Here is a 70738-nt window from a genome sequence, read left to right as displayed (position 1 = left end):
TGTGCACAAATGCTTGGGAATCAATTGGCCATGCTCTATTTTTCGTGTAAGAATGCAAGATCGGTTTGGAAAAATTCAAGGTTCACCATAGACTTTCAAAATGCTCGAAACATGTATAATGGTGACTACCTTATTCACTTATCCAATCTATATACCAAACCAGATTTTGAATTGCTCATCAGTATAATGTGGGCCATTTGGGGTGAGAGAAATAAAGTTATACATGGTGGACAAAGAAGAGAAGGTTTACTTATTTTTATATTTGCCAGCAACTACCTGGACAAATATCGACAAGCTACAGATGGTATCAAACTTTCCTCTCTTCAACTTAATGCTCAGAGTTCAAATAACCAGCATACAAATCGTGACTCCAGCCCTTTACATCATCCTGCTGGTGCGAACTGAAGACCACCAGACCCTCTTGGTCTGAAATTAAATGTGGATGCAGCAGTATAATCAAGCACTAAAGTATTGGGAATAGGTGCAGTAGTGCGGAATCATCAAGGGCATGTAATTGCTGCTTTGTCAAAACCGGTTCAAGGATGTTTTCGGTCAGATGAAATGGAAGCTAAAGCTCTCTTTCACAGCATAAATTGGGTAATGCAACAGCAACTTCCGATTACACATATTGAAACCGATGCGCTTAGAGTTTCTACTGCTCTAAATTCTTCTTCTCATGATTTATCAAGCTTTAGTGATTTAATTATGGATGTACGTTATCTTTTATCCTCTTTCTCCGGCGTTATTGTTTCTCATGTTAAGAGAAATGCTAACCATGCTGCTCATGGTTTAGCAAAATATGCTTTGGAGTTGGATGAAGATGTCTGTTGGACGGGTGTTGTTCCCAGTCCCATTTTCTCTGTTGTTGTAAACGATTATAATCTTTAATAACAGTGAAAATTATCAAAAAAAAAAAAACAAAAAATTCTACTTAAAAAAATGAAGTAAAAACGTCATGTCGTTTTGCTATGCAAAACCACATTTTTCTCTCTGGTTTTCTGGCGCTTAAACCCTAAACCCTTTTCCAAACCTCCTTCTCACTCTTTCCTTCCAGCTATGGCGTCCGTAGCAACCCGGGCCAACCCGCTCCTCAAAATCGTCCCCCATTTCCTCACATGGAGAACGCTTGGGTTCCGTACAATTTGCAGCGGCCGCCTAGGCTTCGCGTCCCAATCGGAGCAGATCAACACCGAACCCTCCGTCGCCGGAGTCAAGGTTCTGGAGACATTTAAAGAAGAATTCGAAGTAGGATCACGCTTATTTATGTTAGAGACGGGAAAGATTGCTCGTTTCGCTAATGGTGCCGTCGTTTTAGGCGTGGAAGAGACTAAAGTCTTATCAACCGTAACGTCCTCCAAAGGCGATGATGTTCGTGATTTCTTACCTCTTACGGTAATCCATTATTCATTGACTTCCTTTTCAATTTGTTTGTGAATTCATTCTGGTTGATTGCGCCAGTGGGTTTACTTGGTTTTCAGTCATTTTTTTTTCGAACAATTCAATCGTTTGTTTCTTCATCGTTATATTACTCTAAAATTTAAAAAGTCAATTCATTAGTACTCTTTTCAAGTCCCAAGTTCATGACATTGTTACAGGGCTTATTTTTATCTAGAATGTTTTCATTTTGGGGTCAATTTTTGCTTCATATGTTATAAGGTTGATTATCAAGAGAAACAATTCGCTCAAGGTGTGATTCCTAACACATTCATGCGAAGGGAGGGTGCTCCTAAAGAACGCGAATTGTTATGTGGTCGTCTCATTGATCGACCGATACGTCCTCTGTTTCCGTCAGGATTTTACCACGAAGTTCAGGTATGTTAATGTTGTTGATGCGTAATATCTGCTGGAAGTTCTCTTTCTGTGTAATTGTTTTCTCCCCCTGATTTTTTTATTTTTTGAAATTTTGTGATACCGATTTTGTAGGTTATGGCAAGTGTTCTGTCTTCTGATGGTAAACAAGATCCTGATGTGATGGCGGCCAATGCAACGTCTGCCGCTCTTATGTTGTCAGATATCCCCTGGGGTGGTCCCATTGGAATGATTCGAGTAGGAAGAATTGAAGGACAGTTAATTGTTAATCCAACAATGGATGAGGTGTGCATAATACAAATATTTCCTTGTCTTTGGTGAACTTTGTACATGATGAACTATTTTTGGGATCTGATCAGTTTACCATCATTGTGGTTCATTAGGCTTGTTAGAAAAGTTGGCCATTGCTTAACCATGTTCATAAAATCTCCCAACCATTTTTTAAGCTTGAAACATTGATGTCATGTGTGAATGAATGTTTTTGTACAAGTTGGTTGCTCTTTCTGTAGCATCTAATTGTAAATTATGTGATATGTGCAGCTTTGCTTAAGTGATCTCAACTTAGTTTATGCCTGTACAAAGGACAAAACATTAATGATTGATGTGCAAGCTCGTGAGATATCCGAGAAAGATCTAGAAGCTGGGTTAAGATTTGCCCACCTTGAGGTTAGTCGAGAAACATTTGACCATCATGCAGTCTTTTTTTATTAATCAAACTTCTAAGATATCTGCTCATGCAGGCAGTTAAATATCTTGGACCACAAGTCAGACTTGTTGCTAAAGCAGGTAAACATAAGAAGGAATATAAACTGTCAATGCTGTCAGATAGAACGCTGGAGAGAGTCCGTGAGTTGGCAGAAGCTCCTATAGAAGCTGTATTTACAGATCCTTCATATGGAAAGGTGCATATTGTCTATAGTTTTGTACAAGGTCTAACATTCATCTATTGTAGAGCTCCTTCTTCTTCTTTCTTCTTTTTTTCTTTCTAGTAGATCAATTAATTCATTGTGGGGCTTTTGTAGAGACTTGAATGATATTTCTTTTCTTTCTTTCTTTTTACGTTTATGTTGTGGTGGACTTTCATCCAGTTTGAACGTGGAGAGGCCTTAGAAAACATTACACAAGATGTTAAAAGAGTTCTTGAAGAAGAAGGTGATGAAGAAAGTTTAAAAGGTTTATCAAAGACAGTAGACACAGTAAGGAAGAAGGTAAGCTGAAGATTAGAATCTGGTAACCCATGTTTATTTTTCCTTATGCTTTTGGGAACTCCAATGCTGAACGATGTCATTAGTAACTGCTATTGCTTATGGTTTTATCTTGGGGGCTATTGACTGACTCACTTGTTATTCTGTATTTAGATTATATTCTACAACTAATATTTAGCTGAGTTTATAATTCTTGAAGGTTGGTAAAACCTTTTGCTCTGTAAAAATGTCAGATTGTTCGTAAAAGGATCATTAACGATGGGCGAAGGGTTGATGGGAGACATCTTGATGAGGTTAGGCCTGTGTATTGTGAAGCTGGTAATTTGCCACAGTTGCATGGATCATCACTTTTCAATCGTGGAGATACTCAGGTTTACATCCTTCTGGGGCTCTTGAAGTTTCTGGTTTGATTTTCTTTACCCTAATTACATTCATATTTCGTGCTTGATAGGTTCTTTGCACTGTCACACTTGGTGCACCTGCTGACGCCCAACGCTTGGAGTCTGTTGTTGGTCCTTCAACAAAGCGCTTCATGCTTCACTATAGTTTTCCACCATTCTGCATCAATGAAGTTGGTAAACGAGGTGGCTTGAACAGGCGTGAAGTTGGTCATGGTAATCATTGAGACTTACATTGCCTTTGGATTTTTGTTCTTATGAACCTTAATTTAGTAATTATTGAGACTATATGAATTTTTAGACGTATGAAACATTTTAAGCAAAAAGAATCTAGATGTGGATCTTTCAAAATATTTTTTTTTACACATCTAGTACAGGAAGTAATGTTTTCAATTCCTGACGGAAAGTAGGAACCACATAAACAGGTTGCTACTTTATACATCCATGGCCACATAAACAGCTTTGTTTGGATTACTAATACGAGGTTCCAGCTAACATATTAATGATGTTGGTTCTAATGACATTTGTGTATAGTTACTTTATTATTCATTAAGTTGTACCCAGTATATTAAATTTACGTTCTGAATAGATTTATCATTTTGTGATTGTTAACATGTAGAATTGATGATTCTGGTTGTTTTCTTTTTTCTTTTTGCTCATAGGAACTCTTGCGGAGAAGGCTCTACTTGCTGTCTTGCCTCCTGAAGAGGATTTCCCTTACACCGTTCGTATCAATTCTGAAGTCATGGCATCTGATGGTTCAACATCAATGGCCACTGTATGTGGAGGTATTATGTTCATTTTTCTGTTGCAGTATGCCAGTATCTGTTGGTTCATATTCTGTCTTGTGCTTAATTAAGTAATTTTCTATTTTTTCGGTTGCTTTGTTGTTTCTTCTTCCCTATTCAGAAAATGAGTAGGGGAGTTTTCATGATCGGTACTTTTTGGCTTCTGGTTTGTTTTATACATATGCATGGGGCTATCATTAACTCATTCAACCTAAATTCACATTACTTGATGACTTGAGGTTATGTGTCAATATCAGAACATTGTTATTTTATAATGCATAACTTTGTGCTTTTGCTTAGGCAGTATGGCTTTGATGGATGCTGGCATATCACTGCGTGAACATGTGGCTGGTGTCTCTGTGGGCCTTATTAGTGAAGTTGATCCATCAACTGGCACAATAAAAGATTATCGTATAGTGACTGACATTCTGGTGAGATTTTTTTTTGTTGTGTCTGTGTATGCTTGTTACATGGTGGCTGAATATGGTCTATATGTCTCTCAAGCATTGAGTGTTTTAGATTACTGAAGCCATTAGAAATTTCATTCCATTGTCTTCCTCTGCTTTATGACTACAGTTGACTTTGTTCCTCTGTCACCCTCTCTCCCTCTAAGCTGACTTTTGGTTTTGTCAAAGTCGATATTTTTATTTTTCTTGTAAGGATAATAATAAGGTTTTTGTTGTGATTTTTATATTTGTTATTTCACATTTTTTATTTTCTTACTTTGTCTAGGGTCTAGAAGATCACTTGGGAGACATGGACTTCAAAGTTGCTGGCTCCCGAAAAGGAGTTACAGCAATTCAGTTGGATATAAAACCTGCTGGAATTCCACTGGATATTATTTGTGAGAGCTTAGAGTACGCTCTTAAAGGCCGTATTCAAATCCTTGATCATATGGAGAGGGAGATCAATGCACCTCGTGCCCAAGATAGAAATTCTCCTCAATTAGGTTGACTTTTGAACTTATGCTGTGCTTCTACGTACATTGTTTCAGTGAATATTATCGCTGATCTTTGTTTTAAATGGTTTGTGCAGCTACCTTGAAGTATGGCAATGACTCACTTCGTCGCTTGGTTGGACCTCTTGGTGCTTTAAAGAGAAAAATTGAAGAGGAAACAGGTTTGATTTAATCATGAGTATGCCTTAATACTGTTCTGGTAGTTGTAGGGCCCTAGCAGATGAGAAATGGTGTGGGGCTTTTTCTATGCTTGATGCTGTTTGTCTTCGGTAATTATGTAATGTTTTCTCCATGACTACAGCTATATATGGGGGACAACAAACTGATACACTATGTTGCCATATATTCTTTATTTTCATCTGCCATCAAATACTATTGTAGCATTTAGCTGTTCTGCAAATTAAAAGTCTGACGTACAGCTTATAATGATGAAAAATGCTTAATGAATTAAAATGTCTATTTTTTTTTAAAAATAATATATCTAATGTTAGTTTTTCCCTGTTAATTGTTTATTAAAACATGGAAAAAATAACTGTTTCATTATTTGACATCATTACTTTTGTTGTATGTTTATTAGGTGGACGCATCGCTGTAAGTGACGGAACACTCACTGTTGTAGCTAAGAATCAAACCATAATGGATAAAGTACTAGAAAAGGTATTTATATTTTTCTTTGTTGTCTTGTTGTAATAGAGTGACCAAGCAAAATAATGTATTTATGGCTGTCTCATCCCATCTTATGGGCTGTGGACTTGTTTGCTAAACCAACTGAATACAAATTAATTTTCTGATAGTGCTCTCAAGACAGGAAAGAAGAGACTTTGCTTTCTGAAATTGAGAATTTTATATGAAATTGCACCATATACTAACTAGAACAAAAGAAAAATTTACCCTAACCTATTACGTATTACAAAATGGCAAAGCTTGAAAAAAATTATTCACTGTGAAAATATATTTGTTTTCAAAAAGTAAATAATAAAGAATAGGTTTCCTTAGAAATTGCAAACTAACAATTTTGGCAAATGTTGCAATATGATTTTGGTATGCTTTTTGCAAGCATTGAATATGATGTCTAGTATGCCTGGCTTTTACTGTTGCAATGCCTTTGGTAATAATGAAGATGTGTTAGCTCTCCATTGTTTTTCATGTCTTTGCTAACTCATATGGTCTCCCAGATTGACTTTATACTCGGGCGTGAGATTGAAATTGGCGGGAATTATAATGGTGTTGTAACTTCGATCAAGGAATATGGTGCATTTGTTGAGTTCAATGGTGGCCAACAAGGCCTTCTGCACATCTCAGAGCTGTCACATGAACCGGTATGTTATTTTTTTTTTAAAAGAAATATGTAATTTCTTTTTCTGTCCTTGACTCTTTCGAGTATTATTTGTGCTTCAGAAAGTTTGGTATTGAATTTATGATTGGTTTTTTTTTTTAATTTTTTTTTTTTTTTATTTTGTGACATTATTCACCATGATTTATGTTGGCAACAATTCTTTAAACGTGAAATTTGGTTGTCTTGGCCTCATAATATTCTTTGTACAGGTTACCCGTGTTTCAGATATTGTGTCTGTTGGCCAAAAGCTTACATTGAGGTGCATAGGTCAGGATGTTCGTGGCAACATTAAATTATCCCTTAAAGCTGTAACTCAAACTGGATCATCTTTGAAAGTAACTCAAACTGGATCTGAAAAAAATAATGCTCACGAATCACTGAAAGAAGCGCCTAAATATTCAGTATCATCTGAAAATATGTTTAATGGACCAGAGAAAGATGACGACTCTTCAGAAACATCAGAAGAAGAGTTGGTTAACAAAAATGAAGGCAGTGGGGCAGATCTCAATAGTTTATCCATCCCACAAATTCTAATTCGAAGTGCTGCTGAGTGTGATGAGGAAGAAAACTCTGCTGGTTTGACGAGAAATGTTAATAGCAAAGCTAAAGCAGTTGGTGCTACAGAAGGAGATAGGAGGTCAAAACTTTTATCCCAAATGAAAGAGGAGAGGAAATCAGATTCTAAGTTTAAAAGTCAGGATGGAGATGAACTTAAGAAGACTCTTACGTCCTTTTTTCATAGTAGGAATGATACCGAAGCTGACACTGATGCTACCGTTACTGCAAGAAGCCTGAAGTTAGGAATGAAAGTTACTGCAAAGGTGTATCAGATTCGAGCTCATGGATTGGTCCTTGATTTAGGTGGGGGGCTTCGTGGAATGTATCGCTTTGAGGTATGTTTGTTGCATTAAGTATGAAATAAATTTCTTTTTTCTCCTGCTTGTGAACTAGAAGTTCCTTCCAACATTTTTCTCTTTAGAACCTGTATGCTAACCTCTTCCTGACCAACTCCTAAGTTAGGTTTCAAGTATATCATTTTTTGGTAAGGTTAAGAAGCCACTGCAAGCGCTCCCAATCTTTATTAGAAACACTATGGAGAGTTTTTAGCATGGCCTGACCACTCAGTAACCACTTTAATGTCCACACCATGTTTGCAAGTAGGAGTCCCACCATTGGGTTACCCAATCACTCTATTAGGCCCACCTATTAGTAGTTCATCATAAGTGAACATTTCTTCTTGTACTTGTTTTATAGATTTTCAATGTGGGTCTTGCTCGTTTTACTTGGTTAATATGAATAAACAGTGTAAACCATGTTTGCAAGTAGGAGTCCCACCATTGGGTTACCCAATCACTCTATTAGGCCCACCTATTAGTAGTTCATCATAAGTGAACATTTCTTCTTGTACTTGTTTTATAGATTTTCAATGTGGGTCTTGCTCATTTTACTTGGTTAATATGAATAAACAGTGTAAAGCAAAGTATTTTTCTATTTAACTGCTTAAGAATTTTTTAAATCTCGAGTAACTCAAAGCTTTGAACTAGTTATTCCTTATAATAAGATTTATTAGTATAGGTCATTGCTTTGTGCATCATACAATACTCATATTCTAGCTAGTAATCATTTATTCATATTTAACCAACTAGTAGATTGTTAGAATATAAACATGAATAATGTGTAAGATACTGAAAGTTTACAAAACAGTTAAGTGCTTTATTTTTTTTTGAAAAAGAGAAAGAGGCCATTGTCTAAGATTGACCCCTCCCCCGAAATATATAGAAAACCTCACTCGTGGCGGAGGAATACCATGATTACAAGTGTTCTATCACAAACATATAAAACATTTAAAACAAAATCAAAACAGCGAGACATAAATAATTCATGTACTATTAAACCACATTACACAACAATCTCCAATCTCTACTCAAATCTAAGAACGAAACTGCTCAAAACTTTTAGTTTTATAAACCCAAACAGCTGTCCAAAATTTGACTTTTTTCCACAAGTCTTCAGCTGAGGCTTCAATCCCTTCAAAAATTCTGTTATTTCTTTCGAGCCAAATAACCCACATAATTGCTAGAACAACTGTCTTCCATAGGTATGATCTACCCTTTCTACCCCCCACCTTGCTCACCATCATTAATGGTACTGATTGGGGAAATACCCATTGTATCCCAAAGGCGTTCAGGAGCTTTATCCAAAGTTTTTGAGCAAGACAACACCCCAAGAACAAATGAGCCACTTCTTCACTACTTTTCTTTTCTTACAACAAACACACCACCCCGGGGACAAGCAAATAAATGGTCGCCTCTTTTGCATCATAGGGTGCACATTAATTTTTCCTAATGCGACCAACCATCCAAAGACTTTCACTTTAATAGGACACCTGCTTTTCCATAAAGTCTTCGTCCAAAACAGATCACCAAAATCCTGGTCTGAAGTAAACCAGTTGAAAGCTGACTTACAAGAGAAAATTCCACTAGGATCTGGTTTCCATAATCTAATATCTCTGATATGTTGAGCAGCCTAATATGTTCTAGTAGTTGCAGTAATACAATAAGATTAGGCATTTCTCTCTCCATCAAATTCCTTCTAAACTTAAAATTCCAACTTGCAACACAATCTCCTACCTCTCCTTCAATGGCAACAAGATCTTTTATAGTTGAGTTTTTTGCTTTTGATACCACTGCCAGATCCGGAAAACGACTCTTTAGTGTTGTATCTCCAATCCATATATCTTCCCAAAACCGAATAGTTGTGCCATTGCTCAGCAATGAGAAGAGTAGTTCACTTGGCAACTGGGCACGTTGGGTAGTGTGAAAATACTGTGATTAGTTTTGCACGTGTGCGGGTGACATGGATGCTTTGCTATGCACTTGGCAACTGGGCACGTTGGGTAGTGTGGAAATACTACTTTTAAGAAAAGGATTCGACCGTGTAGAACTCTGTCTAAAGTGTATTTGGTAGACATTGAGCACAAACGCACCCAATTGTCTATCTTGAAGATTCTTTTATAGAAAGTTGAGTAGGATTTAAGTGTGACTTTGCTAGAACACTTGCTTGATAATTTCAGAAAATGGTGAGCCTTCATGAGATGAGTCACTAACAGCTGCCACAAAAGTATTTAAAGAGTTTTAGAGACAAATTTTATACCTTGAATAATTCTCTCTCTCTCTCTCTCTCTCTCTCTCTCTCTCTCTCTCTCTCTCTCTCTCTCTCTCTCTCTCTCTCATGTTTTTACTCGTTTGGTGGAAATTGTTGAAGTTTCTGAAAGCTTTTCTATTCAAGCCCATAAGATTAAGAATTTGGAATCATTATCATAATGTGTTTCAAGTCATCTCCATTGTTCTTCATTAATATTTTCAATAGACAATCCAGTTTGGCTGATTTTTTTCTCAACTTTGTTGCCTCTACCACCCAACTTACATTAAAGTCAGTATATATCTTTTGTGTGTGAGCATGACTGTGAACCCAAACTAAATATTATACCATGTTCTTCTTCTCCTTCATATACATGTATACACAGACACTCCATGTTTCTAACGTTGTATAAATAATTATATACATGCCATTGAAAAAGACACATTGTTTCCTTCTGTTTCCATGCAGACAAATGGCAGGAAGGACTTTGAGATTGGTGAGGAGTTAAAAGTGGAGTGTTCAAGTTTTTCGACGAAAGGCATTCCCGTTCTGTCTTTGTTAGATGATGAATAGGTTTGAATGAGGCTGTTCAGAATAGTTTGTGCAAGAACAATTTCACATTACGGGCAACTAGAAAGACGGTTGATACGAAGAGACTTTGGTTGCAAAGTGGGACCTGTTCACAGTTACAAATTCTTCCAGAAAGTTAAGACTCATTGAACTTTTGTAAATTTCCATTAAGGTTTTGGAAGATGTGGCTTTCGGGGTTTGGAACGGAAAAATACCCTTTTACCAGCCCTGAGTATAACAGGAATTTTGGGTCACATAGTAGAGTCAGCTCCTACTTGAAGCTTAAAGAATGGCACTTGTATGTAGGTTAGCTGTTATTTCGTATAAAGGTGACAATTAGAGTGGCTATATCCAACCTTACTCTTCGAAGTTATAATGGGGTTGGTGTACTCATCTTTCTAATTCTTGTGGTCGCATATTTAATTATTTATATTTTTTTGACCTTATAAAGTGTAAACTGCTATTTTTTCAAGACGGACAAACTTAATTGTGGAGAAAGGAAGAAGAAGAACAATAGTGTGTTTAGTTAAAATATCATTCGGTTTTATCGAAGATAATTTGAGCCTTATATCATGTAATCCTTGCATTTTGCTTTAGTAAAATATAATATTTATGTATATATTTATACATGCTTATTTCTCCTTTGGTTATGAAAGTGATACCAAGCAATGCAAGTTACATTTTTCTCATTGTCTAGATGAAGATGTGTATGACTGGTCCTGGTGTATTGTTTTCTTTTTAAACAATAGTAACTTCGATAGGTAACAATTATCTTATATATTTTATTTTATTTTTTCCAAAAAGAAATGGTTTTTTTTTTTGATGAATCCAAAAAGAAATGGTTAATAATGGTAATAACAATAAATAACAATAAATGTGGTGGTGGTGGAGAATATCCACACAATCGAGTGTTTTAGTTGTATTCGGTCAGTTTGGCCATATTTTTAACACCATTCACATAACCAATCCAAATATAAACTATAACAACAAACAAAATACATTTTTTTATTTTTCCAATAAAAATTAAAATAAAAAAAAAATGAAGAGAAAAAGAAGAAGTGGTAAATAAAAAAAAAAACAAGAAGAGAAGAAAAAGAAAACCGTACAGTGTTTATCCCATCTAATATTCTAACAGAGGCCTTTTACCATGAATAATATTGTTTCTATCATTGTAAGTATTACGGTTAAATTAAAATTACAATTAATAACAAATTTTAATTATTAATATTAATAACTAAGTATACGCATTTTCAGGTAATATTAACTTAGTATTATATATACTTGTACATAGATGCAGTGTTAGACTTTGATCTGAGAAAGGAATACACAGGCAGGAAGGAAACAAATTAAGAAAGCTGGTGAAATGTCTTCTTTTGTAGCTGCTATGCGTTAGAAGAATCTCGATAGTTTAATGTGTGAGGAATGCATACAAAACGCCTCAGATAGTTGCGTTGCATGCCTACCCTCCGCCGAGGATTGTGTCCTCAATTCCCGATGCACTGCGTGATAATGCTGATTAATTATGATTTTGGCAACAAGCCCGATGTCCGTGGAACCAAAGGTACCTTACCTAATTAATGCTACCCCCAACCTCTACTCCTTAATTACTTGCTTATTTAACAACACTTCCCCTCGTAATTATAAACCCACACTATAATATGTTATGATTCAGTTTTTGAGGTGATTCATGAAATTATATTTCAAAGAACATTTAGATGTGTGTTTGGACGTAAAGTAGAATTGTAATACATAAAATTAAATGTCACCCAATTCTCAATTTTCATGAGGAGACATGAAAATTTGAGAGTGCAATTAATAGAGTACCTCAATTACCTCACATTAAATAGTTGCTAGCTACGGTGTAATTGACTAGTTAAACAAACCCATCAAGCCATTTCTAATACAAGATAACTTTTCAAACACATCCTTAAAGTTGGAGCTTACTTCTAATAATTTAATAATTTTTTTTTGAAAAACTAAGAATAATAATTAAATAGTGCTGCACATTATTCCCACCTCATGCGGTTTGCACGTTGAAAGTGTTTTATACAAATAGTCATACTTCCGTACCTATATAGGTACCGTACAACATAGAATGCTCTCTTTCATAACCAAGGCCAGGGAGATATAGGAAAATTTGAATTTATATGCTTAAATAATTAAAAAAATTTATTATTATACCAAAAATTTACACCATAAAAAAACTATACTTTTTTTTTCAAAACCCCAAAAATACCCCCTCACAATTCTCTCTCTCTGCATCATCTCTCTCTCTCTATCTCTCTCAGCCAACTCTCTCTCTCTCTCTCTCTCTCTCTCTCTCTCTCTCTCAACTCACAGTCGACCCCAACGCCACCCGAACCCAAACCCCATCCCCATCGGACCCAAACGCCACCCACTCTCGGACCCAAACGCCACCCACTCTCGGACCGAAACCCACTCTTTCTTCCTCTCTCTCTCTCAAATCGCAGAAAAAAAAAAAAGTTTCAGAGCCGATGGTCGGACCTTGGGGTCCGACCATCGGACCTTTCTCTTCCTCTCTCTCTCAAATCGCAGAAAGAAAAAAAAAAAAGTTTCACAGCCTGGTCGGACCTTGGGGTCCGATGGGGTCCGACATCGGACCCCATCGGACCCCAAGGTCCGACCATCGGACCTCTTTCATCCTCTCTCTCTCAAATCGCAGAAAAAAAAAATGTTTCAGAGCCGATGGTCGGACCTTGGGGTCCGACCAATCGGACCCATCGGACCCCAAGGTCCGACCATCGGACCTCTTTCTTCCTCTCTCTGAAATCTGAAGAAAAAAAAAAGAAAAAGAAAAGTCCCACAGCCGAAGGTTTCGTGGGTGGCGTTTGGGTCCGAGAATGGGTGGCGTTTGGGTCCGAGAGTGGGTGGCGTTTGGGTCCGATGGGGATGGGGTTTGGGTTCGGGTGGCGTTGGGGTCGACTGTGAGTTGAGAGAGAGAGAGAGTTGGCTGAGAGAGATAGAGAGAGAGAGAGATGATGCAGAGAGAGAGAGAGAATTGTGAGGGGGGTATATTTGGGGTTTTGAAAAAAAAAAAGTATAGTTTTTTTATAGTGTAAATTTTTGGTATAATAATAAAATTTTTTAATTATTTAAGCATATAAATTCAAATTTCCCTTTGAGATGGGTTGTGTTTGAAAAGTCCATGTAATATTGCCAAAACTATTTAATGCAATTGTGTTGACATGAATTAATGCATTATTGTGAAACTTGTTTTCCAACTTTTAGGCCATTTTATTCAATCGAACCAACCAAAACCAAGCCAGGTGATATGATTTTTTTTTTTGTCTTCTTGAAAATAGTGTATCCTTCTAATTCAATTGGTTTGTGTAAATGTTATTGTGTATATTTTTAGTCCAAATTGGCTTATATATTGTTGGCTTGATCGTATATTAATTACCTGGATGTTCAATTAATACTTGAGAAATTCTATTGACGTACGCTACATATGTTCTTGTGAGTTGGCAGATTCGCCCCTTTAAATTAGGTACATAATTAATGTTTAACACTGACACAACAACCAATTAGTTTCAAAACTTTTTTCTTACTTATTATTAATATTAAAATATTGGGGATCAAAATTATCATAAATTGTATTAATTAATTAATCAACTACAGCATAGTAGCATCAAAGAAATATTCGAAATTTTTGGAGTTCGACCTTGAAAAAGCAACAGAAGGCTTTAATGATGCCTGGAGGTTTTGGAGAACCAATCATAGTTTAGGACCCGTTTTTGGTACTTATTAAGTGGCATTGTAGTATACTATTAAATTAAATTATATGTATATTTTTATATAAAATTAAATTTTAATTTATACTAAAATATTATATATTTTTTTATCTCCATATACAAATTAATAACATACTTAAATTTACATAAAAGTATGATATAAAATATAATTCAATACCTCAAAATATGCACAAAATGATAATGGGAAATGATAGTATTTTAACCAATCATATTTATTTAAACTTTACGTTTGGGTGCACATTGCTCTAAATTATAACATGCATCGTTTGTAAAAGCGTGACAATGTGACCAGTGGTACATTCGTATATATACATGCATGTCTATGTGTGTATATATGCCTGTTATGTGTGTATATATGTTCAATAAATAAATATTTGATTATTTATACTTAATCATAGAGTTATTACTTTCTTAATTTATATGCCTGTGATCAATATATATTTGTAGGGAACTCTATTGCTGACGGTAGAGAAATTGCAGTAAAGCGTTTATTTGCAACTGGGAAAATTCAAGCAGAGGAAATATGCAACGAAATTGATATGTAGTGCACAACACAAAAGGTTGATGTTTGTAGCTTTGGAGTTAATGTTGGAGTTAGTTAGTGGTGTGAGGAACAACAAATTTAGATCTTGACACTTTTGAAACTCTATATATAACCGTCTTAACGTCCTAACATGGCAATGAGGACCAAAAGTAATTAATTCAAATGCTTAAACAAAATGATTTTGAATTGCCAACACCAACAAAGCCTCCTTTCATTGATGAAAATTTGGAGTTATATCTTCCTCATTTGATTCTTGTCGATGGTAACCTTCTTGTATACCCGACTTATATATGTTCACCCCATATTGAGAGAGATTCTAATCCCCATATTTCTTTTCTTTCTTTCTTTTTTCAATTTTAATCTTTTGTTTGTTTTTACTTATGTTCATAAAAACACATATATAGACAGGATGTGCCATAACTTTTCACCACAAGAGTTTTCTTTTTCCCTTTATATCTATATATATTTATCATTTAGTAGCCGAGATTTTTGAATTTTTTTGATGGAATCCCATTTTCTTTTTGGACTAATTTATTAACTTTTGAGATTTGCAATCTTTAGAGAATCCATAAACCAAGAAAATGCAAGTATATATGTAAAATATACGCAAATTGTGCAAGAATTTTGTGATCACATTTTCGGTTTTTGTCTGAGAGATGTGGAAAAAATTAAAAAGAAGAGGCAACTTATTTGACTTTATTAAAAAATGTCAGATTGTTCATGATCTCATGGGTCATCTGTGTAATCATTCTACTTTGGTAGACTTCCTATACCTTTTTACTTTTTTCCCCTCTCTTTCTATTCATGAGTTGATTTGTGGGATAGTATTCTACGCGCTCCAATCATGAGTGCTTTGCTCTCTAATATTGGTAATCAAACTTCCTTTCATTAAAAGCAAAATATAGTTACAAAAACTCCTTTTTTTTTCAAGCTTTAAAACTTGTACTTTGATCTTAATTCTTTATGGTTAATCCTAATTTTACTTTCTAATATAAAAGTAATAGTAATGATTGATCCACTTTTATACACGAAAAAATTAGACATTATAATATATAATTAATTTTAGTCTTACAATTATATTACATATCGTTCCTACTTAAAAATATTTATAGGTGGAATTAGTATATAAATTAAAATTATATATGTATTATTACTTTTAATATAAATACACAAATAAATTTAGTTTGAATTCAAAGAAGTACAAATTCGAAGCCTTTATTGTGTTTTGTCAATCTTTTAGCTTAAACTCTATTAGGAATAAGGATAGTTGATTTAACCCCTCCCGGCCCCCCCCTCTTTTTTTTTTTTTTTTCGACTATTCTTGCTCTTTGTTAGCTTGCAAGAGTAAATTATTTACCTAACTAATTATGTTGTTGAGAGTTAATTGCGAGTAACATTTATATATAGTGTTGTACCTTATCTTTGTTGATTAATTACAATTACATATTAATAAGATGGTATTGTATTCTCTGTCCATTTTGTAATATGGTATCAGTGCAAGAAATATAGGCTTTCTTATACAATCCAGTTAACCAGCCAACTGCGTCTGTCTTCTCTGACGAAGCTGCGTCACCTCTGATCTTCCTCTGCTGCAGTCTTCTTCTTGTTGAATCTCAATTGCTTCCTCCTCGTTGAGATTCTGCAATGTCTACTGATAACAACCAAACGAAGCAAGGGACTCATGGAGAAGCCTCGATTCAGACCATTGTTGGTGATCCACAAAATTCTTCTCTTCAAATCTCGACTTCAAAGAATCCACCCTTCACCATGGAGAGAATCCAGGACATACCTTGGTTTCTCAACCTCTCACGGGATAAGACAACTATGTGTCTTGGAGCAAGGCCATGGAACTCGCCATCTCAGTCGAGAACAAGATTGGTTTCTTGGACAATTCTATCTCTAAACCCTCACCTTCTAATCAAGTTCTTTATAATGCATGGATATGAAATAATAACATTGTTATCTCTAGGATTTTGAATTCTGTTTCTAAATAAATTTCATCTAGCATTCTCTATGATGAATTTGCCTCTGCCATTTGGAATGACCTTAAGGTTCGGTTCCACTAAAGAAATGGCCCCCATATATACAACCTGAGAAAAGATCTTATGAATCTTAAACAAGATAATCAAACTGTTAGTATGTACTTTACTAAGCTTAAAACTATATGGGAAGAATTAACTAATTTCAGACCATCTTGCACTTGTAATGGATGCACATGTTGTGGAGTTAAGAGACTCTAAGATCACTATCACATGGAACATATTATGTCATTTCTGATGGGACTTTCTGATTCGTATTCTCAAGTTTGTGGTAGCATCCTCCTTATGGATCCTCGACCAGAAGTGAACCGTGTGTTTCATCTTGCTACACAAGAAGAACACCAAAGAGGTATTGTATCTAACACCAATAATTCTAACTCAACTATGGCTTTTTCCCTTCAAGGGAATAAGAATGTAGGACAAAAGAATGATAATCAAAATTCTAAGACTCAACCTCCCAAAAGGAACATACCATTTTGTACTCACTGTAACATTCTCGGACACACAATTGAGAGATGTTACAAAATACACGTGTATCCACCTAGTTTCAACAAGAATAAACCTAAAGAAGCCAATGCAAATCATGTCCAAGCGACTGATGAAAGTAGTAGCAGTCAACTAGAGAATCATGCACTCCTTCCACAACTGACCACAACTCAATATTAGTAATTACTCAACATGCTTGCATCTCAGAAGTCTGGTATGAATAATCAGAACCAAGCACCTCATCATGTAACACAAGTATCATTTTGTCCCATAATTCTGAATCTCCTTTACATAATTCTTGGATCATGGATTCTGGAGCAGCAAGACATATTTCCTCTAACATGAGTATTTTCCAATGCATATGTAAGATACTTGCAACTAAGCTTATTCTACCTAACAATGTTTTTTTTGTTAACCAATGTAGCACAGTTGTTTTGAATGATAAAATTATGCTTACTGATGTTCTTTATGCACCTAATTTTAAGTACAACATTATTTCTACTAGTTATATGACTAGAAATACTCCTGTCTCGATAAATTTCACTTCTGATATTTTTTATATTCAGGAGAATGCCAACAAGAGGATGATTGGAAGAGGTAGCACTGTCAATGGTCTCTACATCCTTGATACTGCACCAGATCCTCCCCAAGTTCTATCTATCTTAGCAGAAACTTGGCATTCTCGACTTGGACATTTGTCCCACAAACGTTTAGATCTTCTTAAAGATACTTTGCATTGTAATACTTTTGTTTTGCATAAAAATAGACCTTGTTACATTTGTTCTATTACTAAACAAAAGAAGCTCCCCTTTCAAATTAATAACAAATTGACAGACCACATTTTTGATCTTATCCACTGTGATATTTGGGGACCTTACCACATAGCTTCACACACTAATCCTAAATATTTTCTCACTCTAGTTGATGATCATTCTAGGTTCACATGACTTTATCTAATGCAACATAAATCTGATGCTATAACTATCATTCCTCAATTTATGTCTTATGTGCAAACTCAGTTCAATTATGTTTTGAAAACTTTCAAATCTGATAACGCACCTGAACTCAAGGCCGGGCCAAGCATTGGGCAGCTTGGGCCATTGCACAAGGCCCCCATTTTCTTAAGGCCCATTTCTTTTAAAAAAGAAAATGGTTATTTTTTTTTCTATTATATATACATAATTAAGAAAATTATAATTGAAAATTTATGAACGAATCTTAAAAAAAATACGAGTAATAGAATTGTGGTTTTAATGTACACGGTTTTTTAAGAGCCCAATTTTAAAATTTTGCACAAGGCCCCCAAAATGCTTGGGCCGGCCCTGCCTGAACTGGTATTCAAGTAGGAGTGTCAATGGCTCGGGTCGGATCTGATTCGGCTATGATCCGACCTGATCCAGATCATGTAAGGATTTGCCCCGCCCCGCCCTGCTAGATCAGGTACTCAGATCGGATCAGATCTGACTTGACTTATTCGGATCGGATCTGATATGACCCGACTGTTTTTTTTAAGAATTTTAATATTAACTTATAATTTTATATCTATTTTAATTTTGTATTATTATTAAATACAATATTATGTTTGGTATTGACATGTATTAATAGATTGTGTAAATATCTAAGTCCGGGTCTGGGTCTCGGTCCGGGTCCAAGTTTGAGTTCGGGTCCTGGCCTGGGTCCGGGTTCGAGTCTTGGTCCAGGTCCTGGCCTGGGTCCGGGTTCGAGTCTTGGTCCAGGTTTGGGTCCGGACCGAGTTCCGGGTCCGGGTCTGGGTCCCGGTCTGAGTCCCGGGTCTTGGGTCCCAGGTCCCAAGTCCTGGGTCCCGGTCTCAGTCCCTGGTTCGGGTCCGGGTCTAGGTTCGGGTCTTGGGTCCGGGTCCCGAGTCCGGGTTTGGGTCCTGGGTTTTAGGTCCCGGTCCGGGTCCCGGGTTCAGGTCGGGGACCGGGTCCCAGTCCTGAGTCTAGGTCTCGGGTCCGGGTTCGGGTCCTAGGTTTCAAGTCCGGGTCTGAGTTCGGGTCCCGGGTCTCGGGTCTGGGTCCAGTTCCCGCGTGAGGGTCCAGGTCTGCGTCCGGGTCTGGGTTAGGGTCAGGGTCTGGGTTTGGGTCTCAGGTCCCGAGTTCGGGTCCGGGTCCTGGTCCGGGTCTAGGTCCGAGTCTGGGTCTGGGTCCCGGTCTCGGGTCCGGGTCTAGGTCCATGTCCGGGTCCCGGGTCCGGGTTCGGTCCTGGGTTTCAAGTCCGGTTCCGAGTCCGGGTCCGGTATCGAGTCCCGAGTCTGGGTTCAGGTCCGAGTTCGGGTCTGGGTCAGGGTTAGGTTCCGAGTCAGGGTCCCGGGTCCCGAGTCCGGGTTTGGGTCCCAGTCTGGGTCTGGATCTGAGTCTGGGTCCGGGTCCGAGTTCAAGTCCCAAGGGATCCGAGTCTTGAATTAAGTTTTTTTTTTAAATAAATTTAAATCGGATCAGAGCAGATTCGATCCAGAAAAAAATTAGGCAGGGCGGAGCGTATTTGATCCAAGATCCAATAAGTATCCGAATGTTTCGGATCAAAGGTGATCCGTCGGGTCGGAGCTCCAACCCGCTTTAACTAAATAGATCTTTTTGACATGCCTATATTCAAGGATCTATTTGCTAATTATGGCATCATGCACGAGTTCACTTCTGTGGAAACACCTGAGCAAAATACTGTTGCTGAAAGAAAGCATCAACATCTGCTCAATGTTTCTCATGCTTTGTTTTTTCAAGGCAAATTTCCCATTAAATTCTGGAGTGAGTGTGTAATGGCTGCAACTTTCTTAATTAACAAGATCCCTACCCCTTTACTTAAAAACAAAACCCCATATGAATGTCTTTTTAAAAGGCCACCATATTACAATCACTTAAGATTTTTAGGATGTCTTACTCTTGCTTCTACCTATCTACTCACAGAACGAAATTCTCACCTTGTGCCCGTACTTGTGTTTTCATGGGCTATTCTCAAGGAATTAAAGGTTACAAATTATATGATATCAACAATAGCCAGTTTTTTATTTTTCGTAATGTTGTCTTCCATGAGAATGTGTTTCCCTTTCACAAACTAAACACTGATGCATCTAAATATTGATCATTTCCCTCAAACTGTTCTCCCTAACACTATGATTCACAACACACTTGTCTGTGATTACCCCACAGACCACAATACTACTGTTTTTTTACCACCACATGTACACTACTTATATAGGTGAGATATTCCATCAAAGTCTCTGCCACATTATTTATTAGAATATTTTGACAATTAATTTTGAAAATTAAATCGAGCAGCTAAAATATTTAATAATTAAATTTTACTACCATTAGAATATTTTAATAAATTAGTAAATAATTAATTATATTTAATAAATCAAATCAGATGAAATATTAAATTTAGTACCATATACAAATTATTTTAATATAGTATACAAGAAAAAAAGAATAAGTCATAACGAACAAAAGTTTATTGCTAAGCTGATTAAATAGTTTTTTGGTGGGTTGATGTTGGGCTGGCTATGGTAGCCTTGGTATAGTACTTGTTTTGTTGATTATTGAAATCTTTTCTTTGGTAAAATGTGTATATATATATATATAGGGCAAGACTATGGTAGGACCTAACAAAAGTTCCCTACCGGTAGGGAACTTTTGTTAACCATTGATTTTAGATCGTATGGTTATTAAGATATAAGGTGTATACTCTTACAATAGGACTGCTTGTATACAATTAAAACTTTATACATATTATAATAATATTTAATTATATATTTATTTTAAAAAAAATAAAATAATATTAATAATTAAAAAAATTATTAATTTTTAATTTGAATTATTTTTTTTTTTAAGTTAACTCTCATGTAAATCTTGACAGTTTCCGCACCAATATTATTATTATTCTAATTTTTCTTCTCACTCGATATATTAAACTAGTGTGTTCTTCTTTTTTTTCCTTTTATTTATTTTCCCTTTTTTTTGTTGGAAAATTTCTTTTTCTTTTATTTATCAATAAATTTTAGGAATTTTTTTATCAAGTCATTTTTTTTATCAATTTTGACTATAATATTAAGTTGTATTATTATTATTATTATTATTATTATTATTATTATTATTATTATTATTATTATTATTATTATTATGACAAAGTGATTTGGATCACTTAAGAATTTACAATAAAAACATCAACAGTTGAAGTGGGAACCTTTATTTATTTATTTTTTTTTTTCATTTTATTGATTAATAAATTTTATGGGTTTCTAGATTAGCATATTTTTTTTCATCGTCGAAGTAATTGTCAATGTTGGAAAAGTCGTTAGAGCTGCTGCATGTAGGGGTGTTCATCAAACCGTTCAAATCGCCCGCACCGCACCATACCGCAAAAAAATGTGGTTTGAAATTCTTTGCGGTGTGGTCGCGATTTGAATTTTTTCGAAACTGCGCAGTGCAGTGCGAGTTGCAGTTTTGAATTGTTAATATGTGGTTCAAACTGCACCGCATCGCATATTATAAAAATTTCAATTTTTATATTTATTTAAGTTCAATATGTGAAGGCCCAACCTAAGCCCACTAATTTTTTTTTTTGCTGAAAAAATAATTATTGTATCGTTGAAACTTACAAATTTTTTTTTTCATATTTTTTTTTCAAGTCTTATGATATTTTTGACAAGTGTTGCTCAAACTTTGTTGTATTTGTGATAATTTAATTATTTAGTGATAGTCCAAACTGCAAAAACTGCATAAACCGCACCGCACCACACCATTTTTTGCGGTGCAATTTTTGCGGTTTTTTAGTTTCGCGGTGCGGGTGCGGTTTGGGAAATTAAAAAAATACATGTGCAGGTTGGTTTGAAAAAATAGTCAAAAACTGCACCACCCACATCGCGAACACCCCTAGCTGCCGACACTGGAAAAGTCATCGAAATTGGTATTGTCCCCAGAAAAATCACTGAAAAAATTACCAAGAAGCTGGTTTCTTGATGAAGGAACCAGTTTCTTGGTGATTTTTCTGGCGACAATACCAATTCCAATGACTTTTTTTGGAGTTTGCTGTCGGTGTCGGAAAAGTCGACAGAGTAGCTGTCGGTGTCGGAAAAATTGTCGGAGTTGCTGACGGCATCGAAAAATCATTTGAATTGGCATTGTCACTGGAAAAATTACCTAAAAATCATCAAGAAACTGAATTGGCATCTGAATTGGTAATTTTTTTAAGAAACCAGTTTCTTAGTAATTCTTCCGGTGTGCCAATTCTGATGACTTTTCTAGCGCCAGCAGCAACTCCGGTAACTTTTCTGACACCTGCAGCTACTCTGACGATTTTTCCAACACCTGTAATCAACTTCGGTAATTTTTTCGTTACCAATAACAAATAAAATTGCCTAAATAAATAAAAATATTAAATATGGGCTTTGAAAACCTAATTTATATATATGGCATATTAAATACTATAAAATATCTAAAAATAAAAAAATACTATATAAATTAGTCAAACTTAAAAGTACTATATTTAAGTAAATAACTTTTAAAATTCTGAATATAATTTTCACTTTTGTTATATGATAGTGTATATTATTATTATTGGAATATTATATGAATTTTTGAAAATTTACAAATAATTTATAGTATTAAAAATTTTATTGGATTACTTTTATTACAATATTAAAAAAAATTTAAAAACTTGTAAATTTATAGAGTCAGCCCACCGTGGTTTTTTTTTGATAAAGTAATTTTTATTATTTTTTTTTTCTTAAAGAAAAAATTGGCTGTAGATGAATACATTAATATTAGGTGTACAATTTTTTTTCTTAATTCTTATTGGCCCATTTAATTTCCTTATACCATGAGGTAAAATGAAAGGGCCTACATTAGATTTCCCCTATATATATATATAAATGAATATATATATATATATTTATAGGGATTTTTTACAGTAGGGAATATAATTTTTAACTCATGCTATAGGGAATTAAATTGGGCCAATCAAAAATTAAAGATAATTGATTGTACAAAAATTTTATTTGACATATGTAGGGGATTATTTCATATTTGTTTTGTTTATGATGATTTTTTTTTATTAAATATTTATCTGATGTATATATATTAAAAAGACTAAAAACTGATGATTTTTTTTTTTGAAAAAACTGATGACTTTTTATTTTATTTTATTCATTTTTGCACTGTCCAAGCCAATTTATTGATAGTTCTTAGCAATTTTAATTAGGGAAATTCTAAAATACATCCCTCTAAAACTGGTGCACTGATGCACCCTTATTTTTGTTCTGATATTCGAGGGACGTTTTTAGTTTAATTTTTTTTTCATGGTCGTGTATATTACAGTTATTTAAGACATCTTGTAAATTTTAAGAAATTCAAAAAAATATAACATGCCGAAAATAAGATTATAAGAAAATTAATAGCAAAAATCGTAAGTAAAATTATTTTTTAAAAATAAATACCTATATAAAAAAATTAAAATTAATAATTTTTTTAATTATGAATATTATTTTATTTTTTAAAATAAATATATAATTAAATATTATTATAATATGTATAAAGTTTTAATTGTATACAAGCAGTCCTATCGTAAAAGTATACACCTTATATCTTAATGACCACAGAATTTTAAATCAATGGTCAAAAAAGCTTCCCTACCGGTAGGAAACTTATGCTAAGTCCTACCATAATCTTGCCCTATATTTGTATATATTAGAAAAAAAAAGTATCTTTTATTACAATATTAAGTACAAGATCCAAAAGCTAAAATACCTATTAAAAAATTACAAAATTAAATTTCTGTCAAACGAGTTAACTTATTTTACATACCTTTTACAAAAATAAAGGAAACATGCTAAATATATTTTAGGAAAATTCTATAATGCACCTCCTTAAAAAGAATATATTCATACATCTTTATCTGTTTTAGTATCAGAAATAACTTTTTAGTCAATTTTTTTCTCATGGTCATGTAAATGATACTTATTTAAGACATCCTGCAAAATTTTAAGAAATTCGAAAAAGTTTAACACGCCGAAAATTACATTCAAGTAGTGTGTTGCACGCGTGACTATTTTATTTTATACGCATATAAAATAAATTGTTTGAACATTGTTTTCTATAATGTAAATTATTCTGAATTTCTTAAAAGTTTGTAGGATATCTTAAATAACTATAACATACATGAATATGAAAAAAATAGACTAAAAAACTGTTCTGAATGTCGAAAAAAGTAGAGGGTACAGCAGTACATCCCTTTTAAATGGGTGCACGGTAGAATCATCCTATATTTTATATTATTTTAAAACTTTCTATATTTATATATGTAGTACTTTTATATTTTATTATTATGAAATGAATCAAATTTTTCTATATATATATATATACTAGAAGAAAGTTACGTGCAAAACACGTATATTTAGTTTTATGTTAGGTGTTCTATAATTTAATTGAGAAAGATTCAATAAATAATCATATAATTTAAAATGATTTAAAAACTAATTTTAATTAGTGTGTGGGGTTATTTGAAAATCAATAGTGAAAAGTCAAATTTAAAATTTGCAAAAAGCGAAGAGGAGAATGGAGATTAGCTTGAAATATATTTAAAAAATAATAATGCTACACACTTACTATGGACACTTAACTCGAGTCGGTAATAATAAAATTATAAAGAATAAGGGTAGCAGGCATATAACTGGACATATGAAAGAAAGAATATAAAAAACAAGAAATATGATAGCTTCCAAATAATATTATAACAAAGCAATGCTCTCCAAATTTATCTTAATATCATTCTTCTCTTGAAGCCTCTCATCAATCTCATAGCACTCCATGATAGATTAATCAAAATATATGTGTTTATGTATATTTGGATTCAACAAAATATATGTGTTTATGTATATTTGTTTTGAGCAAATCAGTAAACATATATTTTCAACAAATTAACCCGATAAACTCAAGATCCACATATATATATATAGCTAAGTATTCAAATACAATTGTAAAATCTAAACTTAAAACAAAATCAAATGGACAATTCATGCTCAACTAATAAAGCTATATATATACTGTTATGATTACATCAACCCAAATATTCTTACTTGCTATAACCAAATTATAAAAATTAAAAAGTATAATTTGAGATATATAAACTAAAATCATCTAAATAAACAAATAAATTAGTTACACATAGAATTATAAATGATACTTTTTTTAGAGTGTGTTTGAAGCTTATGTGAATTTTTTTGGATCTCTTCACTACTATTTTTTATCTCTCTATTTTTTTTTTGTATAAATATATATGTATATAGAAAATTTATATTAAAAAAATGAAAAATATATGTACATATATTTTATTGTTGTTAATTAAATTCAAAAAAGGATAGTAAATTTAGGATAGTAATAGAGAAAATTTAGAAATTAGATTTTTATTATGAATTTTTATTTATTTAAAATAATTAACTTTAATAAAAAAAATTAGGAAAAATGAGAACGTACAAGATTAGGTATATATATTTTATTGGTTTTAATTAAATTCAAAATAGGATAGTAAATTTATGGTTTAAATAATATCACATGAGAACAATATATAATATTGTATATATATAAATAATATCAGTTCAAATATCAATATCAGTTTAAATGGGATTTATTTTAATAATATTTTATTATTTTATTAAATATAAATAAAAAGTCACATTTATAAATTTTTCATAAACCAAGAATTTAATTATATAGGCACACTTTATATAGAATAGATATATTTATATATATTCATTAAAAAGGATCCCCACACGCAATCACGCAGTATGATTGGTCCGGCAATTTTTTTTTTTTTTTAAGGAGTCTTACATTTAGTAATCATTCAAAGTTATTAAATTAATTTACTAATTATTAATTTATTACAATCCTAAGGCTACCAATAAAGATAATTAAATGATACTTATTTTATTTTTTTAAAAAATTAAATTCTATGGCTAATCAAATATAACATTTTTTGTGCCTAACTTAATAATCATTTTTCTTAAATATAAAAAAAGTTATCTTTTTATAAAAAATAAAATATAAGAAAGAAAGAGAGGAGTAAGTTGAAAGTGTTATAAAATAATATAAAATAATATAAAGTAGAAGAGAAGAAAGAAGAAGAAGATGAAGAGAGAAAGAGAAAGTGAATGAGAATTTCTGAGTTGTTTATTCCAATGGGGTGAACCCCTATTTATACAAATACAAGAGTGAGATATTAAGAAACTAAGAAAAAGGGAAACTAAGGAAAAGAGGAATGTTGATTACAATTCATGGTAATAAATAAAAGATTTGGACATCCACATAATTATTAATATTTATAACACTCCCCCTTGGATGTCCATAATATAACTGTCTTATTAAAAATCTTGCTGAAAACTTGATCAAAGGAAAAAGAGTATAGTGTAAACTAACTCCCCCTCATTTAGGCATTTGTGGAGATCTTCTAATCGACGAATTTCGATCTTGTCGGCCGTCTTCTCAAATGTTGATGTTGGTAATAACTTTGTGAATAAGTTTGTAAGATTGACACTTGATTGAATATGTTGAACACCAATATGCATTTTCTTGAAGCGTATAAAGAAGAATTTCGTGAAATGTGTTCTAACTCTATCTCCTTCAATGTACCTCCTTTTAGTTGAACGATGCAAGCAGTATTATCCATAGAGAATTGCTTGGGTTGATACTTCTTTATTGAGTGCAATCCATATGTTTCCCGAATATGCTATGTCAATGATCTCACTCACACACATTCTCTACTTGCTTCATAAAATGCAAGTATGTTAACATGATTTATAGTTGCCTCGTTAAAAACCTTGCCAGAATAACCCAGTGGGACAAAATCTGAGCTAGGGAAAAGAGTATAATATATATTTCATATTCATAATTATTTTCAAGTTGCCTCGTTAAAAACCTTGTCAGGAAAACCCATTGGGACAAAACCTGAACTAAGGGAAAAAGAGTGCAACATGAATATGTCTCCCCCTCATGCACATATGATCCATAATTCTTTTGGTGATAATATATCTCATAAGATTATTGTTATCACTTTTAAAATATCACCATATATAATCTTTGATCATATATTTTCTATAACTCTTCCAGAGTATGTATGGACTTCTAAATTATAGATGAGGGGTTCGTGGAACATTAGTCTTTATCCAACTAATTGTATCATTCATGTGTGTACACAACTTTGTTCATACGAAAATTTAAAATTTCAAGTAGATATGAACATTACACATTAATGGTACTATAAATTTTCATTTGTGACAATGATGGTACTCCGAGACCATATATTTATTCCATCTTGTTTTATGATCTTAATTTCCATATCAAATGATCATATATTTATAATTCTTGATACATATGAAGTACTTCAGGACTTCAATACTAATGAACAAACTTTATACATTAATATTTCTCGAAATACAAAAGAAATAAAAGTTTGTTCTTCAATTAATCAAAAACTCTTCAAGAGTCTATCACAACGTATAATTTACGTATTTATATTGCATAGACAACCATAGGTATTTTTCAAATAATAATTTACTTACATGTCTTTATTTCATACAAAGATCTTTGTCATATAGTGCGCGCGACTTTGAATTTATATCACTTAAGACATGTATTAAATTCTTCTAGAATTTTTAGATAAGCTTATTTCAAATTCTCACTATATTAGGAGCTCCAAATAAATAACCTTTTGTTGCAACATTTATGTGACGCTTATAAATCCTCATAAAATATATTCCAGGCTATAATCAAATCATGATTATATTTTCTTAATATTTAAGCCTTACTTCAATCAATCTCATGTCTATGCAAGCTTTGTACAACAATTCATTATGTACAAATACATATATGCAAATTTCTCATTAGAAATATTTATTTGCACACCCTACAGGTCTTACTTCACTTTATGTGAGTAAATTTGCCTGGATTGCGTCATAATATTTTGGCCAAAAATCAAAATGTATGTCGATGATTCTCGACAAATCTAATACCATGATCCTTGCTATCTCATGTTAATTTATTGCATATGCAAACATTCAATATTTATTGTCGACAAAAATTTCAATAAATGATAATTTCCTCCCATATTGACATAACTTATAGAGATCTCTTTAAATTACATATTTTTCAAATATGTTTATCATTTATAGGTACTATATAGAATCAGTTCAGGGATTCAATTATGATCAAATGTGTTATGTCTAACTTCTCTTGGGAGTCATTTCGAGTACCGTTTTCATCACGGTTATCATTTTAATACTTTATAACATTAAGGTATCTCCATGAGTACCTCTAGATTTAACAACTTCAGGGCAAATCAAATGAACATTTATTAATAATTTCTACATTGTTCATTTACGCTTCAGGCGTTTTCAACTCATTCTATCTCAACTTTGAATAATATTGATTTGCAGTTGGTATATATCATTTTGAACTATATTGTTCTTATATACTTTGTGCAAGGATCATTTTCAAAAATTATCATCGATCCCAACTGCTTCTCTCCCCCTGATCGAGAGAATTTTTAAAAATTGTGATATCTAATAATATTAATACACCAGTAGGGATTTCAATATATCACAATGAATCAATATCTATTTAAACTCATATATATTATATGACATTGAACTTCAGGTTCAATAACTTCAGTTTCAAGTTCAATACTTATGAACTTAATTCATTTCTAAGAATGAGTCATACGTGTATAATTAGAAATACATAAATTTACACATTTTGTAAATGCATGATCATATAATCTTATCACATCGATAAGAAACTATGCAATAAAAATCTAACAATGGCTCAAGATTGTTAAGAAAATATAATTTAAATATTTTCTATGTGGAAATATATGCACATTCTTCTTTTGAGCCTTATAAATAACAATGAGAAGAATCTTCTGGTTCTTCAACAAAATTTAGTCAAATTCTTTGACAATTTATTGCATATGATTGATCATGTCAAAATAATTCAATTCATGAACTTCAGGTTCACTATAATTTGTATTTCAATGAAACTTTCAAAATGTAATGTAAATTCATTACAACATAATCATTACAAGTTTCATTTTTATATACACGAATAATATAATTATATTATTCTCCAAAACATATACACTCTTCAGGAGTCACTATTATGTTTATCAAATTTTATATTTCTTCAGGAATCACTATCATCAATTTAATGATGTGTATTATATAAAATGTACATAACAACTTCATCATGTTGTTATAATGGTCAAATAGATATAACCATAATATATCATTCATTTTTCCTGGTATCTTTTTAACAAGTCGTCTAATTTATTTAGACTATTCATCAGTCTAATTATCATGACTTGATATATTATATATTTAAATGTACAACAAGTACATATAATAAGTTATTTATTATCACTTTCATAACTAGATAAAAGTTACACATCTAGGTACATACAAAGACATTTTACTACTCAAAGTAGCAATTGTATGTAAGACTTCTTCAGGAAGCTTTTCAACTAATCATTTTGTGATTCTTTATCACTTTGATTATATTGGATCACTAACAAATATTAGCAAATTACATATCCACTTTTGGGAATATGCAAACTGAATTATATAGTAACTATATATTTACATATCATGTACCAACAATAGTTTGAAACTATTGATTTCAAGAAATAATAAAATATGCATATATTTAATTTGCTTCTGGCATTACCAATATATGTGAAATTTATATTCTTTGAAATAGAATTTCATGTCTATTCATTCTCTTCAGGGAATGATATTTAAATATTCTAAATGTACAATCAATTTGTACAATTCACACTTATTCAATAATCAAATATACTTTTATCTTGATTATAAGTGTGTCCGTACTACAGGTACGCGACTACTATTATTCAATCCCACACATGATATATAGATTTCATGCACTTTGATTGTGTGTGGTATTTCATCTTTTGGTTGTTTCCAATTTCTTCTGGAAATATTTGAGTATCAAACAATGCCATTGATTATTTAAAATCATTTCATTCACTTCGGGAAATGACGTTGAACAAGTATAACATTATTATAAATTTCTTAAAAATTTATTACTTGTTCATATATAAAAAGAAATTACTCAACAATTTCTTTAACAATATTTCAAAGAATATATGAATACAATTTTTGCATAATCTTTAATATACGTCACATGTAATAATTTCCAACATTGCAAGTAATAACAATGTATAGTAACATGACTAATACAAACAATCTTTAAAAGTAGTTGAATTCAATTCGTATCATTCTCTGTAGGGAATGATGAACAATAAATACATGTCTCATGTATTTAAATAACATTAGTCATGCTCACTGTTATTCTTATACTTTGATGTTTCAATGCAATTTTCTTAATATTCTTTTTAGGTATTCAAAACCCACTATAAAATTGCATCAATAATAATCATTTTTAATGATTCTTTAGTTGTATTCACATAAATACAATCATTTTTTTTTTTGACAAATATAAAACATTTACTTCAGGAAATGTTTGTCAAAATGTATATCGATATAAGATTACTTTTCATTGTTCTCAAAGAATACAAGAACATATATATAAATATATATTCATCTCTTTCATTATATATCCATCAACTATATAATGAATATTACGTTTGCATAATCTTTAGGATATATGCAAGATTTTATTGAGGACGCATAATCATCAGGATATATGCAATATTTTTTATCGAGGATGCATAATCTTCAGGATATATACAATTTTTTATCGATGATGCATAATCTTTAGGATATATGCAATATTTTATCGATGATGCATAATCTTCAGGATATATGCAATATTTTATCGATGATGCATAATCTTTAGGATATATGCAATAATTTATCGATAATACATAATCTTTTGGATATATGTATAATTTATGTAGATTTTCTCTATCATATCATAGGCACACATATATTGTAAATATTATGAATGATGAGAACATAATATATATAATCAATATTAAATATATAAAAATATATACATACATATATAATATATGATATATAGATAAAAAGAAAAAAGAAACCAAATGATTCTTGAAATTGTTTCAGTCAGAGAAGTATATATATAAATATATATTTAGTGTATTTTGACTTTGAAACAATTCAAGAATTTTAACAAGATACTTACATTGAGACTTGGGCAGAGACTCATGCTTGAAGCTTGGGCAGAGACTCGTACTGATAACGTGTTATAAAATAATATAAAATAATATAAAGTAGAAGAGAAGAAAGAAGAAGAAGATGAAGAGAGAAAGAGAAAGTGAATGAGAATTTCTGAGTTGTTTATTCCAATGGGGTGAACCCCTATTTATACAAATACAAGAGTGAGATATTAAGAAACTAAGAAAAAGGGAAACTAAGGAAAAGAGGAATGTTGATTACAATTCATGGTAATAAATAAAAGATTTGGACATCCACATAATTATTAATATTTATAACAGAAAGAGTCATTTTTTTTATTATTTTTAATTATTAGTCTATTTGTACGGAATCTTCCAAGCTTAAATTTTGGTAGTAAAATAAAATCATCCAAACGACTAAACTGTTAGTAAATTTAAGGTATCATCTACTTTTTACCGTTAACTGCCAACATAGACTACTTATGTGTATACTCTTGTACACGTAGTACATTTATATTGGTACAACTAATATTATTATTTCAAAATTTATAAAAAAATATTTCAAAATTTATAAAATTTTTTAAATATTTTATTTTTTATTTTTATAATTTTATTTAATTTTAAAGTAAATTTTGAGATAAAAATATTAAGTGTACCGAAAGTCAGGGTTGGGTATATATACAATTATTAGCAGTGGGACCGCTGTTAATGCCCTGCCGTTAATAATTCTAACGATTATTTTTTTTTAATATTATTACCGGTGGGGCTCGCCGCTAATACTATTAGCGGCGAAGTCTACTGCTAATAGTTTTTTTTTAAAAAAAAATAAATAAGTAGAATTAGCGGTGAATTCTGGTTCCGCTACTAATGCTATCACTATTAGGGACGAATTTTTTCCATCGCTAATAATATTGCGGATATTGATAAATTTTATTGTAGTGATAGTATATAATAAGACGATGTCTAACTTAACTATAAAATATTAGCACATGAGTATATAATATTTACTATGGATATAAATTATTACTCACTGTGTGAATATATTGCTCCACATAAATATAAATTATATAAGTTTCTGAAAGTCTAAATTTACTAAATAAATGAGTTATATTAAGTGAGTGACTGATCTGAAAAAAAAAAAAAAAAAAAAAGTGGTGAAAGATTGAATCCATGACACATTAAAAAAAATTTATATATGTAATTTTTAAATAATATTGAGGGAAAATTAAAAAATAGAACAACTTTTTCTATTTATTTATTTTATTTGGGAACAATGAGGAAAACTGTTTGGAGTGCTCTATCTATATGACCTTCTATATATACGCGATGTTAATGCGTGGAGAAAAAGACAGGAGAGCTTCCAAAATATTAAACAAATAATAAATTGAAAGGAAGAAAAATTCAACATTAAAAAAACGACTTATAACAAAAGTTTCATTCTTATTAAAAAAACTTTAGTTGATGGAAAAAACACTTGTAAAAAATTGAAGTCAAAAGAGACTATGGGTTGAAGCAGGTATGCCAACTACGTGAGCTAACGATAGTAATAATATATTCTAGAAAGAAACAAAGAAAAGAACAACATTTTTAGTGCAATTAATTACAAAAGATCACACTAGTCAATTTTGATACAGCAAAGAAAGAGACTAAAGTCTTCTTTCTCTCTCTAAAATAATAAACAAAGTAAAGAATATGAAATTTGAAGTGTGATCCAAGTAATTAGTTTTATAATCTTCACCTTAATTAGCTTTTCTATGCAGTTGCTTTCACTTACGTTCAGTGATAAGACACCCAAAAAAAAAAAAAAAACATAAAAGAAAACAATCAGAAGAATCAGTAGTAATATTTGTAGTCAAATTTGGCAGCTTTTTTGTTTTACTCTTTCTCTCTCTTTTGTTTCTTTTTTAACTCTCTCTGTTTTGATGTTCTTGTTGGCAACTTACATTATCCAGTAAATTGATGATGAGAACCATGCAAGTTTTGAATTCAAATGGGAAAAACAGGACATGGGATTTCATCTCCTTGGTTTCGATCGCCATAATCATCTCTTTTCTCTCATGCCCATGTCTCTCGGATCCCAGAATCACCGAAGCCAGTCTCTACTGCGGCGTCGGAAAACCTCCGGCGAATGTGAGCGTGGTTCCGACTTTCGTCAAAGAATTCGAGGGATTAGCTCAAGCCATCAACACAAGTCACTGGGCCACTCATTTCGATAACACTACAAATGCGTTACTGCCCATGTACGGATTAGCCCAATGTCATCAAGACTTATCAAATATGGATTGTCTCCTCTGCTACGCCGCCAGTCGAACCAGGCTCCCCCGTTGCTTGCCTTCCGTCTCGGCTCGAATTTACCTCGACGGTTGTTTTCTTAGGTACGATAATTACAGCTTCTATAACGAGAGTACCGACCCAGTTCGTGATTCTTACAACTGCAGCTCAGTATCTGCGCCCTTGGATGGTTCGATTTCGAGGTCGAAATTCGCAGCCGAGGTTCGGTTCGTGATTGGTAACGCAACAATGGCCGCCACGGCTGCAAACGGTACTGGGTTCGGCGTTGCGGCGGGAGAGGGTGTTTACGCCTTGGCTCAGTGTTGGAAAACAGTCAGTGCCGAGGGCTGCCGAGCTTGCTTGGATAAGGCTAGTGTGGAGGCCAAGAAGTGTGTGCCTAAGAAAGAAGGGAGGAGTATGAACGCAGGGTGTTATCTGAGATATTCGACTGACAAGTTCTATAACGATGAGGCAGAAGCAGATAACAGAAAGAGTGAGACCAGAAATTTTCTCAGTAACCAAACAGAATTCATCACTTTTTCTTACGTATTTTACATTTTACTTTGCGTTTCAGGCAGTTCAAGAAGAAAAGGAATAATTATAGCTATTGTTCTAGCGGTTGCAGCATTCTTAATGCTGGCTCTGTTTGGTGCCTATGCAGCCTATGCTAAAATAATTAAGATTAAAGCCGGTATGCATGCATTTTTACTTTCTGTTTTCAACATTTTCCAGGTTGAGAAGAATGAAAAAGCAAATAGTTGTAACTATTTTTATTTCTGTTGATTTTTTTTTTTCATCTAGCTCGGCGTAACCTTGGCCTGAGTTCTTTCAGTTTTCACAAGTCTAGTGTGAGTTTCAAATACGAAACACTTGAGAAAGCCACAGATTATTTCAGTCCCTCGACGAAAATTGGACAAGGTGGAGCTGGTTCTGTGTATAAGGGGACTCTTCCAAATGGCAAAACTGTAGCAGTTAAGAGATTAATCTATAATACAAGGCAATGGGTAGATGAGTTCTTCAATGAAGTTAATTTGATTAGTGGAATGCAACACAAGAACCTTGTTAAACTTCTTGGTTGTAGCATTGAAGGCCCTGAGAGTTTGCTGGTGTACGAGTATGTACCCAATAGGAGTCTGGACCACTTTCTCTTCGGTAATTTTTCTTTCTCTATATTAGTTCTCAACTTTAGTGATTACAATACAAAACAAATGGTCCTAATATTATTATTATTTGAATTGTGAAATGCAGAGAAGAACAAGGTTCAGATTCTCAATTGGAAGCAGAAGTTTAACATCATTGTAGGAACAGCAGAGGGGCTTGCCTATCTTCATGGAGGTTCTAATTTAAGAATAATCCATAGGGACATTAAAAGCAGTAATGTTCTTCTTGATGAGAATCTGACTCCAAAAGTTGCAGACTTTGGACTTGTTCGTTGCTTTGGTGCTGACAAGACTCATCTCAGCACTGGGATTGCTGGAACACTGTGAGTTAAAATTTTCCTTTTTCATTGGGACCTTTCTTTCTGTGCCCTTGATACTGTTCTCTTTAAGATTTTACAGGTACCTAAAAAAGTTTGGTGGCCTGTTTAAAATAAACATTTCTTTGCCTGCCCATAATTATTATTGCACCTACTTTTTCTCTTTGCCGACCTACCATTTCCCATTAAGTACTTTTTTTTTGGGTTCAGCCGAATGATTAATGCTTGAATACCATAATGTGAAACAGAGGATACATGGCTCCAGAATATCTTGTTAGAGGACAACTCACAGAAAAAGCAGATGTTTATAGCTATGGAGTGTTGGTTCTTGAAATTGTTTGCGGTAGAAGAAACTGTGCTTTCACACAAGATTCAGGCTCCCTTTTACAAACAGTAAGCATCTTTACTTGGTTTATCAAAATGGGTTCTTTTGAGATTTGACTCTTAAGCATCTTAGTGAGATTGTTTTCTTGTTTTTTTTTTATTTTTTTGACTTTTTACAGGTTTGGAAGCTGTATAAGTCAGATAAGTTAGCCGAAGCTGTTGACCCAAGCACGAAAGGTGAGATTCCAGCAAAAGAAGTAGCCAAAGTTCTTCAAATTGGGCTTCTTTGCACCCAGGCTTCAGCTTCTTTTAGACCATCAATGACTGAAGTAGTTTCAATGCTGACCAACAAGGAAAAGGAAATACCAGCTCCAAACCAACCCCCATTTCTAAACGCCACTGCTTTAAACCCAACCAGCTTCACTGGCTCTTACAGCTCACAGAGCTTAGTATCAAATTCAACCCCCATTACTAGAGTTGAAGCTTCCTACACCTCTACAGAGATTTCTAGTTCCAACAGTTCAGAAGGGCAAACAAGAATATGAGAATTAAATGGCATATATTTAGAGATAGTTACAAAACTAAACACTCATGTCCAAGTACCAAGACTCAAAACATTTTTGAGAGCAAAACCACTACTAATCGTGCAAATGGGAAAGAGGCATATTATTTGGATGGTTTACTCATACACATACTACTGCCACAAGGGTTGGTTTAACAGTGCAGTTACTCAAATTTTTGTTAAATACACACAATGTTGGAAGAATATTTTATATATTTTTTAATGTACAGAATCATGGGACCACCTCCGAAAATTGATGCATGCCATTAATTTCAAAAGTGGGAGGTGGAACAGTTTGATTAGGACCTGCTTAATTGTACTAGTCTCACACTCATTGGGGTGCCTTGTTTCATTTGTTTAATACTAATACTTGAGCTGTCATAAACATTATCTTCTGAAACAAAATCGGTGCATAACATGGTTTTAATCTGTAATGCTAATTAGTACTTGTCACTGTGGGACAGGTATACAACAATGCTTTTATAATTGCAATTAAATTATACAGCATATACAGGTGGCAGTGGTGGTAGTTAGTTAAGTAGTATTAATTAACACTAGATGTGACATCTTGAATGGACTACACAAAGTGATGAGTTTGCATAATTGTGTAATAAATGAGGAGATTGTTGGCTATGATGAGCATAACCATATTTTTTTAAGCTAACTTTTTTATTTTTGAAAAATGCTTTTATAAATAAAATTGAAATTAGATCTCAGGGTCATTACAAAAGATATTAACAGGTATAGTAAATATCTCTACTATGCCTGTAATATTGTTGGCAAACGCTCATTTGGCCACATTATGAGCCGCGTAGTTACAATTTCTAGCTATACTAGAAAAATTACAATTAGTCATAAAAGTAGAGAGGAGCTTACAATGACGCACATAATTCTCAATCCCCCAAATAAAATCATCGCCTTTTAGGTACACTCTCCACCAAAACAAAAGAGTGATGCAATGAGACCGCCGTCTCCATAGCTAAAAGACAGGCCGCAGCTTCTCCAGTGAGTAGGTCAGAGAAGTGTAGCCTTTTTACCGCCACCCACAAAACTGATTCGTTATGGTCTCTCGCAATCGCCACAGCATGGGACCATAGACTCATAACCTATCTCTACCCCAAAAGATATGAAATCTAGGTGAAAGCAAAATAAGTATCTTTCAAATCAGTTTTTGGACAATGTATACTGAAACACTAAGATTAAATAGAATGGGATGGGAAGACATTGAGAAAAAGACATTATAGAGGATTAGAGGGGCTTATAGATGTGCACATTTTTGCATTAATTCATTGCTTTATAATCATTTTTCATAGAGAATATGAATTGTATAATCAGACTACCCTAATCCCAATCAAGGCATAAATCCAAAATCTCAACTGAATAACTCTCATTTCATTCTCATCCCAAAATTTAATGTTATGTAAGGAAATTATTAATGTAGGCTACAAACTCCTAGTCATGTCTAATCAATAGGTTCACTTATTACTAAATTATAAAATCTCATTACAAAAGACCACACATTACAAGACATAAAGTTAAAACAACAAACAACAATGTTTTTTCTCATTTATGTTTTTTTTCGAATAGCTATATATACTTGTTATATTTGTATACATATATATATTCTTACTCTCTTAGAATTATTATAATGTACTAATACACAATCATTAATTATGTGCCTAATATTGCTAATAATTATAATAGGATGGTTAATAACTTAATTATGTGTTAGAGGCACATGAGAGCACCCTTAATACTATAGTTGGCCCATTAAATTATAGTATATCATAACCCCAAAAGCCCAATTAGTTAATAACCCCTTAGGGTTATAAGAGCAATAGCATGTATATTTATATGGGTTATGTGTGGTAAAGGGGTAAGATGAGTTTGTATGGTAAAAGGCAAAGGGTTAGCTCCACAAGTGCTCTCTCTTGGTGGTGATTCTCATTGAAGACAAAGAAGGATAATGGCTTACATAAATGGTATGAGAGGTATGTGCTTTATTGTCTTTGATGCTCTAAATAAAATATAGATTTTGGTTGATGATTATGAGTAATGAAGATTAACATTTAATGTATTTTGGTTAGCTCATAATCATAGAAATTTAACAAATGGTATCAAGAGCTTATATATTTAATTTTAGAGCTCCATAATATTTGAACTTAATCTTTTTTTTTTTTTTCAAATCTTAATTTTTTTTTTTTCGGATTAATGTGTTGGGAGGAGATAATATGAGATTAAATGTTGTAGAATGGGTTTTTTCTTAATATTTGGGACTGTTGCTCTATGATTTTATAGTGAAATATCAAGTTTTTATAAAGTTCATTAATGGAGGAAAACCCATTTCAGGTTCAAAATATTTTATCTATTATTTTGTGTTTTTTTGAATTAAATGGATATTCGAAAATAATAGAGGGTTGAAAATGAAACAAAACCCCTCAAACGACGTCGGATTTGGTGGCCGGAGGTGGTATATCCGGCCAGGTCACGTCGATCCGAGTTATATCCGGCCGGAGGTGCTGGTCAGATTTTTTATCTCTCCTTAGGTACCCTACCCCATGACACATAGATCACTATGAACTGATCCATCAATGTCCTTATTATGGGACTTTCTCCAACTATTAGAGGTAGTTGGATGTATCCCAAGGGTGTAAGGCCTTGGCCAAAGAAGTCGTACATTAGTTGTGTACAGGGTGCTAGATCTGTAAATTATAGCCCCATATTTTCATAAGTTGAGTTGAAAAGAATGTTGGAAGAAGCTTCATTGTCAAGCATGAACTTGGAAATTGTCATGTTCCTTATTTGTCTAGTTGTGACCAGAAGGTCATTATGAGGGGACCTGACCTGGGCAGCATCTCTCTCTGTGAAGGAGATGGTAGGCTCTCTAAGCTTAAGCTGCTTGGAATCTCTTTCCTCTATAGCCAGAATGTTACTTTTTTTTTCTCAAGATGGAAGGACTGAGCAAAGCGCTCTACGGCCTTGCTTGTTTGGCACACTATATGGGGTCCACCAATTATGACTTCTAGGTGACCCGCCATTGGCGATGGTATTGGGTCTCCATTATAGGTATCTCGTGCCTGAGTTTGGTCATTCAGCACATAACAACACAGATGAGGATTGTTTTTCCTAATCAAGATTTCAATCTCCATCTTCAAATACTTGCACTTGTTTGTGTCAAGGCCAAAATCATTATGAAATTGACGGAATTTAGAGGTGTCCCTCTAATTGATGACCTTCTTGATAGGAGGAGGCTTCTTGTGCGGGACAACAACTTGAGTGGCCATGTATATTGTTTCAAGAGTTTCTAACAGGAAAGTGAAGCATGTATACTTCTCCTCCTTCTCCCTTGAGCTATGTGGTGTGGGGGAATGATTGAATTTCCCCCTTTTGCCATTATTTCAGCCAATATCGTTGTTGTTGTGTTTGCCTCCATTATTCTTGTTGTTGGAAGGTTGGACAGTATTTCCCATGCTAGCTGGCATGTTGGGGTGAACTTGGGGTTGTACGCCACTTTGATTCTATCCAATACTAACCTGCCTTCGTGTCTGGGCTTGTCGAACAACTTCTTCCAACTTTATGAAACCATCAGCTTGTTCAAGGTACTCTTTCCTGTTGTTTGTTAAGATCCTTTTGATGTCTTTCTAGAATTCACTCAGCGGTAAGACACCGCCAAGTATGGTCATATAACGGCCTTCTTCTGTTAGTCCTTTGACCTTAGTGGCCTCAGCCTTGAACCTTTGAATGTAGTCTTTTGAGGGTTTGCCTTGTCTTTGTTTTATTTTGACAAGGTCTTCTAGCTATGAAGGTATTTGTCTCGAAGATGAGAACTGAGTATAGAATTCTCGAGAGAATTCTTAGTCATTCGAGGGTTCGCCTTGTCTTTGTTTTATTTCGATAAGGTCTTCTAGCTATGAAGGTATTTGTCTCGAAGATGAGAACTGAGTATAGATTCTTTAGAAAATTTCTCCTAAGAGTTAAAACTTCTTAAGGCCTGATTGAAATATCACTTTGGGTTGTTTCAAACAAGGTTGCCAAAAAGATCCGGCACCACACATCTCTAGTTACTTTTGGGAGATCTATTTGGATCTCAAAGTATTTTATGTGTGCCAAGGGATTTTCTTTTCCAGAGTACATCTTCCAAGCTTGCATTTTGAACTTAGGTAGGGGCAATGCATTGGTATATTCTGAGAAAGGTGATCCCCTTGATCTGTCCAGTTCTAGGTCTGACAATTTTGGGCTGGACAGACCTTTAATCATGTCTTTGAGCTGATCCAACTGTGTTTGCATAGATGGATCTGTTATGGCAGCCTCTTTTCCAAACAGCCCTTCTTTGCTGGCCAACGCTCCTTGGTCGGCCAAAATTCCTTGACCGAAGAGGCCTTATTGACTGGCTAGGCCAACCAAACCTCTACGGCCGGCCAGGCTGGCTGGTGGATAGGTCGGGGGAAGATCATACCAATCACTCGGATTAGGTGGATCTACCAGCATAAGGTCATTATTTAGGGGCAGAATATATTCATTTCGGTTCTCCCTTCTTAAATTATTTCCTTGTGTGTTTTCATTCAGCCTAGGACTTATCCTGTTGAAAATAGAATCCCTAGGCCTCGATTCCACCTGTTATTGGACATTTGGACATTCCAGGGGAGGGAATTGTCGTACTGCCCGACCAAACCCTAGGCGATCATCACAATCCTTTGTCTGGGATTTTCCTTCCTCTTACCATCATTCCTTGGTGTTAGGAATTGGTCATTCTTACTGTATGGTCTGTAAGGCAAGACTTGTCTGTCCTCAAGCAAGACAGAGTTTGGCCCCTTATTCAAGGGACTTGGACGGGTTATTTGTCCATTGTCTACTTGTTGGTAGACCTTGTTCGTCCCGTTTGTGGATCTCTTTAGTAAGGGATCTCTTATCAAGGCCTCACCTCTGAAGCATGTTCTCTCATTGAACTATCTCATCAGTTCAATGGCCTCTTGATTGCGGTGGTTCAGTTCCTCTTGATGGGCCCGCAGGGTGGCTTCCTTGGTCAGCCAGGCCTCCTTGGCTGGACAAACCTCCTTGGCCAGCCAGCTAGGGTCCAAAGACTTGTCTTGTTTCTGACTTGGAAGCTACTCAAAGTGTACCTATCTAGTTTTTGACACACTGTATTCCACATGTATTTCGTTTTGACTATGTGGACATGCTACATCAGGTGGGAAAAAATTAGGATAACAGTGTCAAAGAAGCTTAAAATTGCTTTTTATAAGTGATTGGAGGGTAATTGAGTAATTCAAAATTTGAATTTTGGGTTTTCTCTCCCCCCCCCCCCCCCCAAAAAAAAAAGGATAGTTAATAATCATTAAAAAAGTGCAATCATCACGCCTATTGGTATACGACAACACACAATAACTGTTAGTGCGCCAATTGAGGTCTAAGTCTCAAGGTTGCATTTAATGTCCCAGATACTGAAGAGACAATCGAATCTTCATTCAATCACGCCAGATCAAGAGTTGAACGAAGACCAGACACGTGTCACCCATCCGACCAGCTCAGTGGCCAAATAAGTCTACATGCGAGTAGGAAGTTCCCCATGCAGACTTGGGGGAAAATGTTATCCCACTGTACAAGGTGACGTGGCATACACCTGGGTGACACATGGAAAAGACGCGGTGACCTGGACGAATAGTTCATCCTGGGATATGTCTTCCATGGTAATTTACCACTTGAAACTAATCAATCTATAGAAGGAGTCAAGAATGTCCGGACAGAGTATGTAACACCATTTGATCAACATCTAGTGTGTAATTAATTCGCACGCACTGACCATAGATTGTGAGTTAAATATCTTTAGGGATATACCTCATGAATCCACAAGCTTGGAAATCATGATCATATCCCTAATTTCATGGCATAGATTTGCATTGACAAAAATATAAGAGGAAAGCCACCTAGTTTCCTATTTTGCTTTATTTGTTTAAGTAAATAGATTTTCTATTTTAATTCTTATTAGTTTTGGGAAACCAATTTGATGTAATTTTTCTTTATAAAAGTGGAGTCATTTGACTATTTAGGGACACAAGAAAAATGAGAGGGAGAAAAGAATCATAGATTTAAGAGAGATCAAAAACTTCTTGTTTCTCTTCTCACAAGTTAATACAAGTAAAAAGAGAGGGGACTATTACCACCATCACGAAACTGAACCTCTATAAAAACTTTGATATTTCTCTTCTCTTTATCTTTATCATTATTGTTATTAATTATTTTTAATCGTTTTAATTTAACTCATTATAGTTCACTAAAAACACTGTCAACAAAATATATATTATTATTATATATAAGAAAAATATGATTTAAAATAAAATTAAACATTTCTTTTTTAATACAAATTTTTTCTTCATTTGAATTTATCATTTGTTATTTTATTTATTTAAATATATTATTGGAGACATATAATAACAATAATTTATTTTATTTTATTATTAATTATACATAAAAAAAAGGGAAAAAAACAAAAAAATACAAAAAAGGAAAAAAAATTACAAAAATACTTTGGGCCGGCCCATTAAACATTTACACAGTCCACATACAAATATTTACAAAAATACCACATGCACTAAGCCTTCAGCTGTACAGAGCGAACCATGAAGATGAAAATACGCGCTCGTTTCAAAACTGCAAAACAACCAAAATGAAACCAAAACGAGAAAAATACAACTATTAATTCAATTGATCTGATTCAAATAAAAGTGATGAAAAAGCACAATGACCACAACTATATTAAATTGAATTCAGTGTTGTGGTTTTTCAAGTTGATTTACAGTTGCATCATTATTTTATATTAGTTTAATTCAATTGTTTGCAAGAATTTATTTTGGAAATAAGAAAAGGAGAAAACACTTTGAGAAATAGTTAGTTTCTGAAATAAATTTAAACGTTTCTTAATAGTTTCATTTTAGTTTTATTATAGTTTATTAACAGCAATAAATATAAATTGTAAATAAACAAGTATACAAACTATAAAAAAACTAAAAACAAACTGACAAGCAAAAACAACTCTACGAATATAAACTACAAACATCTAAATCGAATTGTTACCTAAAAAAGAACAGCAAACAACTATACCTAATAATATTCCCAAAACACATCATACATAAACATATTAAACTATTAAAAAACTAGAAAAAAAAAAAACTAAAACCCACTGATTAGAGACACTAAAACAAAAACAAATGTTTCAAAATATCTAAAAAAAACTAGAAACACAAACAGAACATAAAACACAACAAAAATGAAACGAAAGTAATAAGAAACAAACTAAAATACCAAACCCAAGAACAAAATAAAATTGATTAAACAAAATTAAAGTCCTAAAAATCCAAAGAAAACCAAACGAAATTTTAAAATGAAAAACCTAAAATATCACAAACCAGAAAAAACCAAAACGATGAAATGGAAATACAAGAAAATGTTTAAAATGGGGGGAAACGAAAATGAAACCGAAAACAAACCTCAGTTCGAACAAGAAGACCAACATTATTGTTTTTCCCATAAACATCTTCAGCCATTTTTTCTTGCACACGGACCTTTGTTTTCTTCTTAGGAGGAGCTCTCCCACGCTTCGTTAATGGAGGAGCAAAATCAGAGTCTTCCTCCTCAATAAAAGGACGTTTTCCCTTAGCTTTATTAGCTACTGATTTCAAACCCATTTTGAATTTTTTTTTTGAACAGGGGAAGGAGATGAAGAAGAACAGGTCACATCCATTTTATATAAAGATTGGGAAACAAAAAGAAAGAGAGAAAAAGGTTATGGGATGGTTTAGTGGGAGTTGAAAAAATTTTGAAGAACAAAAATGAGAGGGAAAATGGTTGAGGAATCGTGGGGAGTTAAGGTTCAACAATGGAGGTTATTTGTTATTTCAAAAAAAAAAAAATGAAATGAAATAAAAAAATCAAAGGAAAACAAAAGAAAAAGAGAGAGGGAAGTGATTGAGGGATGCATGATGGTTGATAGGTGAGTTGACGTGACTAGTGCATATATGTGATGTGTATGTGGTATATGTGTAATAAAATATAGAGAGAAGGTAAAAAAGTTGCTTTAACCGTGTGTAGGTTTATATGTAATAAAGTGTGTAATTTGTATTTTTGGTGTAAAAATTTCTAAAAAAAATTTAATAAATATTAATTAATTTAATATTAAAAAAATAATTAGCTTATCTAATAAATATTTGTGTGAATTAAATTAAATTGGACTTGAGCTATAACGTAAATTAAATTAAATATAAAATCCCTAATTAATGCAAATATGAGCAAAATAATAAGGAACACCTCTACTTACTAACTAATGCCACCACCTAGCTAATAAGTGATGTCATTTTTGTCGTTTCATCATTTAATGACGTCGGTCACCTCTAGCTTTTATGACAAGTGTCACCCATACAGTTCAATTTATTGAGTCGTTTGTGGAATTATTTTTTTTCGGAAAGTTTTTGGAATCATTTATGTCGTTTACTCTTAGGTAGTTAAGGAAGTTTACTGAGGCTTGTTTGTCGTTTATTTTATCTTCTTTTAACAATCCAACTCCCAAACATCCATATTTCTATCCCCTGCAATGGAAGACAAATTCATAGAAAGGAAAAGACACTCTCAAACCCAAGAAATGACTCAACTTTCTTATCTTTGCCCAGTGTACTCGAAGAGCACAGCTGGTTTTGTTGCAAAGTTGGTGACTGAGAATGCTGCTGCTTCTTCCTCCCAATCTCCATTGAGCTGTGTTTGTCGGCTGCTCCTATGTCGTTTTTCAACATTGAGATATCAAACAACAGCATTTTAGTCGATGATAGATCAGCATCGGTGCTTGAAACTTTAGGAGAAGCCTTCACTCTCTTCTCATTTATTTGGAAAGGGCTTCCAAAAGAAGCATTGGGTTTAACCCTTTTTCCCGGCCTTCTATCACGTACACAGTTTCCTACCTCTCCGGCTTCCGAATCTGATATTAATATAGCATTTTCCGTAGGATCGTCGGAAATAGTCCACAGTGACTCAGTTCGGGGCTGCAAATTACTTAACTGAGGAAAATTCTTGGCTTTTTTCCGTATGTGATCAAATATTGCGTCTTCTGTTAAAGTTTCGACTGTGCAGTCTTCAGGTTCAGGTGAAACGCCACCTTCAATGATCAGAGTTTAAACGATTAAAAACTTGGTATAAAGAGAAGATAAACATTTACCTCAAGTTTCATCCAGGAAAAGAATGGACCTATTTGTTCCATGCATTTGAAGTTAGATGAGCTTTTGGGTGTACTATGGTGCTGTGGTTTTTCAGTACTGTTATGTTCGTATTGCTCTGCCTCACTAGGTTCTATAGCTGATTTGTGCGAAGTGAACCTTGCATTTATTATTCTTTCTATCTCTCCCAAAACTTCGCTATCATCATCACTAAGGGATTCAAGGTCATTTTCGCGAGTGTGCTTTCGTATAAGATTCAGTGTCTCAGTCGATGGAGAGCATGCAATACTTGGGGCTGCCAAACCGGGAAAGCTTTTGGCCTTTTCACGTATGTGGTCAAATATCTTTTGCTCTGTTAAGCTTTTGTGTTTATCTTCGTCAACTTGTAGAACAGGCTCATCTTCGATGGCAGTACAAGTGATTAGCGAAGAGAGAAAAAATAAGTGGGAATCACTAAGTTTGAAAATAGGTAATAGTTATCATTTATCATATACCTCCTCCTCTTTCAAACTCTTCAAAGTTCTCATCTAGAATATTGAAACTAGGCCTGGGATAGAAAACACAGTGAATTTCATAATCTATTGTGTGTATATATGCATATATATAAATATATATATATATAAATGAAAGTTCAAATATGCCTAATATAATAAAGAATCAGAAGATAAAATAATTATATTTTTGAACATATGTTTGTTGAGAAATACTTACACAGAATCGTCTATTATTTTAGATTTGGCTGACTTGGGAAGATTTTTTGTTGGGGCTTGAGATGGCATTTCGTGCTCATCATCATCTTCAATCACATATACTTCCTGAGCTAGAGCAAAAGAAGACTTTATTTTTTCCCTTTTGTTGTTCAAGTTTATATTGCTCACTTTTGTCAATACAAGTTTATGGTGAACATCAATGCCAACTGCATGAATGAAACCATTGAATGATTGAGGATCCGCCTGTATGTGCGTCTTATATTATAGTCACGAAAACTAAACATAAAATTGAAAAGAGCTTTACTGTATTCTTCAAAAATAAGATCAGCCTTAACAGTGAGCTTTCCTTGCTGTGGGTTTGGCAGGAGAATTACCGCGCTATAGGGACTGCAATGAAAACAGCCATCTCAATGAGAGTAGTAATAGTCAAAGAAATTTCTTCTGTAGAGAAAATTTTCATGTCAGGGCTTTTCTCTTTCTTGTCATGGTCTAGAACTCTAAGACTCGTGTTATAGGAATCATGATTATGATTAATAAGTTAACAAGTTTATATGGCAGCAAAAGAGTTGAGATTTCAAAATTTGCTCACCTGGAAAACTCTTCCACTCTGCAGCAATAATTCAGATGGAGTTAGCATAGTTATATAATTATGATCGATGAACAAAAAGAAAACCACAGGAAGAATCAGGCATAGTTATTAGTTAAAACGCTTGCTATCATCTACTTTCCCAGCACCCCCTAGGGAAAAAACCCCTTGATACTCTGCTTGCATGAATATCTCAAAAAAATGCAAGAACGATTATAATAATAGTCACCTTATTTTCTCATGCAAGACAATTACGTTGTCTTCTTCAGAACCAACAATCTGCATAACGGATCTTCATTTTTAGGCTAAATAACACTTGATAGACATCACATCAACAATTCTGGAAAAGACACTGAAGCTAAACTATACAAAAACATACCATATCAGCATAATGTCGTTTCACTGACTGGAAAGGTTCTGATATCCTTGTCAGTGTTATCACCAGCTTCGACTTCCCTCGAATCTGGCACTCGGTTTCCTCAACCTTCATGTCAACTTTCGGAGGTAGTGATAGTAAAGAGTCCTTAATATGGTTTCCAAATGGAAACTTTCGACCGGTGACAATCTCTATCCTCCGGGGGTCAGCTCCAGCAAGTGCATCAAATGATTTAATTTCCATCGAATGTAGTGCCTATTAAGAGAGATGGGTCCGTGAGCCGATAAAGAAGCATGATATTCTGATAGAAATCAAGAAGTCATGGATCTTACTTTGGCTGTCACCATCCCAATCCCAGGTAATTGTTTCAGAAGATAAGGACTATCATCCCAGAGTTTCTGATGCAATGACTTTGCAATAAGGGCTGAATTCAATGCTCCTTTGTAGTTCTTTTTGTAAATGAAATATTCTTTCATGCACTTCGCGATTCTACATCCATTTAAGCATATTGAATTGACATCCTACAGCACAGCAACAAATGGATTCATCAGTGAAGCTAAGCTCTGACCATTATTATATGCAACACAACAATTAGACTAAAATTATCATAGAAATAAAAACCTGCGTTAGGGATAAATCGTGAATCAAAGGATCACCAGTCAAGCAGTCATTAACAAGAACAAATATCTTCTCCTCTCTCGTCTGAATACGCTTTTTTCGTTTTCCATTATCAATGAGGACATGAAAGCGAAGTCGGCCCTCTTTATCAGTGTTAATGTCATTCAGAAGCTTTTTCTCGTTGCGTCTGAGCTGTATCCCTTAATTTTTCAGTGGATAGATACCACACTTTTCAGACTGGCAATTCAAATAACGGAAAGAAATACAACATATGCACTTTGAGCAGATTACATGAAATTTCCTCAGCTCGGCAGATAACATGAAGAGCGTCTTCCAGAGTGCAGTTTACTGGGATCTGCATTAAAAGTTTCATTGTATCGAATTTCAAGTAGTACCTTGTCATCAGCCTTCCAGGCTCTAAAGACAGAAAATGGAAAATTATTAGAAAGTGATAATGACATTTATTACCAATGACCTCATAAAACTGTTAATTGCTGTCATTGACATACCTAGTGGTTTCAAGAGGAAACCATCTCCATCAGTCCATATCAATTGATATTTTGATAACTCGCTTACTTTCTGAACACAAATATCTGACAAGCATAACATTGTTATTGAAAGAAAACGTAAATGGGTACTCTTTCTTACTTCCATCTGTGAATTATAACAGTACCTTGCACGTGCTTTTCTACACGGTCTCTTGAAATCCCTTGTTTGACAGCATAATTACCAGGGTTCTGATTATGCATCAATAGTTCAGAGCTAACTAGATGAGAACGAAAATACAAACGATATCCAAAAATGGGTACCCAAAACTACGTGCCTTTTTCATCCTCACATACAAGTATGAACATTTCATCCATTCAATTGCCCTTGTAATGTCAGTGACAGTCAGTTGAACTATCTCCGCAGTTAGGTGCTCCGTTACACACGAAAGCAATCTAACGTAAGCAAACAATTCATAACCAAATTAGTCCCAAGCTCCATTGCATTGTGAAAGTTAAAGATAATTATTATGTTACATACTGTGATTCCACCATTTCACATCCGTTCAAGAGATTCTCGTACAAGTGAACCTAAGATTGTGGAAAAGTTCAAGAGAAAAAATCAGCACTGGTACCATCTTTAACCAACAGTCCAACAGCTAAAACAAGCAAAAGGGTTAAGAGTATTGTCACGTAATTACATGCACAACGAATGATGATAGAAGATTATAAAATACCGTGTCTCTTCTTGTCATTATTACAACCATTCCTGTATCATCAAAGGGTGGCCGGCCTGCCCTTCCACACATCTGCATGATGCCAAAACTAAATCCTGAATAGAATTTTCATATAGGATAAGACTGTTGTATGAAGTACAATTGTTTTTCCTTCTTTCTGATTGTTTAATGGGCTAGATGTAGTAGTAGCAATATGTCATCCACTATATTTTGTTACGCTCTTTTCCATCTAAATTGTTGATTTAACAAGAATCTCTCTTTGCAGAAACATTACAGATAACTGTATGTTAGGAGAGTTGAATCTCCTAGCCATTACACCTCAGATGAAGAGCATAACAGTAAACAAAGAACAAAGAACAAAGAGAAAACAGAGAGAAAAGATGCAGAGAAAGATTGAGAAATGAGAGTCAAAGATTATTCATTACTGGGAAAGATCAGTACAATATATACTCATCAAAGATGAGTAAAGCTTAAACAAGAATCTGTTACAACTGAAAAAGAGACTAACAACCGAAAGCTAAAACAGTTGATAACCAACTTAACAGAAAATAACAGACTTAGTAACTGAATTCCCTTAACACTGTATAAATAAACAAAGAGGCTACCGTGTGTGTACTGACTACTAAATATCCTAGAAGCTGTAAATTCGCCATCATATTGATCTCATTCGATACATGATTAAAGATGTAACTGTTAAAAAAAATATAATCCCAGTAATAGGTAATAAATAGAAAGTCTGAATGCAGTAGTTCCTCATTTACTCTCATCAATACCATTCAATCAAGTAGACTGCCAACTGAAAAAAAAAACTAGAATCTAGCAATAAATGTAATTAGATTACCATTATGGTTCGATAAAAAGGCCCTTAATATAATAAAACAATATAAATATAGTAGAAAGATAGCACAGCTGACAAACCTGTAGTACTGTGGATCGATCGTATTCCATGTATAAGCCTTTTTCTTTGTTGCTGGGTTACAGTTATTCTGTTAAATTACTGAAGAAGAAAAGGCTTTTCCAAATCTTGATACAATGATAGGAGAAATGACATACAAATGCTGTGTTGATTTTATCACAACTGTGTGTGCTGGTAAATTAACTCCATGAGCAAGAGTATTTGTTGTGCAGAGTACTTGAATGTCACCCTTGAGAAAAAGATTTTCAACCAGAATACGATCCTTGTGGCAAAGTCCACCATTGTGATAACCAACTGCAAACATTGGAGAAATTTTGTTATGGTAGTTAGTGACGACTCAAGGAACAACTAAAAGCCTAGAAGTAAGACGAATTTTAATAATCCAACGCTTACCACCGTACACAATATAGGACTGCATTTGTTTGTCACTGCATGACAGTGAAGCTTCCCTCAACCTTTCCTGCTGTTCTCTGTCCTTGACAAATGGGTTTGAATAACCAGAGGTCATTGCTGACTGAGTCAGTCGCTGTGCGGCTTCTTGTGCGCCTTTTCTAGTTGAACAAAATATTAAAGCAGATTTCCCTTTTGAATAATTCATGAGAATATCTGTAAATCAGTTTTAAGCAAATTTGTTCATGGTATATTAGTAATAACACACATAACTCACAAGAAAGAAAGGAAAAAACATAGGCATACATTTCATTTGAAAATATAATCTTCAAAATTTCTTTCTTTCTTTTTTTTTTTGGTCGAAATTTTCAATTAGTTGAATGTGCTCTACTCTACGTACCCCATATATAATTTTGAAGGCGCTGAACAATGGAACAAAAGCAAAGGGTTAGTAGTCATTTAACTTAATAATAACTGCATGGAAGTTTCATACATAGTCGATATCAGAGCAATAGTAGTTCATTTTGTGTATTATCCAGGTTTTTTTTTCTTTTTGGATTGTCCTGAACATAAACACTTACTTTCTCAAATAGAAAATCATTTTTGGCAGGGGTATATCCTGCAGGAAGAGTTATTGGGATATAGATCAATGACAATGACAAGTTTAATCGATTCAGTACTCTAGCACGTTTACTAATAACAATGCGATATGGGATACAATGCATCAGTACTGGATCCTCTTAAAATGCATCAGGGGTTACTAACTTCTAAATATTAAGAACAATGGATGGCGTGCATACCTAACACTTTAGTAGTCAACTTCACGGGCCTCATTTCTTCTCCAAACCTGTGAAGACATGCCGAAAAGCAAAACAGAATAAAAGGACACTAGCATACATCCACAGAGGAGATAAATTTATATTTATATGCATACATCCACACGTATGATTGTATGTGTATTGTATTTGTGTATATATATATCCCATAACATTTTAAAAGTACCTTTTAACTCCTTGGATGGGAACCTCAAGCCATTCGGCTGCAATTATTTATGCAAACTGTGAGTGTAAATTCTTGAATGCTTTGTTGCCTCACAAGAATTATCATAAATTCAATCTTACCAAGGTCCTCAATATTTGGAATTGTGGCAGACACTGCTACAAAACGAACATGAGACAAGGAACTCGACTTCAACAGAGGATTCCGTGCAAGCATTTTCATTCTACTGACGATTGCCTCCAAAGCTGCTCCACGTGGATCATTTAGCAGATGAACTTCATCAATAAGTAGAAGTGATATATCACCAAAAAAGCTCAATCCACCATCTTTTATGCCATGCCGAGTTACCGCATCAAATTTCTAATTACAAAGGGTAAAATAACCATTTAGCCAGCCCCCAAGAGTATCATCTAAATCAAAACAATATATGAAAACTTTTTCGAAATGGCTGTTAGAAGAAAATTCGCCCTCACTTCAGGAGTGGTTAGGATGATGTCTGCTTCTTGTATATTCTTTATGCTGTAAGATTCATTATCTCCTGTCAACTCTAGACAATTTATACCCCATGATCCAAACTTTTGAGTCCAATGACGAAGTTTCTCTTGAACTAAAGCCTTAGATGGGGCTATGTAGATCTGCATATGAAAGTAAAGAAGGTAGAAGCAATAAGTAGTAAGGTAGAATTTGACGCAACCTTAACACAAATTATACACCATGTCAAAGAACATGAATCTTTTATCCTCTTTTCAAAGGAGAGCTTCCATCGGATTTAATTAGGCATCAGTGCCTGCCTGGATCAGGGTAATAACACTTTTCAAACAGAAAAACATTTCTGGATTGCTACAAAGATGTCTAGCCCCTTGTAATTGGCATCATTTCCTATCAGACTTACAGTCTTAAGAGTTCCCTTTACATGAACAAACTTCGTCCCCTCAGAGATAAACCGAGAGAGAACCCTCAAGATGCAGAGCTCGAAGAGTACTGTTTTACCACTTCCAGTTGGTGCCGAAACAACCATGTTTATATCGGAGTGGAAACAGACAGGGAAGCATTCATTCTGCAAAGAGTTGAAATATCTGCATGCACCACATAGTTTCTAACATGAAAAATACATCTTTTGGAATTCTAACCTATATCAAAACTGAACAATTCCTCTTTGTCTAATGTGTAAGATCACGAACATTACCTGAAACTAAAAGTCGATTGGAATGGAAGTGGTAAATCAAACACAGACTTCATTGAATATGGATCCATAATCACACTCTTTTCTTCGATCACTGAATTGATGATAGGAAAAAAATTAGGAACAAAGTTTAATATATGTAAAATCAAAGCAGATAATGTTCAATGAAGCGAAGAACTGCACTCGACAAATATTATTCCGAAAAGCGAAGAGAATTGATACCTAGTTCTTTACTTTCATCAAAAAACTGCTTCTTAACTCAGAATTTTAAACAGAACAATAAATTAACGAAGTAAACTATATTTATTCTGTAAAGCTCCTTACAATTATCACATGCATGTTTAAAATTCGATATTACTTCCCATTTACTTGGAATTTCGACTCTCTTATTTCTACAAAAGGAAAATGAAGAAAAAATTTCACAGCCGAATTACATGAAAAGGTTCATTAATTCTTTCAATGATAAGATCCAAATCAAAGAACTGCTGATAAAAGATCGACTCAATATCGAGAATGAGAAATAAAAGACGAAAATCGCTGATTAATTTCGCAGATTCCGCTTAGAAAATCGATTAGAACAGTGAAATTCCTAAATCTACAAATGTGCATTTGTTACTGACAGTTGATGATCTTCTCTTAAATTTGGCAAAACGATCATAAATTTCTGATTGAGCACGTTGATGAAGAGAAAATACCTTGTTGAGGAGGATTTGGTGCTCACTAACAGTAGAAAATGATATCTACTTATAATCTGATTCAGTGAGCTTTGGCGGGAGAAGAACCATTAAACTCTGGTAGGACGCGGGATCCAATTTAAAGAAAAATGTATTTATTATTATTATTATTAGGCTAATTAGTAATTTTAATCCTCAACGTTGACATGTAGTAAATCGTGCCCTCTAAACTTTTTTTGCTGTTAAAAATTCTCCCCGAACTATTGAGATTGTTAAATTTAAGGACTTTTGTCTAATTTCATTCAATTTTACTGTTTCAGTGATTGTTTATGTACTAAACCATGCTCTCCAGACTTTGTTATCTACTAAATTATGCCCCTCAAACTTTGATATGTACTAAATCATGTCCCTTAACTTTCATCAATGTTAGAATTTTTTTACTAAAAATTAGACAAAAGTCCTTAAATTTAACAATCTCAATAGTTCAGGGAGAATTTTTAACGGCCAAAAAAGTTCAGAGGCACGATTTAGTACATGTCAAAGTTCATAGGGAAAAATTACTAATTAGCCTTATTATTATTATTATTTTGCCTTGTATCACCCAAATATAAGGACTTCTTCTCATATTTTATTGAATTTTTTGCTGTTAAATTCTCTTAATTATTCTTTCACTTATATTTAAGGTTTTAAGCTCAAATTTTGACGATAAAATCCTCTAAAAAGTGTCATCTATTTTTTACAGTTAATCGTCAATATAGACGGATTATGTGTACACTTATGTACATGTGTCGAATTTATATTAGTACACATCTAATATTATTTTAAAAGTATAAAAATTATTTCAAAAATTATAACATTTTTTATTTTTTAAAAAATATTTTGTTTTTATTTATTTAATTTTAAACGTAATTTTTAAATAATAATATTGGGTGTACTAATATAAACGTGTGATGTGTATAAGAGTGTACACATAAGTAGCCCATAGTAACTGTTAACCAAATAACACCTTAAATTTGCTACTAATTCAGTAGTTTAGAGAGTTTTACCGCTAAAATTTGAATTTGGAGGGTTAAATATTAATGAAACAATAGTTGAAAAGGTTTTACTGCAAAAAACTCTATTTTATTTGATTTCATTCTATATTTCGTGTGAGGCATGTTAATCTATTTTCGATCCACGTTTAATTTGCTCAATTCTAACTTGTTCCGTAAAAATCATGTCGTGTTCGTGTTGACTTATTTTAACCTGTTTTACTATTAAAAAAGTTGGAATTGTAGAGAAAACAATATATTTAAGATTCCATTAGAAAATTTATATACATCTACGTACATATGTAGTTTTTTTTATAGAAGAATTATTTAATATATTATTTTTTAACTTTTTTTAAAAATTTATGGTTTGGGTTGCTTTAATAGTTTCTTCGTTGGTTTTTATATGGGTTGTTATACGGATTTTGGTTACGATTTAGGTTGCTCCGTTAGTTGCTATAAGAATTTCTGTGTGAAATTTCGTAAAAATACAAAAAAAAAAAAAAAAAATTGAACTAGAGTTCTTAAACAATTTTACTCAAGTATAATCCAAAAAAAAAAAAAATTATATTAATACTATAGTAAAATATTTCTCCTAGTGTAATTTCGTTGTTTTCTAAATTTCTAATGGTGAATTTATTCATATTAAATTATGAATAGACATGTAGATAGAGTTACGTATGTGGAAACATTGTTCTGATTTTTAATGTTCATAACAGTTGTATTACAGTTGCATAAACATTTTGCTAACAGTTATTTCATTTTATTGAAACTTTCATATGATGCAACCTTGGTCAACCACCCAACAACCTTCATCTGATTGAAACCTTCATCTAATACAATTTTCGGCCAACTATTCAACAACAATCATCTGATTGAAACATTCGTCTTATGCAACCTTCGGCTAACTATTCAATAATGACCCAACAACCCTCGTTTAATTGTGTACGTAATAGTGTAATAGTGTAAGAAGTATTTTCATAATTAAAAGCAAATAAAAGTATAAATATTGTACACACTATTTTTATAAATTCATTTTCCTTATAATAATTCCTATATATTTTGCTAGAACATATGTATAAATATATAGTGACAAAAATATTCCAATATATATGACAGGCACAGCTCAATTTATTGGAAACTGATATATTCTCATCGATCTATCTAGTCTCTACCATGGAAGAAGGGCCTCCATATTATAATAAACTCTTCCCCCTTCCCGTCGACCATGATAATAAGGCCACCATTTTCCGTCCATTCTCAATATCATCACCCCACATGAGAGCATTCCACTTGGCATGGCTATCTCTCTTCTCTTCCTTCTTCTCCACCTTCTCCATCCCTCCACTCACCCCACTCATCCGCCGCGACCTCAACCTCACCCAAGCCGACATAAGCCGAGCCGGCATAGCCTCTTTCGTCGGCTCAATCTTCTCCCGCCTAGCAATGGGACCCGCCTGCGTCCTCCTTGGCCCTAGAGTTACCTCCGCCACGCTCTCTCTCCTCACAGCCCCCGCCCTCCTCGCCATGTCGTGTCTCGTCTCTTCCCCTAAAAAATTCATCGTAGTTCGCTTCCTCGTCGGGTTTTCATTGGGAAATTTCGTGGCCAATCAATTCTGGATGAGCTCCATGTTCTCCGGTCCCGTGGTTGGCCTCGCCAACGGCGTCGCTGCCGGTTGGGCTAACACGGGAGCAGGTCTGACCCAGTTACTCATGCCAATTATTTACTCTGTTTTAAACAATTCCCTTAATTTGCCGTCTAACATCGCTTGGCGAGTGGCGTTTGTTTTCCCGACAGCGTTTCAAGTTGCAACGGCGATACTAGTGTTGACCTTCGGTCAAGACCGACCGATCAGCCCCGTTGACTACTCTTCGAAACATGAAAAGAACAACACAACAAAAGATGATTTACGCGCCGTTCTTTTTCAGGGCCTAAAGAACTACAGAGGTTGGATCTTGGCAGTGTTGTATGGGGTCTGTTTCGGTGCGGAGCTGACCACTAATAATATCATAGCCGTCTACTTTTACGACCGATTTGGGGTGAATATTAATGTCGCCGGAGTGATTGCTGCAAGCTTTGGGATGGCTAACTTATTTTCCAGGCCGGCCGGAGGGTTACTCTCCGACGAGTTGGCGAAGAGGTTTGGGATGAGAGGGAGACTTTGGGGTTTGTGGGCAGTGCAGACAGTGGCCGGGTTGCTCTGCGTGTTACTCGGCCGATGTAACTCGCTATGGGGCTCCATTGTTGTCTTGTGTGGATTCTCTGTGTCAGTTCAAGCTGCTGGAGCGCTCACGTTTGGCGTGGTGCCTTTCGTTTCCAAGAGGTAATTTCAGAAAGAGAAAAAAAAAAAAACTACTAAAATAACATAAAAAATAATAAACGAAACTTGTTGGCAACTAATCCATTTATTCATGATAATGTTATTAAGATTAGATAATTTTTTTAATGGAATTCACACAATAAAAAGTTGAAAAGAAAAGTACATGGCTCTGAAAATCTGCCAAGGCAGCAGAAGATAAAGTTAAAAACAGTTCAAGAAGGGAAGACTTACAAAATCTTTACATGATAAAATCTTTTTAACCAAGATGTGTGAGATAGCTTCTTTCTATCTGGAACCTATTTGTTTCAAATGGTTTGTTTCAAACAGCATGGCCCACTTAGTAAGCTCAGAAATAGAAGACAACTTGATGAGAAGAGAAAATGTTGAGTAAATCCTAGTAGTGAATCACAGTTAAGGATATAAAGGAATCTTATAGTGTTGGGTTTATAAATTTTTGTTTATTCGTTGCAGGTCACTTGGAGTGATATCAGGTATGACAGGGGGTGGAGGACCTGTTGGGGCAGTAATTGTACAGCTGTTACTGTTCTCAGACTCTTGTAAACTATCTAAGCAGACAAGCATTTCTTTGATGGGAGCTATGATGATTGTTTTTACTCTTCCTATCACTTTCATCTACTTCCCTCAGTGGGGTGGGATGTTCTCTGGCCCATCTGATCATACTAATTCACCAACAGAACATAATCTTCTGCTTGAATAGTTTCACCTTTTCAACAATGTACATTCAAACATTCACACTAAATTTTTGCTCACCTACAGCTATGTTACTTTTGTTTCTCAGCTTTTGGTAAAAAAAAAAAAACCAAATTTTTACATTCTAGCCCTTATTTTAAATATTAATCTTACATTTTAATCCCTAAATTAAAATTTATCACAAATATAATAATTGATTTAAAACACTAACATAGTAAAAAATACAAAATAACAATAACCAGTATACTAATATTAAATAAAATAAAAACAACAAACACGAAGTTGTGAAACTAAAAAGAACAACATAAATAAAAATAAATATTAAGTAAAATAATAATTTAATAAACACATATTTACTAAAAGGAAATGGGAATCAATTGTATGAGATTGATTCTCATTCATTTGTTTACTAAATTTTAGAATGGGACAAATTAGTGAGGCCTACACAAATTAAAGAAAAAATAAAGGAAAAGATTCTCCCTCCATTTTTAAAAATACTTTTTTCTTTCCTTAACTTACTTTATATTAATTATATTTTTATTTATTAAAAATAAAAAAGACAAATATGTCCTTCAAAAATATATAAATAAAAAATAATACATGTATTAAACAATGACAATTTAGTCAAATTAAGTCATTTTGATTACCTTTCCTGATTATGTAAATAAAATAAAATGATTCTGATTTCTTTTCCAGCCAGTTTAGTAAACAACAAAATAAAATATTGTTTCTGATTATTTTACATTTTAACTCAATTCATTTCTTCCATTGACTATTCTGATTCCAATTACAGTTTAATAAATGTGCCATAGGTGTAATTTTATTTAAGTTTTCTTTTAAAAAAATGTGAAAATATTTAATTGATTTAATAAATATTTTATTTTACTAAGTTATTTTAAAATTTTTAATTTTTATTAACAGTCATGATATAATTATATTATAAATTAGCTATTTAAAACTATCAATATAAATAATATAAAATATGAATTTTTTAAATAAAATATATTTATTTAATGAAATATTTGGTGTGAATCATTAGAATTGTTGTACCTAAAGTAGAAAATTCTACACCAAATTGGTGTAGATTCTACACTAAATTAGTGTAACCATTAGAAATTATGTAAATTGCAGCCATTTTAATACAAGGATTAGTAACTACAGAGAAATAATATTGTGTGATATTTTTTTTATGAAATATATTGTGTAATAATCAATTATTTGAAAGCTGTAAAATTTCATAATTATATCTTGCAAATCAAATTTTTATAGGGGTCATGAATTGAAAAGTTCAAAAGAGAGTGAGACCCCAATTACCTCTAGTTGCATTGCTCTAAATTACACGTAATCGGTTTTTACAAACACACCATCTAGCCTAGCCCCAAATCCTATACATTTTTACAGGCCTATTCCGGCTGCACAAGAAATATAGTTTTGTTTAATGAAGGTTGGGTGCTATGTCAGTTGTCCGTAGACCTTAGCATAGCTTTTTATTGCATCACTATTCGAACATAATTAAGGTAGAAATATAAACTGGTATCGTAATGTTGAATTATTACAGTAGACTAATATAATTATGAGCTTAATACTATAAATACAATCATTAACTATGTGCCTAATATTTATTCACTACCATAATGAGATAGTTAATAATTAAATAAATGTATTAGAGGCACATGAGAGCACCTTAAAACTATAATTGGCCCATTAAATTATAGTCCACCCCTAATTATAGTCATTAACCCAATAAGCCTAATAAAACCCCTTAGGGTTAGGTGTTGGATATATATATAAAGGGTTAATATGTGTTACTATGAAAAAATGAGAGAGTTTGTGTGGTGATAAGAAAAGGGCTTGCTTTCATAAGCTCCTCTTCTACTTCCTCTTCTACCATCTTGGAGACACATTCACATTGAAGATTTTGGTATCATAGCTCAAATGGAAAATGCCAATATAGGAGGTATGTGTTTTCATAAGTTTGTGATGCTCTAAATAAAGTATTGATTTTGCATTTAATGATTATGAGCAATAATGTTTAATGTGTGTTTGGATAGTTCATAATCTATGTGATTGTGTAACAATTGGTATCAAGAGCTAGAATACTTGATTTTAGAGCTCCAAAATATTTGAACTAACCCATTTATTTATTTTTTCAAATCTGAATTTTTTTTTATATTTTCGGATAAAATGAGTTTAAATGTTTTAGAATGGGTTTATCTTGTTCTTTGGATGATTATTGCATGGTTTATTGTAAGATTGCAAGTTTTTCATTGAGTTTATCAATGGTGGAAACCCATTTTCGGATTTGTGTTTATGGGTAGTGTTTTATATTTTTTTGTGAAAAATGGATGAAATGGATGATAGAAATTGATAGAGGGTTGAAAATGGAACAAAACCCCTCAAACGCCATCGGTTTTTTGTGGCCGGGAATGCTCCAACTGATCGGGTCACGAAACGGGTCGCGCCGATCCGAGTTGCAGACCCGCGGACCCATGGCGAAGTTTGTTGGGTGACAGGGGTGACGAAAAACGACTTGGGAAAACGACATGTCGTTTATATTTGGTGGAAAATGTCGTTTTTTGAGCAGAAAAACGACGTGTCGTTTGGGCTCTATCAGCCAAACGACATGTCGTTTTTCATTGACTGGGAGTTCTTTTTTGAGCAGCAAAACGACAGGTTGTTTTTGACCCTGCGACACGTCGTCCTCCACAAACGACATGTCGTTTTTGGAAAACAACATGTCGTTCAGGAATTAAAAAATGCACATGGGGGCGCGTGCAAAGTCAATTTTGGGCCATTTTTCACTAATTTATTCCATTTTTAACATTCTATCATTTCCACATCTTAATTTTATGCATAATATTAATTCATGAATTTATTCATAATCTTAGTTATTAATATTATCTTGTTATGGCATAAATTAATGTTTATTTTCAACAATTAGTGCTTATTTTCTTACCTATCGTAAGATTAAGCATGAAAAATTATTTGGTAATGAGGAACATTTAAATATTAATTTATTTAAATATTGTATCTTCCTCCCATATAAGATTAAGATCCTTATAAGTTATTAATTATCCTATCGATAATAATTGCTTGCTAAGGATGCTTAATATGGTGAAGAAAATTTATTAAATATTATGAATCACGATTTATCTATCCTTTCGATAGTAAATTAATGTATTTGATTATAATATTTAATAGATTGTTCTTACCTGTATATGAGTTCTACTTTATTTATTTGTCTAAGAACTCTAGCATACATGATGATCATTTGTTATTTTGCGATCATTTATTCATGAGAAAAGAGCACAAATGACATGATTTTGTTATAACATGCATTTAATGGTTATTGCTCTTGTTTCTCATTCAGCTTTAAGCATTCTAAGAACCTCTGCCATGTTGACACTGAATGGAACCAACCACAAACAGTGGGTAGAATCTCTCATGTTGAATTTGACTCTTATGAGAGTGGATTTGGCCTTGAGAATGGATGCACCTCCTAAACCTGCTGATGATGCCACTGAAAAGGATAAGAAATCCTATGAGGATTGGGAGCATTCCAATCGCTGTTGTTTGATGCTTATGAGGTATCACATGGATGAGTTCATTCGTGATAGTATTCCTCAGATTGAAAATGCAAAGGATTTTCTTGCTGCCATTAAGGAAAAGTACAAAAAGTTCTCGAAGAATGAGAAAAATGAGTGCTTGACTTTGTTCCATCGCACTAATTATGCTGATACGGGTGATATTAGAGCCCACATTGACAAGCTCATGGGTTGTTACCAAAAGCGCAAGGGCATGGGATTGGATCTTAGTGAGGATTACATGGTGTGGTTTGTGATGGAAACCATTCCTTCTCAATTTGATTCGATCAGATCAAGCTACAATGCTCAAAAGGAGCAGTGGACCATTGAGGAGATGACTGCTATTCTTGCCAAAGAAGAAGAGGACATGAAAAAGGGGAGAGCAAGAAGTATCTCCATGGTGACCAATCCAAACAATTCTCACAAGAGAAAGTTCACTCCCAACAACTCTAGTGACCAAAGGTTTCATAAGAAGAAAGCCACCAATCCTAAGGGAAATGGACATGCTAGCTCTTATTCAACTGGTCATAAGAATGAGTTTTTCAAAGGGAAGTGCAACTTTGGTCAATGCTTCGGGCATAAGAAAGCTGATTGCCGAAAGCTTAAAGCTCACTTAGAGAAGAAAGGTAATTGTCTTGTGATGGTTTGTTTGGAATCTAATATTATTGATGTGCCCTCAAACACTTAGTGGTTAGATACTGGTGCTACAATTCATGTTACGAATTCTTTGCAGGCAATGACAAGTCGAAGAAGGCCGAGTAGGTTGGAGGAGTATGTATACATGGGAGACGATACTAAAGTCAGAGTTGAATTTTTTGGGACTGTTAATCTGCAGCTGAATACTGGGCATTTTTTGGAGTTGCATGATGTTGCTTATTTACCCTCTATTAGGAGGAATTTGATATCTGTATCTATTTTGGATAGACTAGGTTATAGTCTTCATTTTGGAACTGGAAAACTGACTTTGTATCGTGACTCTATGTTGATTGGAAATGGAACTTTGTGTGGAAACTTATATAAGCTTGATTTACTTGATGTTGTTCCTGTTACTTCTCCCTCTTGTTCTTCTTCTTCTTCTCTCAATGCTGTTGTTGGTTCTAAACGTGCAAGATCAGATTTGAAATCTTCCATGCTTTGGCATAAACATTTAGGCCATATTTCTAGAGATAGAATGAAGAGATTGGTGAAAGATGGTGTGCTTTAGGATCTTGATTTTTCTGATTTTACTGCTTGTGTTGATTATATAAAAGGAAAGTTGACTGCCAAGGTTAGAAAGAGTAAATCAGACAGATGTGCAGATGTGTTAGAGCTTATTCATACTGATATTTGTGGGCCTTTTGTTCCACCTGCTATGGGTGGTTATAAATACTTTATCACCTTCATTGATGATTTTTCTCGATATGGCCATGTTGAGCTCATTCGTGAAAAATCTGAATCTTTAGATGCTTTCAAGATTTTCAAGACGAATGTTGAGCTTCAAAAGGGAAAGAAGATTAAAGCTGTCAATTCTGATAGAGGTGGAGAGTATTATGGGCGTTATGATGAAACTGGAAGGAACCCCGGGCCTTTTGCCAAATACTTGCAAGAATGTGGTATTGATGCAAGATATACAATGCCAGGGACACCCCAACAAAATGGAATTGCTGAAAGAAGGAATCGCACACTTCTTGACATGGTACGTTGTATGTTGATTCATTCTAGCTTGCCAGAATTTTTATGGGGTGAGGCATTAAGGACTGCTGCTTATATCTTGAATCAAGTGCCTAGCAAGTCTGTCCCAAAGACACCATACGAGTTGTGGTCAGGCAAGAAACCGAGTTTGCGTCATTTTCATGTTTGGGGATGTAAAGCTGAAGTAAGGCCCTATAACCCACAATCTAAGAAGCTTGATCCGAAGACTATTAGTGGCTATTTTGTAGGCTACACTATTGGTTCAAGGGGTTCTAGATTCTATTGTCCTTCTCACACCACCAGGGTGATAGAATCAGATAGAGCTGTCTATTTTGAAGATGAATTTAGTTCAAGTCAAGGGTCAAGAGAAATTATGTTCAGGGAAGAACGTATTTATGTCCCTGTACCTGTTGCTTCCGCTTCCGCTCCTACTATTGATCCCGTGATTGAACAAATTCCAACAGAAGCTCATGATGAACCTCAGAATCACATGCAAGATGAAAATCCTGATATTGAGGGTGGTGAAGTTGTGTTAAGAAGATCAGAGAGAGCTCGCAAACCTGCTATTCATGATGACTACCTTGTCTATTTGCAAGAACATGATTATAATGTGGGAGACGCTTATGAACCAGTTACTTACCAAGAAGCTATGAGGATTCCTCAATCTAAGTTATGGTTGAATGCAATGACAGATGAGTCAAGTTCCATGTCGCGAAACAAAGTATGGAATTTAGTTGTTCTACCGAAAGGTTGCAGACCCATTGGGTGCAAATGGGTTTACAAGATCAAATATGATTCAAGTGGGCAACTAGTAAAGTATAAGGCTAGACTTGTTGCTAAAGGATATAGCCAGAGAGAAGGTATTGATTACAAAAAAACATTCTCACCTGTCTCTATCAAAGATTCTTTGCGAATCATCATGGCTATGGTTGCTCATTTTGATTTGGAACTTGAACAAATGGATGTGAAAACTGCCTTTCTAAATGGAGATTTGTATGAAGATATCTACATGACTCAACCTGTTGGTTTTGAGGAGCCTGGCAAGGAGCATATGGTTTGCAAGCTCAATAAGTCTGTTTATGGACTTAAATAAGCATCAAGACAGTGGTATCTCAAATTTGATGCAGTTGTCACTGCAAATGGTTTCATGGAAAACAAAGTTGATCAATGTGTTGGGTTTTATGCCCTAAATAAAACTCTATTTCAATGTAATCCAGATTATTCAATATCAATAAAGTAACAGAAGTATTTTTCATTCATTTGTGTATGTTTTGGTTCACTTAATCAATTGTTTGTCTATTTGATTTATAAATTCATCCAAACCCCTTTTCACATACTTGATCATGTTTATTGTGTTGTCAACACAGTGGAAAGTAAACATGACTATGTGAATAAAGTATTCCTAGATTTATCAGAACACTGGGTTTTACTGATATGACAATCTACAACAGAGTTTACTTGCATTTGGAGAAATGTTATGTTCTTTCCAGAACATAGGTTAAAGTAAAGCTCAGGTTGGATGCATGGAGTATGCATTGGAATGGACCGATATTGAACTTTGAATTAGATTTCTGAAACTTACCGTAAATATCTATTCAATTCAATATCATAAGTTGATCCTAGATCACATGATCGAAATCCTGATATGGTTAGGCTAAATTTCAAGAGTATTATTCGTGTTCTTTGATTTGTTAGTTAAGCCTAATTTTTGGTGAGGGCAATACATACATTTTGGGAACACGGTAGTGCGATTGAGTAGGAGCGCTAACATAAATATGGAATCTATAGCTTCTATCTAGCGAATAGTAAGCAAAGGGTGATTTCCTTCGAGCTTAACCAAACGAGATAAATGATTGAGTACTCATTTCACTTAGCTGAAATATCATTTATACAGGGTTAAGTGTTTTAAGGATAAAATACATTGTAGGGTGTTACGGTAATTTAGTCCCTTTACAGTGTAAATCATCCATATAGAGGATCATTGATCACATTAGGATTATAACAATGGATAACTAATGATGTGTCTATATGGTGGAACATATAGAGCATTCTATATACTGAGAGTGCAATTCTGAGTTCTATGTGTGGATTCAACGAAGAATTAATAAGTCAGTGAATTTAAGTGGTAAATTCTAGATCTGCTTATTGGAAGCTCGGATATATAGACTCATGGTCCCCCCACTAGTTGAGATAATATTACTTGTAAGACTCATTTAATTGATTTTAATTAATCAATTAAAATTCTCAAGATAGACTATGTCTATTTGAGAATTAATCACTTATTAAGGGCAAAACAGAAAATAGAGATTTTGATGGGCATATTTATTAATTAGGAAACTTTAATTAGTTTCATTATTAATAAAATAAATGACAATATATTATTTGATAATTAATTTTAATTATTAAATAATTTGATTTGACATTTATGTGATTGAACAAAGGAATTGGCAGTTTTTGACAAAACAGGAAACTATCAGTGTAGGAAAAGGAAAGTTGGAAAAGTGGCAAGCCTTGTTTCCACAATGTCTAGGCCGGCCACTTAACTTCCCTTTTCCCTTTGATTTTTTCAATATTAAATGTCAATTAATTCAATCATAGCCCTGGGTGGTCTTCTATAAATAGAAGGCAAAGGCTTCAGAGTTTATAACACAACTTAACAACTGATACACAACATTATTCTGACAGAATTTTCTCTCTAAAAATTCTCTCTGAGCCGCCACCCTCTCTCTCTCTATTCCTTCACTGTTTCGAAATCTATAAGTGCTAGAGTAGTGCCCACACACATCAAGTAATACCTCAATCATAGTGAGGAAGGCTGTGTAGAATTCAGAAACAACAAAGAAGGACTATCGGGCTCAGATCTTGATTATACTCTGCTACAGAAAGGAATCAAGGGTTAGAGATCTGAGTGGGAGGAGACATATATTCCGCTGCACCCAATGTAAGATTTCTGATACTCTTATGTGTTTAATTTTCTATCGTTTTAGAAGTTCTTATTTAGGTTGTTAAATCAACATACTTGTGAGTAGATCTAAGTTCCTGGTAAAATAACTTCCAACACAATGTATATATATGAAGGTCAGTGGGAGTAGCTTCATCTTCCTGGTACTGTATGTTGATGATATTTTGCTTGCTTCTAATGATAAAAATCTGTTGTCTGAGACAAAGCAATTGTTATCTGACCATTTTGATATGAAAGACCTTGGTGAGGCTTCATATGTACTTGGATACAGATCCTTCGGGATAGATCTAAAGGTATTCTTCGGTTGTCTCAAAGAACTTATATTGATCAGATTTTGAAAAGATTCAATATGCATACTTGTTCACCTGGAAAGGCACCAATAGTGAAAGGTGACAAATTCTCAAAGGGCCAATGTCCACAAAATGACAAAGAGAGAGATGAAATGAAAGTGGTTCCTTATGCGTCAGTTGTGGGTAGTCTGATGTACGCTCAAGTATGCACACGCCCTGATATTGCTTTTGTTGTTGGCGTGTTGGGTAGATACTTGAGTGATCCTGGACTTAGCCATTGGAAAGCGGCTAAGAAGGTCATGCGGTATCTTCAGGGTACCAAGGATCATATGTTGACTTATCGGCGAGCTGACACTCTTGATATAGTTGGGTTTAGTGACGCTGATTATGCAGGATGCGTGGATGATAAGAAATCCACATCAGGCTACATTTTCATGATGACTGGAGGAGTTGTTTCGTGGAAAAGTGTCAAACAGACACTCACAGCATCCTCAACAATGGAGGCAGAGTATATGGCGTGTTATGAGGCTACTTGTCAGGCAATATGGCTGCGGAACTTCATTTCAGCATTGGGTGTTATGGACTCTATCTCGAGGCCGCTGAAATTATATTGTGATAATTCCGCAGCAGTAGCTTTCTCTAGAAATGTTAGAAGTACTTCCCGTTCTAAACACATTGACATAAAGTACTATTTTGTTAAAGAGAAAGTTACAGAGTCTCTTATTTCCATTGAATACACGCCTAGCACTGGCATGTTAGCAGACCCACTAACGAAAGGCTTACCCATATGTGTATTTTTGGAGCATGTTGCTCGAATGGGATTGTTAAAAGCCTAGCTGTTGAGCTCAGTGGGAGTTTTTCTATTATGTATTGAACATGCTAGTATCTTGTAAGGAATGCTCATGACTTGTATTTTGAACATGCATAATGATATTGTAGTCACTTCTAGTTATTGTTGTCATATGTATGCAAGCATGTGTTGTTTACTGAAGTGACAGGTACAAAAGGAGATGAATGCGCATAGTCTCAATTTTGTTGTACCTCATGCATGTTTGGTTTGATTGTTAATGATTGTTATTGAATTAAAATGTCTTCAAGGTCAATTCATACATAGTATATGTATCCCGTCGATATGCTATTATGTACGTCTTAATAGGTTACCTTATGTGTGATAGACAATGTTATGGTGGTTGATTATATTGTCCAAGTGGAAGAATGCTAGAATTATTATTGTGGACTAATATAATCATGAGCTTAATACCATAAACACAATCATTAACTATATGCCTAATATTTATTCACTACCATAATGAGATGGTTAATAATTAAATAAATGTATTAGAGGCACATGAGAGCACCCTAAAACTATAATTGGCCCATTAAATTATAGTCCACCACTAATTATACTCATTAACCCAATAAGCCTAATAAAACCCCTTAGGGTTAGGTGTTGGATATATATATAAAGGTTTAATATGTGTTAGTATGAAAAAATGAGAGAGTTTGTGTGGTGATAAGAAAAGGGCTTGCTTTCATAAGCTCCTCTTCTACTTCCTCTTCTACCATCTTGGAGACACATTCACATTGAAGATTTTGGTGTCATAGCTCAAATGGAAAATGCCAATATGGGAGGTATGTGTTTTCATAAGTTTGTGATGCTCTAAATAAAGTATTGATTTTGCATTTAATGACTATGAGCAATAATGTTTAATGTGTGTTTGGATAGTTCATAATCTATGTGATTGTATAACACGTAATTGTTACTATAAACAAGGGAAGACCTGAAAAGGGAATGGTGTCTCTCTTTTTCTTGCAATGCAATAGAAAGGGGATGTTCAGTTCTAGTATGGATAAAAAAATTGGTTCATTTTTAATGTACATATTCAAGCATTAAATACTGAGCTCAAGCTGTTGTACTTTTAGTTTCTGTATGAGTCTAAGTATAGAATAAACTCCTTGACTTGGGCTAGGTAAAGACCACCAACCCCCAAGAATTCCAACTAAAGAGAACTTTTGATCTCTTACTTCCACTCTTGCAAGGCAAAGAAGCTTGTAGTCTCGAACTTCGACTTTGTGTGCATACAGAGTCTGAAATAAATAGAACCGGCCAAAGTTAGAAATGGGATTGTAAACATATAGGCTTATACTTGCTCAAGATTATGAAATTCAATGAACTCAACAATGAGAGTTGGTATGGAACTTCTCACTTGTGGAAAAATAGATGCAGTTCATGTTCTTTGAAAAAGTTTCATTAAATCAGCAATATCCAATCAAATAAGTTTGTATGACCATCTGGTTTATTTTAATTTGACACCCAAAGGTGTAACTGGAGAACAGGAAATATATGAATCAGAGGCAATGAAAGCTCATATTAGCAAGAAAGATAGGGTTTGAGATGATGATTCTTTCTTGGTTTTCAGAAGCTAATTCTCAAAAAACAATTATTAACATAGGTTTGAAGGTTTATGATCACATTTATAAACATATAAACTCTGAAGAATGCAACCCAAGTACCCTAAATGGTGTAACTAATTCTTGCAGCTTGATGAATACACAAGAATATACACATCATTTTACATTTTTAAAAGTAGCAGGAAAAAACAACAAAAGATTCCAATCTTATACTGCAACAACTGCTTGAAACAATCAATTTAAATAGAAAAGCACTCACCTTTACACCAAACAAGCTAGGCTCTTGCTGCATAGATCGATTACACAGCTGCAAAATATAAAATTGAAGTCAACAATTTTGACAAAAGCAACAGTCTTATTATCAAGTTTCCTACTCCTACTATTAATTCTGCAACTAATGTTATTATATAGGCCTTCGCTTAGAAAGGGGTGCCATTAATGTAATGAAAATTGTTAAGCTTGCTAACCTCGTCGACAAAAACATAGACTGAGAAAGGACTAGGCTTTGTGCTGAAGAGGAAAAGCAGAACTTTGAATGCAACTAGCGTAACGGGATCACCCAAATGTGAGATCACAGTGACAATGAAAAAAATAGGCAACCAGAATCTCTTAGCAAATGTCCAAAAGACATTTGAATCTTTTTCTACACCTGAAGCACCCCATGGTTCTTGATGATGCTCATACACCAAATTATCAAAGTCTGTAATATAAAAGTTCAAACAAAGGAAGATTGAGAAGTGTATCATCTATAACATTTCATAAATACAACTCAGGTTGCATGTGTAGTTGTGTATTGATTCTCACCATCTATAGCATATGACACACGAGGAGCAAAAGTCACTAATCCAAAAACAGTTGACACTGCAATAGCATTTTTCAATCTTATTTTACCTCCTGAAAGAATCCCAAAACCAGACAGGACAAAAAGATTTGTTACTCAGCAAACCAATGATGAACATTATTGAACAACTGCTTCTTTTTCCTGATAAAAAAATTAAGTGCACAGGGCAATGCAACTGAGATCAATCTTGTAATGTAGTTATAATCTTTGTTATGAAATAAATCCAATCAACAAACTTAAAAGGGATTTTTATTGATATCAGTAACCTAAGAACCTAATTAAAACCATTATCAAGCTTATAATGCAGTTCTAATCCTTAACTATTGATTGATCAATAAAGTCATATTGTAATCCAAATAATATTCATTCCCCTTAGACTCTTCCTTCCAAGAAAAATTCACAAAATCAACTGAGTAAACACCATTATCATTATAATCAAATAAACAAAAACGCCAACAATCAAATACATTAAGTTTCAAAGAATGTACCTGGTAAACAGAAATTCTGAAAATATCTTCTTTGGGTATTTAATATATACTGAAATCCCGAGATACGGCTACGCAGTACAGGTTCAAAGCCCTTCATCAATCTCTTCAAAGGTTCCCATTTGGTATACACTGTGTAGATATAGAGAGAAATATATACAAACATACATATATGTACATGTAAATAAACTTTTGCTATCAAAATATAAAACTGACAAATAAAAATGCAAAGAAGAAGTTATAGAAAGAAAAACTGATTTACAAAATGGTCTTGGAGAAGAAGTGAATGAAGAATAAGAAGAAGATGTGATTGCAGGAAGAGATTGCTTAAGTGGATAAAGAAATATTCTGGAAGTGGAATAAGCCATGTTTAAGCTAAAATCATCTCCAACTGCCTGTAACCCTTACAAATATGTAATCTTGATCGATTGGGTGGGTCTTCTACAATTTCCTCTTCTCTGCAAATTGGGATGGGAGGAATCTTTGATCGAATAAACCTCTCTGTCTCTCCCCCCTCATAACACTTCTCAGAATTAGAAATGTCATGTCGTTTCTACCCTTTTCGTTAACACAAAAACGACATGTAGTTTATTTGCAAAAAGTATAAACACCCATAAAATTTGTAATTTCTGCCAACTTATTTTTAGGGATTATTTCAAAACGAACACAAAAACAACAACAATAAAAATTAAAAGTAATACAGTTGTACGAAATTTTAAATATTTTTACGATTTTATTTATGAGCCTTTTGATATATTTTTATGTTGTATACTTGTTAATTTATTGTTGATTTTTTGTTGATATTGTTTGGATATTATTTTTCTATTATTTTCATGTAATTTTCTTGTTGTTTTGATAGTTTGTTGTTTTAAAAAACATCGTAAAAAAAAAAAAAAACTGGAAAAGTATAAATTTTTTACCAAAAAAAGGTACTTTATTGTAAATTTTTCTTTTTTCAAGATGACTTATCCTAAAATATTATTAAACTCTGATTATATTTTTTTAAAAAAAAATCAATTTTAATTCTTTAAAACTATCTTCTCCTCATTGTATAACTTTATTTGCGCTTTTAATGAAAAATGGTTTGGCTCCCAAGACAAATTTCCTTTAATATTGTAATTGTTATAAAATAATATAAAGTAGATGAGACTACAATTTCGTTACAAATTAATTAAAGGTCTTGTCTTTTGACATGTTTTGAGAGTTTCTTTGTCCTTGACGTTGTTTTGTTTCGAGTTACTGCTATGGCTTCGAGTAGTCATCAAGATGGAGACTGGGTAGATCAATATGCTCACTTGGATATCGAAGGAGAAGAAGAGGGAGTTCTGATCGCGGAAGATCAAGCAGAAGACGTTCAAGCTTTCGACGACCGATGGTGCTTGGTTGGTAAATTCCTTACGAACAGAACCTTCGATTTCGATGCTATGCGCCATACGTTGGCCTCTCTTTGGCAGCCTGGTAAGGGAGTTTATATCAAAGAGTTAGACACTAATAGATATCTCTTTCAATTCTACCATGAAATTGATGTTCAAACCGTTATTGATGGGAGTCCATGGACGTTCAACCGAATGCCGCTTGTGTTTCATCGACTGAAAAGAGGAGAGGACCCTAGGGTGGTTTCGTTGCATGAGATTGATATGTGGGTTCAGCTTCATGATCTAAAATATGGGTTTATGTCGGAATGGGTGGTTAAACATGCTGGGAAT

At 33.8% G+C, this 70738-nt stretch overlaps 7 protein-coding genes and 1 long non-coding RNA gene across 11 annotated transcripts; 6 read left to right on the top strand and 2 right to left on the bottom strand.

Moving 5' to 3' along the window:
- The first annotated feature begins 962 nt into the window (after positions 1-962).
- Positions 963-10832, top strand: LOC115699748 (polyribonucleotide nucleotidyltransferase 2, mitochondrial). Of its 2 annotated transcripts, XM_061102875.1 has the most exons (17): positions 972-1392; positions 1657-1812; positions 1924-2094; positions 2350-2475; positions 2550-2711; positions 2898-3017; positions 3248-3385; positions 3466-3628; positions 4075-4200; positions 4501-4631; positions 4933-5149; positions 5236-5319; positions 5736-5815; positions 6334-6477; positions 6704-7131; positions 7240-7387; positions 10104-10832. In XM_061102875.1, the coding sequence occupies exons 1-17, from the start codon at positions 1057-1059 to the stop codon at positions 10206-10208; spliced, it is 2835 nt and encodes a 944-aa protein (XP_060958858.1). In that variant the 5' UTR covers positions 972-1056; the 3' UTR covers positions 10209-10832. The 2 variants fall into 2 exon arrangements, with proteins under 2 accessions (XP_030483146.1, XP_060958858.1); XM_030627286.1 differs by having other exon boundaries at positions 963-1392; positions 6704-7387.
- Positions 10833-15843: 5011 nt separating this feature from the next.
- Positions 15844-17899, top strand: LOC133030286 (uncharacterized). The gene is made up of 2 exons (XR_009684136.1): positions 15844-17410; positions 17614-17899. It is a non-coding gene; the product is annotated as an uncharacterized LOC133030286 (long non-coding RNA).
- A 14944-nt stretch (positions 17900-32843) lies between these two features.
- Positions 32844-36241, top strand: LOC115699626 (cysteine-rich receptor-like protein kinase 42). The gene is made up of 6 exons (XM_030627127.2): positions 32844-33986; positions 34068-34184; positions 34295-34645; positions 34742-34976; positions 35219-35363; positions 35474-36241. The coding sequence occupies exons 1-6, from the start codon at positions 33182-33184 to the stop codon at positions 35837-35839; spliced, it is 2019 nt and encodes a 672-aa protein (XP_030482987.2). The 5' UTR covers positions 32844-33181; the 3' UTR covers positions 35840-36241.
- An 8102-nt stretch (positions 36242-44343) lies between these two features.
- LOC115701370 (DExH-box ATP-dependent RNA helicase DExH17) lies at positions 44344-56552 on the bottom strand. Of its 3 annotated transcripts, none has more exons than XM_061102877.1 (28): positions 56308-56552; positions 52057-52147; positions 51763-51946; positions 51344-51505; positions 50993-51230; positions 50874-50910; positions 50672-50718; positions 50453-50490; positions 50272-50293; positions 49875-50087; positions 49619-49775; positions 49484-49535; positions 48530-48637; positions 48370-48419; positions 48167-48284; positions 48017-48080; positions 47853-47936; positions 47635-47760; positions 47347-47543; positions 47058-47246; positions 46729-46980; positions 46579-46628; positions 46353-46370; positions 46068-46150; positions 45765-45969; positions 45548-45600; positions 45085-45453; positions 44344-44995 (listed from the first exon to the last, which is right to left on the bottom strand). In XM_061102877.1, exons 2-28 carry the CDS (start codon positions 52122-52124, stop codon positions 44454-44456), a joined length of 3726 nt encoding a protein of 1241 aa, XP_060958860.1. In that variant the 5' UTR covers positions 52125-52147; positions 56308-56552; the 3' UTR covers positions 44344-44453. The 3 variants fall into 3 exon arrangements, with proteins under 3 accessions (XP_060958860.1, XP_060958861.1, XP_060958862.1); XM_061102878.1 differs by lacking the exon at positions 56308-56552 and adding an exon at positions 52749-53181 and having other exon boundaries at positions 48566-48637; XM_061102879.1 differs by lacking the exons at positions 50272-50293; positions 50453-50490.
- Positions 54777-56914, top strand: LOC115698595 (high affinity nitrate transporter 2.7). Its single transcript, XM_030625710.2, has 2 exons — positions 54777-56079; positions 56548-56914. Exons 1-2 carry the CDS (start codon positions 54932-54934, stop codon positions 56792-56794), a joined length of 1395 nt encoding a protein of 464 aa, XP_030481570.2. The 5' UTR covers positions 54777-54931; the 3' UTR covers positions 56795-56914.
- Positions 56915-59353: 2439 nt separating this feature from the next.
- Positions 59354-61450, top strand: LOC133030583 (uncharacterized). Its single transcript, XM_061103375.1, has 3 exons — positions 59354-59555; positions 60158-60997; positions 61105-61450. Exons 1-3 carry the CDS (start codon positions 59354-59356, stop codon positions 61131-61133), a joined length of 1071 nt encoding a protein of 356 aa, XP_060959358.1. The 3' UTR covers positions 61134-61450.
- A 3903-nt stretch (positions 61451-65353) lies between these two features.
- LOC133030582 (secreted RxLR effector protein 161-like) lies at positions 65354-66130 on the top strand. Its single transcript, XM_061103374.1, has one exon. The coding sequence runs from the start codon at positions 65354-65356 to the stop codon at positions 66128-66130; it is 777 nt and encodes a 258-aa protein (XP_060959357.1).
- A 946-nt stretch (positions 66131-67076) lies between these two features.
- LOC115698793 (uncharacterized) lies at positions 67077-69562 on the bottom strand. The gene is made up of 6 exons (XM_030625975.2): positions 69295-69562; positions 69036-69164; positions 68511-68600; positions 68174-68406; positions 67966-68013; positions 67077-67382 (listed from the first exon to the last, which is right to left on the bottom strand). Exons 1-6 carry the CDS (start codon positions 69398-69400, stop codon positions 67185-67187), a joined length of 804 nt encoding a protein of 267 aa, XP_030481835.2. The 5' UTR covers positions 69401-69562; the 3' UTR covers positions 67077-67184.
- Positions 69563-70738: the final 1176 nt, after the last annotated feature.

This window comes from Cannabis sativa, chromosome 8 (genome assembly GCF_029168945.1).
Source record: "Cannabis sativa cultivar Pink pepper isolate KNU-18-1 chromosome 8, ASM2916894v1, whole genome shotgun sequence".
Classification (NCBI taxonomy): domain Eukaryota; kingdom Viridiplantae; phylum Streptophyta; class Magnoliopsida; order Rosales; family Cannabaceae; genus Cannabis; species Cannabis sativa.
This window is presented reverse-complemented; position numbering and strand designations above follow the sequence as displayed.

Coding starts and splice junctions, on each gene's coding strand:
- LOC115699748 (XM_030627286.1), top strand. CDS start 1,057: ATGGCGTCCGTAGCAACCCGGGCCAACCCGCTCCTCAAAATCGTCCCC. Junction 1,393..1,656: donor GTGATTTCTTACCTCTTACG/GTAATCCATTAT, acceptor ATATGTTATAAG/GTTGATTATCAAGAGAAACA. Junction 4,632..4,932: donor GTATAGTGACTGACATTCTG/GTGAGATTTTTT, acceptor TACTTTGTCTAG/GGTCTAGAAGATCACTTGGG.
- LOC115699626 (XM_030627127.2), top strand. CDS start 33,182: ATGATGAGAACCATGCAAGTTTTGAATTCAAATGGGAAAAACAGGACA. Junction 33,987..34,067: donor AGAAGCAGATAACAGAAAGA/GTGAGACCAGAA, acceptor TTTGCGTTTCAG/GCAGTTCAAGAAGAAAAGGA. Junction 34,646..34,741: donor TCTGGACCACTTTCTCTTCG/GTAATTTTTCTT, acceptor TGTGAAATGCAG/AGAAGAACAAGGTTCAGATT.
- LOC115701370 (XM_061102877.1), bottom strand. CDS start 52,124: ATGGATCCATATTCAATGAAGTCTGTGTTTGATTTACCACTTCCATTC. Junction 50,719..50,873: donor CCCATCCAAGGAGTTAAAAG/GTACTTTTAAAA, acceptor ATGTCTTCACAG/GTTTGGAGAAGAAATGAGGC. Junction 48,285..48,369: donor TGTGAAATGGTGGAATCACA/GTATGTAACATA, acceptor TGCTTACGTTAG/ATTGCTTTCGTGTGTAACGG.
- LOC115698595 (XM_030625710.2), top strand. CDS start 54,932: ATGGAAGAAGGGCCTCCATATTATAATAAACTCTTCCCCCTTCCCGTC. Junction 56,080..56,547: donor GTGCCTTTCGTTTCCAAGAG/GTAATTTCAGAA, acceptor TATTCGTTGCAG/GTCACTTGGAGTGATATCAG.
- LOC133030583 (XM_061103375.1), top strand. CDS start 59,354: ATGTCGTTTTTTGAGCAGAAAAACGACGTGTCGTTTGGGCTCTATCAG. Junction 59,556..60,157: donor ATTAAAAAATGCACATGGGG/GCGCGTGCAAAG, acceptor TTTCTCATTCAG/CTTTAAGCATTCTAAGAACC. Junction 60,998..61,104: donor AGCTCACTTAGAGAAGAAAG/GTAATTGTCTTG, acceptor AATTCTTTGCAG/GCAATGACAAGTCGAAGAAG.
- LOC133030582 (XM_061103374.1), top strand. CDS start 65,354: ATGCATACTTGTTCACCTGGAAAGGCACCAATAGTGAAAGGTGACAAA.
- LOC115698793 (XM_030625975.2), bottom strand. CDS start 69,400: ATGGCTTATTCCACTTCCAGAATATTTCTTTATCCACTTAAGCAATCT. Junction 68,407..68,510: donor TGTGTCATATGCTATAGATG/GTGAGAATCAAT, acceptor TTTATATTACAG/ACTTTGATAATTTGGTGTAT. Junction 68,014..68,173: donor TCTATGTTTTTGTCGACGAG/GTTAGCAAGCTT, acceptor TATATTTTGCAG/CTGTGTAATCGATCTATGCA.